The following is a 72,089-nucleotide window of genomic DNA, read 5'->3' on the forward strand; positions in this document are numbered from 1 at the left end:
TAACCCAATTGAGTGAAACCAAAACCAAATCAAAAATCACAAAGTGCCACAATTACTCAAACATTCAAGCTTGAACTTTAAAGCTTCAAACCTTCAAGCTTAAAACTCAGAAATTCAAGCTTAAAACCAAGAAGTTCAACCTCAATTTGCAGCCCTAAATTCCCCCAAAACTATCTAGATGTATAACTCAATAATGTAGCAAGCTCAAACAACAAAAAAGCTATCAATTTACTTCAATCCTCCACACATGCATCAAGAACACTTACAACATATAAACATGCTCTTCAATCACCAATTACAGCAGCAAATTCAAGAATTAAAAATGGTAGAAAGACTACCTTTAGCTCCTCCAAAGTCCAAGCAAAAAAATTCCACAAATCCAAGCTTGAAACAAGATCAATTCCTCAAAGATTTCAACAAATTGATATGTGAAAATAGAGAGATAGGGTTGGTCCAAAGGGGTTGAGAAACAGTCCAGAAAATTCATTTCATTTACTCACAATTTCCTTTTGTTGAAAAATAACTCAATTAGGCAAAATGACAAAAATGCCCCTAGGGTCACATTCCACATATACATGCATTACAAGGGCAAAAATATCATTAACACATATCACATTATCCAAATAATTTTCAGAATACTCATGTATCAATAAAATGCCAATATAAAATCCCAAAATTGTATTTTGGCCCCGAACTCGGTTCGGCCTGAAATACCCGATTGTCACTATACCGCCCCGACTTGTTAGAAAACACCTAAAAAAGGACACAACAAGTATACTATATAATTATATAGTCCATAAGCATGCAATTCAATTAAATTTACAATTTTAGCCTTCTCGGGTCAAAATTACAAAAATGCCACTGGCTCACCAACGGGGTCTTATCATGTCATATCTCAATTTAATTCACATATAATAAATTATATAACAATATAATTCCATAATAAACAAAAATTTAACTAGTTAGGGTTCGCTATTCCGTTTTCTTAATCTTAGGATATTACAGTGTTGTTTAGGAATTTTCAGCATAATGTGGTACAAACTAAGGATGTTAGGGCTGATTTGGTTAATGAGGCTAAAAAATGAAGGTGAAAGTGAGGAGGGTAGTGAAGATGATTATGTAGAAGATCCAGAGTATGCACAAGAAGACAATGGCATATTAATTGATGAACAAGGAGAAAACCATTTGTTAAGGAAAGGAAGAAAACATGTAGAAATAGATGTAGAAGATGAGGACATGGTAGAATCTGATTGTGAAAAAGTTGCATGTGATGACTCTAGTTAGGAAGATGAAGGTGATGAGAATAATGGCATACAGTTGAACAAAAGAAATAAAAGGTTCAAAAAGGAAAAATTTCTTGAGCTCCTAGAGTTTAGAGCTAAAACTGACATGGGCAAAGAAATCTTCGATTTGGTGTTATCATTTGTATCAGGAAAGTTGTTTAAGCAAGAAATTAGGGAGTACACCCTATGTGAAGGAAAGGATATATTCTTTAAGAAGAATGACCCTCATAGAGTTAGAGCACAATGTAAAGGTGTTAACTGCCCATGGATGTGTTATGCTTCCAAAATTGATGATAGCCCCACTTTTGTTATCAAAAGTTATGAAAAAGAACTAAGAGTAATAGATTTGCAATTGCTCAATGGTTGAGTGAAAAATACAGGGAAGAGTTCAAGGTCAATGAAAAGTAGGGTGTCTCATCATTTCAACAAAAGGTTAACAAGGATTATGTGCTTGAAATATCTAGGAATAAGGCATATAGAGCTCGACTTCTTGCAACAAAAACCATTGAAGGGAGCTATGAGGAACAATATGCAGCTCTTTGGGACTATGCAGAAGAAATCAAATACACTAATAAGGGATCAACAATAGAATTCTTGACAGAACATGCTGAGAATGGGGTTCCACGGTTCAAGAGGATGTATTTGTGCTACCCTGGGTTAAGAGATAGTTTTAATGAGGGCAGTAGACCTGTTATTGGTTTGAATGGTTGTCATATAAAAGGTGTACATCTAAGTCAGCTTTTGACAACAATTGGAGTAGATGGAAACAACCAAATGTTTCCTGTTGCATTTACCGTGGTGAAAATAGAGAACAAAGATTTATGGAGTTGGTTTCTAAATCTGTTGAGGATAGATTTGAAAATTGAGAACTCCAACCATTGGACTTTTATCACAGCGGAACAAAAACGATTGGAGCAATCTTTGAAGGGTATGTGGGATGAAAGGGTACCTGAAGCTGAACATCGTCATTGTGCTAGGCATTTGTAGAAAATTTTTATCAAGGTATTCAAGGATAAAACTCTAAAAGACCTCTTCTCGAAGGCTGCTAGAGACCAGACTATTCGAAGGTTTAAGGTTGCAATGGAGGAGATTAAAAATATCAGTAACGAGGCTTATGAGTGGTTGATGGCTGCAAGTCCAAGTCATTAGTCTAGATCACACTTTAGGACTAACCCTTAATGTGATATACTACTGAATAATATGTGGGAGGGTTTTAATGGGACACAATCAATACTTGCAGCTAGAGAAAGACCAATAATGTCTATGCTAGAGCGAATAAGGATGTACTTGATGTAAAGGATGACAAAAAATAAACAATATGTGGTCATGTGGGATTCTAACGTTTCACCAAAAGTAGTAAAAATGATTGAAAAGAACAAAGAGGAAGTTGAATCCCATTTGCCCACCAAATAAGGAGAATTGATTTACCAAATCCATAACATGTATGGAAATATTTACTCTGTTGATTCAAGGTCATGGGTTTGTTCATGTAGGTGATGGGAGCTTACCGTGATCCCATGTAGCCATGTTATGGCTGCAATTTGGCACAATAAACAGGATCTAGAGCTGTATGTGAGTAAGTGGTACACAAAAAAATATTATATGAAAGCTTACTCTCACCAAATTTTTCCATTCAGAATCAAGATGAGTGGCCTCAAAGTGGCAAGATTGGAATGAAAAATCCAATCAACAAAAAGCAGCTGGGAAGGCCAAAGAAAAACAAAAAAACTTGAACTTCAGGAACTTGTTTCGGGCAAGAAATTGAAGAGAAAATATGTGATAATTAAGTATTCGAGTTGTGGTGGCAAGGGGCACAATGTAAGGACATGTAGCAGAAACAACACAACTTATGTGAGTTATTCTATACTATTCTCTAACTACTGCTACTATTATTTGGTTATAAAGCATGTTATATTTGAAAAAGATTATTAACCTTATTACAAAGATCCAATGTTTATGGACTGTAGATTAAGACATGTTGAATGATGACGATGTCTTATTTTGTTTTAAACAATTAGTTATCATTCTGTTTTAAACGTTGTTGGTTATAATTTGTTGACACCGAAGGCATCATAAATGATAAGTTCAAATTGTCATGTTCGTTTCTCCTCTTACATTTTTCTACAGTCACTTGTTTTCTGTTTAGGTACATTTTTTTCAACTTCCTATGTAGAAGATTACATTATATAATAAATTTTAATTTTACTTTAGTTTTCTGCCTAGAGGAATTCAATTTTAATATTCATTTGGTCGAGTATATAAATATATATGGGTATTGTTTATTTAATAAATTTGGATATTTTTAGCTTTATAAGTCTTGGTATTGTTTGTTTGAATTTGGCTTCAAGCTTGCAGCTAGAGAAAATGTGTTTGAATTTGGCTTAATGATAATGATGTCTTATTATGTTTTAAAATATTAATGTCTTTGAAATTAGCTATCATTTTGCATGTATTTTATTTACATTAATTTGAGACATCATTAATTATTGACTGTTATTGTCCAGATTTTATGCCATGTTTTTTTTTTTTTTTTGTGTGTCAAATTCTCCTACAGATTTTATGCTATCTATAGTTAGTTTAGTTTAGTTGTTGAACATGATAATTGCAAAAGTGTTATATGTTTTAAAGGACTTTTGTCTTTATGATTATGTGTAGGCAAAGAAAACTCAATCAAAGGATCTTGGTACTTATGGGAGAAACAACAATCCTCTATCTTAAGCTTCAATTAGTTCTTCAACCCAACGAAAAATTGTACTAGATAAAAATGAACAATTATAGGTACCTTATATTAAAAATTAATCCAATTATAAATATGTAGAAATTTTGAGATGCTTTTAATTATATTATATGTTTTTGCAGAGTAGAGTAGGTATGAATGGGTGCTCAAGAATGAACACTAAGATAGAGCAAAGTGGGTGCTCAAGAATTATGCATAATTTTGTATACAGGGATTATGCATTATTTTGAATCTCTTTTGATGAATTTGTACAAATTCATATAACTAGCAAACAATGAACACTAAGATAAAGTAGTTAAAGCCAAGTGAATACTCAAGAATTATGCATAATTTTGAATATGAGCAGGGCTGATGCAGATTTTGATCTCTTTTGATGAATTTGTATAAATTCACATATGTAGCAACAATAACAGTTTATATATGAATCTCTTTTGATGAATAATTTTCTTATCCAACAGTAACAGGGCTTATGCATAAATTTCTTCATATGGATCTCTTTTGATGAATTAGTAACAGTAACAGTTTATATATGGATCTCTTTTGATGAATTTGTACAAATTCACAATGTGAATTTATGTTCAATATTTTGACAATTTTCTTCATAACTTTCCAATGCCTTGACTAAATGAATTGAAAAGGGAAATTTTTTGAGAACTCTAAGATCAATTTTTGTATTTCAAGTCTTCTTCATCCAGCTTAACTTGATAAACAAACAAAGATTGTAACACACTTAATAACTAAACTAGACATATAATCCCTTTATAATTAGAAGGTTACACTTGACTAGATGGAACAATATTCTCTGATTGTTACTAAAACTGAGTTCTGTGCTATAATTTTTCAAACATAGATTTCAATATAAACATTGACAACCATTTCAATACTAAAACTGATAATACTTTTGAAGAACAATCACATTACCAATTGACACTATTTGTTAAACTGTTAAATTGTTCAGCTACATTTGTTAAACACTAAATAACATATACAATAGAAAATATAATATTCCAACACAAACATATATAGCAAATTTGACATTTTTCAATGGCTTAATTATTCTAGCAACTTCTTCATCTCTTCCTTGAATCTTAAGCTCTAAATGTTTAACATTGGTCTCAATTTCCTCAAGCCTTTTAAACAAGCCGCTTAAATCATTTCTACTTCTTCGTCCACTTGCCTCTATCCACATAATGAAATTACATCTCCGATCCAATTCATTCTGCCAAAAAAAAATAAATAAATAAACAATAACAATTAATAAAATATAACAAATTTATAAGACAAATAAAATAAAGGATCGACTTTCTTGATTTAACATCTTTGTTGCAGATTCTAGCTGTCGTGTTTGTGGTTTGCAGCAGGAGAGCCACAAGCATCTTTACTTTGATTGTTGTTATTCAAAGAAATTGTTGCTAATATTTTTAAGCTTGTTAGGTTTCAATGCTAGGCACCTTGACTTTGTCAGTTGGCAGAATTGGTTAAAAACCAGAATAGGAAGTTTAAAGGATGATTGCTGCAACCGTTTATAGCTTACGGATAAATAGAAACAATTGTGTCTATAAAGGTTTCCGTCTTTCAATGCCTGTAATTGTAAAGGTAATTCAAAGTGTAGTTAAGCATAGGCATTATGATCTGAAAGATAGAAAATCAAAAGGTTGTAATTATAACGAAAATTGTAATTGATCTACTTCACATTAAAAATTACTACAAGTAACTAATTTCGTAAATCAATTACATTGGTATTGACATGTTATAGTTTCACATTCAAGCACATTACTTAGTTAGTTTTTGTTCAACATTAAACATGCAATGTAAATATCTTATATCTTAATAGCATCCACAATCCACCAAGTGAAGAGGAAAAAAGTTCCCAAAAAAAGTAGTAATTCTTCGTAATTTAAAAAGTAGAAACAAAATTAACATATTTTAGGGGAAAATAAAACCATTCTTCATTTGAATCCCTTCAAAAAGTCATGACTAACTACTAAACACTTCTCTCATCCTAATCAACCTCATCCCAGCTCAGTGCTCACTCATGTTCAGCTTTCGTCTTTCTTTTATCTACACATGGAAGTCGAACTGTGAGTCGAGAGACTCAGTAAGAAAAGCCTATAACATAATTCATATATAACACAAATAATACACTTAGAGTTTAATAAAATCTCCGAAATTGAGAAATTATAACTCTAATGCCCATTTTTAATAATGGGACTCACAATTAAATAAATTCCCAAATAACTACTAAAATATTAATAATTAGTGCTAATTGCTTTTTCTAATCCATATTATGAAATGCGGTCATTACAATGCAAGCCAAGCAAAGTGAAGACAAGAACAGAAGATGTCCAAGCATATTAAATCATCAATTCAAAAATGAAAGTAGATATCTATGCCAAAATAATAGGAATAAGAAGTGTAAAAGTGACTTGGGGAGGATTGAACTCAAGGCCTCTTGGATAAGGTGAAAGAGACTCGCCACTACACGAAGGTGATGTTGTGAAGTGAGAATTCAAGCATGGGGAGCCCCTATGTATAGTGGGAACATCTTGGATAAACGCGGTGTGGATAATGATTACATTGCAGAAGGGCAACTTTCCTAATTCACTCAGTATACAAAAACACTTAAAGAATTGTCGTAGAATGGGGGCAAGTGTTAACCCCTAAAATTAGCACTGCTAACTCTCAGGATTAGTCACCTAAAGACCAAGAGACAAGCGAGAGCACATTTAGTTAGTTTACTCACTCGGTGCACATTTCTCAAAGTTGTACTTGTGGGTATTGGGATACATCCATACAGTCCCAACACTAACCTTGTGAACCATACATGGATACGTGAACATCATGTGTGCATGCCTACATGGGGGACACGGATGTGATCCCATGTGGGGGGTCGCATGCAAGCCGTGCATCGTGTGTACGGTATGCGTGTGTTACGAGTGGGGATTGCATGCGAGTTGTGTATGGTGTGTTTGCAAAGTGCGTGTGTGCAGTGTGTGTGTGTGTTGTGAGTGGAAGGCCTTGCATGCGAGCTGTGAGTGGTGTGTGTGCAAAGTGCGTGTGTTGTGAGTGGGAGGCTCGCATGCGAGCCGTGTGTGGTGCATGTGCAACGTGCATGTGTTGTGAGTCTCGGGGGCTTGCATACAAGTCATTGTGTTTTGTGTGTGTGTGTATGTCAAGTACATGCATGTGTGCATCTTGTGAGCCTTAGGGCCTCGCATGCGAGACCATGTCGGGGGCTCGCATGCAAGCCATGGTATGCACGGATGAAGTTTGTGTTACAGCACGTGAGAAGCATAATGTGCATGTGTCATGGATGTTGAAATTCATCCAAATGCATGCTAACGAGAATGTTGCTGAGCAAGAAATCAAAGAAAAAGGCATGCAAGAGACAAACGTACAACTATACCTTCTAAAGACTTTGAAAGAAAGGAGGTACGAGTAGTGGCAACAATAGACCTACAAGGTCTGAGGTCCTGACCAAGGGTACGCTGCAACCACCCTTCTACAACCTGCAACCGGGGACCAATCCTGCAACAGGGGACCACACTCCTACAACCATGGATCATGTGACACTAGACAAGGGTATGAGGTGCAAGGTGTTGGAAATTATTTTACCAGGATCTTAGATTTACTCACAAGTATGTTGATTAACACCCTAAATATGAACTTTCTAAAACGATAAAATAAACACATATAAAGTTTAGGAAACCTTACATTGGGTGCAGCGGAATTAAATGACTCCTTCCGTTCAGATCTCTAACCCTTCTATCATTTCTGTCGCAGAGTATTATCAAGATCTGAACCTCTTTCTCTGAATCTTTGATGCTGAAACTCCTTTTGCTGATGATCTTTCTTCGCGATCTTCCTCACTATGATTGAGGTATTGCTTGATGTGTGTGGGCACTACTCTAATCACTAAGGGGTTTCGAAATATGAAGGAAGAAGAGAGAGAGAGAGAGTGGCGACCAAAGGTAGAGAGAGAGGCTCAGGTTTTTCTGAATGAGAAGTGTATTTTTTCTGAAGCCTTCACTATCTATTTATAGCATTCCACTAGGGTTAGGTTTGAATTATTTGGCATTAAAATAATGAAAATATCAGAGATAAAACTCCTAAAAAAGTGGCCGGCCATGGCTTATTGGATTTGGGCCTCACTTTTTGCAATTTTGCAGTTTTATCACTTTTGTATCTGATTTTCTCAAAAACCCCAATTTTCAAATTCAACTATTTAAATGCCAATTCTAACTATTTAATAACTATAAATAATTATTAAATAATATTATCATTTATCGTATTTATTAATTGAACCATACAAAGTATCATAATTAACAAATATGCCCTAAAAACTCTTTCTTTACAATTTCGCCCTCACTTAGTGAAAAATTCACAAATAGACATAGTCTAATTTGAGAATTATAATGGATTAATCAAATCCAATTAAATGAGTCTTACAAGTAATATTATCTCAACTAGTGGGGGGACCGTGGGTCTATATAACCGAGATTCCAATAAGCAGATCAAGAATTTATAACCTAAATTCACTCATAGAACTTAGAATTGCACTCTCAGTATATAGAACGCTCTATATGTTCCACCATATAGACACGTCATTAGTTATCCATTGTTATAATCCTAATTTGATCAATGATCCTCTATATGAATGATCTACACTGTAAAGGGATTAGATTACTGTTACACCGTACTATGTATTTTATCCTTAAAACACTTGACCCCGTATAAATGATATTTCAGCTTATGTGAAATGAGTACTCCACCATTTATGTTCGTTTGGTCAAGCTCGAAGGAGATCATCCTTTGCTTACTATTCGCCAGATAGAAGCTATAGATTCCATGTTTATGTTAACGCTCCCACTCAATTGCACTACCGTGTTCCCAAAATGTACTATCACCCTGACCTAAAAGTAGGCTTAACTAAAAAAATCAAAGAACACGAATAGCCTTTGAAGATTGAGCCTAATCATAACAGGATTAAGAACATTTGATCTAGGATCAACTAGGCGATATTGACTTTAATAGATTTTATGGTAACTTTAATAAATCTAAGTCAAAGTTCAATATCGGTCCCTTCCGATGCATACTCCATGCATCCAACTTGAGCTTTACTTTAGCCAATGCTCTGGAAAGAACATAGCATTTCTCCAAATGCAAGTAAACTCTCGTTGTAGATTATCATATCAGTAAAACCCTGTGTCTGATAAATCTAGGAAACTTTATTCACATAGTCATGTTTACTTTCCAATGTGATGACAACACAATAAACAGTATCAAGTATGTGAAAAGGGTTTAAGATGAATTTATAAATCAAACAGTCAAGCAATTGATTAAGTGAACCAAAACATACAAAAATGAATGCAAAATACTTCTGTTTCTTTGTTGATGTTAAATAAAATAGATTACATTGAAATGGAGTTTTATTTAGGGCATAAAACCCAAAAAACTCCCACTTGCACTAATATAAAACTAATTAGTACATATCAATTAATCCTAAATTCTGACGGTGCTTTTTAAATGCTGTCCCGGCCAAAACTTTGGTAAATTGATCAGCTAGGTTGTCCTCTGTGTCAACTTTCTCAACTAGTACATCCCCTCTTGCCACGTATTCTCTGATAATGTGATACTTCCTTTCAATGTGTTTGCTTCTCTTGTGGCTTCGAGGTTCTTTACTGTTTGCTATTGCTCCATTGTTATCACAAAGTAAGATCAGAGGCTTTTCCATTCCAGGAACGACACCTATACTAATGAAGAACTTTCTTAGCCAGACAAGTTCTTTAGCAGCTTCGGCTGCAGCTATGTATTCAGCTTCCATAGTTGAGTCTGATATCGCGGTTTGTTTTGCACTTCTCCAAACCACTGCTCCACCCCCAAGAGTAAACACCATCCCAGATGTAGATTTCCTGTCTTCAAGACTTGCCTGGAAATCTGAATCAGTGTAGCCTATGGGATTTAAAGCACCACCCTTGTAGACTAACACAAGATTCCTTGTACTCTTTAAGTATTTCAGAATATACTTAACTGCATTCCAATGTTCATGTCCTGGATTAGATCGATACCGCTCACGATTCCAATCGCATAACGTATGTCGTGTCTAGTGCATAACATTGCATACATTAGACTTCCAACTGCAGAGGCATAGGGAATTTTCGCCATGTCCTCTATCTCTTGAGGATCAGTCGGAGACTGTTCCTTAGATAGACGAATACCATATCTAGAAGGCATGTTTGCCCCATTGGTGTTGTTCATGGAGAATCTCTCTACGACTTTGTCTATGTAGGTTGTTTGAGAGGGAGCAAGAGATATGTTCTTCCGGTTTCTAATAATCAGAATACCAAGAACATAGGCTGCTTCACCCAAATCTTTCATATCGAACTGGGTATTGAGCCATTCCTTGATGTGAGTCATTTTCTTGACATTGTTTCCAATAATCAAAATGTCATCAACATAAAGGACCAGGAATACTACTACTTGGTCTTCCTTGAGTTGGTAAACACAGGGTTCATCATCATTCTGAAGAAAGTCGTAGGTCTTGATGATTTCATCAAACCTTTTGTTCCATGAGCGAGAAGCTTGCTTAAGTCCATAGATAGACCTATTTAATTTGCAAATTTTCTTTTCCTGCCTTGGAAGAACATAACCTTCTAGTTGCTCCATATAGATGGTTTCTTCAAGTACCCCATTAAGGAAGGCAGTCTTGACATCCATTTGCCAGATTTCATAATCGAAAGCAGCAGCTATGGAGAGAAGAATTCTGATGGATTTGAGCATGGCAACAGGACTAAAAGTTTCCTCATAGTCGACGCCTTCTCTTTGGGTATAACCCTTGGCTACAAGTCTAGCTTTAAAAGTTTCGACTTCGCCTGCAGCTCCTTTTTTCTTCTTGTAAACCCACTTGCATCCTATCGGATGATAGTCGTCAGATGCGTCTACATATTCCCAGACTTTGTTCTTTTTCATGGAATCCATTTCTGAATCCATGTCGGCCGACCATCATTTTCGTTGCGGACTAGCCATTGCCTGTTTATAGGTTAATGGATTGTCATCAATACCGTCACCTACGACCATATTGATTTCACCATCCAAGCCATAACGAGCTGGTCTTGTTGAAACCCTCCCATTACGACGAGGTGCGGTGATCTTCTGAACAGAAAATTTAGTAGTAGATTTCTAAGTTAGTTCGACTGAGGGAGTGGGATTGTCTTCTTCACGATTGGAAGAGGACGGAACATTGGAAGGACTTATATCTGATAGCAATTCCTCTAGAACAACTTTACTTTTCGGTTTGTAGTCTTTAATATAATTCTCTTCAAGGAAAGTAGCATTTGTAGAAACAAACACTTTGTTATCCTTGTGACTATAAAATATTCCACCCCTAGTTTCTTTCTTAAGACATGAGCAGGGCACCCCCAAATTCTGTAGTGGCGTAAACTAGGTGTACGACCATTCCAAAGTTCGACGGGTGTCTTAAGGACTTCTTTAGATGGAACAACATTTAAAATGTCATTTGCCATCTGTATAGCATATCCCCAGAAGGACGTAGACAGAGTTGAATAACTCAGCATAGACCTAATTATTTCCAAAAGAGTGCGATTTCTTCTTTCTGCAACTCTATTTTGTTGTGGAGTGCTTGGGGCAGTGTATTGGGATTCAATTCCAAGTTCAATTAAATGATCTTTGAACTGCATATCCATATATTCTCCACCCCTATCAGTTCGCAAGATCTTTAATGATTTACCTAATTGGTTTTGGGCCAAAGCATGAAACTCCTGAAACTTTTCAAACGTTTCAGATTTCTTTTGCATTAGGTAAAGAAAACTATATCTAGAGAAATCATCAATGAAAGTGACAAAATACTCATAACCACCTCAGGCTTTGACATTCAAAGGTCCGCAGACATCGGAATGCACAAACCCTAGGGGCATTTTGGCAGGCTCTTCCTTTGCAGAGAAAGAACGTTTAGTCATTTTTCCTTCTAGGCAGGACTCGCATACTGGCAGTTCACCTAAGACGATATTTTTCAATGGACCGCCTTTGGTTAGCCTATTGACTCTATCAAAGCCTATATGACCTAAACATAAATTTCATTGATAAGTTTGATCATCATTATCAATCTCTTTTCTTTTGAGGTTTCTAGGTTTAGCTACATTGAAAAGTTCACTATTTAGTGAGATTTGTGTATTCGGTCTTAAAACATAAAGCCCTTGTTCCATGGTAGCAACACATATTTGAAATCCATTACGAGAAATTGAACAATTTGTACTCGAAAAATTCAATATATAAGATTGTGTTTGCAAACATGAGACACTTATCAAGTTTCTACTAAAGTTTGGAATAAATAAAACATTTTCTAAAATTAAAAATCTTTGTTGAAACTTGATGCGGGCTTTTCCTCTAGCTTTGACCGACACTAATTTGCCATTGCCAACTTTAAGCTTTAACTCTCCTGGAACCATATTTTCCCAAGTTTCAAGCAACTGCAGTGAAGAACATACATGGTTAGTAGACCCAGAGTCAACAATCCAGACAGATTTTTCGTTCTCTAAAACACATGATTCAAAGACAAAAGCATTACCTTCTTTTGAATTGTTTAGAAGCGTGGGACATTGTTCTTCTTGATGTTCCTTTTCATTACAATTCGAACATAGAAGATTATGTCTGATAATTGTACTTGAAGAAGCAGCTTTGCTAGATCCTTCATACCTAGTCCTTTTCCTCTGATTATGAATTGCAAACCCAGGGGGACCTATTGCAATCAGATTCCATTCATGGGCTCGTAATTCTGCTTCGAGCTTGTCCATGTCAGAGGAGTTAGAATTGTTGATCATGTAAGAGATAACAAATTCATTATACTCCAGAGGAAGACTATTAAGGATGAGTTGGACCCATTGTTCTCTTGATAAATCAATTCCTAGTAGATTTGCCTTTTGGAACTTCAGATTCATCATCAACAGGTGCGAGTTTATGCAATTACCAGGATGCATTTTCACATTATAGAGTTCTTTTGCTAAGATATTATCTAGGAGAGGATCGGGGTGAGGGTTATTCATAATGACACTACAACACATCAATAAAACAGAAGTAAGGTTTTGGTTCATAAATTCATACACAGTTCAGAAAATAACAAATAATCACATATGTTATAGAAATACTAAATCTAACATAGTTTATTTTCCAAGGTCTTTCAACAAACTGATACAGTGTCCCGTTTAGGCGAGAGTCAAAGCATCATCCATTGAATAGAGTTGTCAACTCATCTAAAATGTAACCATTCTAGCAACCTTTTATTCGATCAAGATTGGAATTCAGCGTTGTCCCGTTTAGGCTAGAGTCAAGGCAATTCTATCTTATGAGCTTCCACCATTGTTTCATAATTTGCAAGTCAAGTATGGTCGCCACCATTAGGGTGATCCATACCATACAAAACACTTACAAACTACTTATCTTTCGAGATTAAACGGTGCGAAATTGCTAATGAACGTTCCTTCATTAGGGAGGATTACTCACTAAAACAAACGCGATGTAAAACCAACAATGGAGATCGAATCTCTCTTGATTAAAAGCTCATTATTTTTAAAAAAAAATGTATTTTGTATAATCATTTTATTCGATATTATAATAATGAAAAATTACAAATTAAAGTTGGTTAAAATAAAAAATCAACTTCAATTAATTTTCAATTATTATTTAATTCGAATAAATATCGAACAAGTTCCATATTATAATAATGAAAAATTACAAATCAAAGTTGGTTTAAATAAAAAATCAACTTTAGCTAAATTTCAATTATTATTTAAATTCAAAAAATAAATTCGAATATAATGGAACAAATTTGAAAATATTTTGTTTAAGTTGTTTTAGAAGAATCTAAAAAAAAAAAATCAACTTAAATATCTTTCAAATCAGATTTAATTAAATTAAAATTAAGTTGTAACGACTTAATTTGAAAATATTCCATTTTAAGTTAATATTCGAAAAGATATTAACTTAAAAAATATCTAAAATATTCCATTTTAAGTTAATATTCGAAAAGATATTAACTTGAAAAATATCTTAAGAATCTTAATAACCAATGCCTAAAATTGCTCAACTTAATTTTGAAATTTTAAATCCAAAAGATATTCAGATTTAAGTTGGTTAGTTGTAGATCACTAAATATAACCTTAAATAGGAATATTTAATGAAAAATTTAAATTAAGGTTCAGAAAGAATTTAGATGGTTATAATTCTATATTTAATTAAATACAAGAAAATACATATAGTTTAGCTTAGAATATAAAATTCTTTAAACTATGGTTTTCTTAAATTAATTTCAAAATAAATGAAATTAATTATGTTGCTAATCAATTTTATTAAGTTAAACTAATTTAATTAATATAGTACAGTTATTCAAATCAGGCAAATGGGCCTTGACAATTTGTGTGGTTCATGTGAAGGGGTGCTGGGTTCAGTATTTCGTACCCACTACTATGGCTCCCAACTCTCACACAAGGCCCAAAAGAGAGGAATTTAACGTTAAAATGAACAACTGTTATTAATTGAATAGGCCCAAAAACTAAATGGGCATAAATAAAGCTATCAAGAACTATGACATTTTATTTAGCAACAACAACCTATATGCATCTATAATGAAATTAAACACATAGGCTCACACAGGCACACTTTGGATGGGTCCTATCATGTTGCTAGGTCATACACAGATGAAAGAAGATTGTACATATACCTGTTACAAATTATTTACTTGACCAAGGGAGCCATGAGATAAAATCAGATCATCGGATCTGTCAACAAGTTAACCATGGCTATTTGCATCCAACCTGAGCTTTACTTTAGCCAATGCTCTGGAAAGAACATAGCATTTCTCCAAATGCAAGTAAACTCTCGTTGTAGATTATCATATCAGTAAAACTCTATGTCTGATAAAGCTAGGAAACTTTATTCACATAGTCATGTTTACTTTCCAATGTGATGACAACACAATAAACAGGATCAAGTATGTGAAAAGGGTTTAAGATGAATTTATAAATCAAATAGTCAAGCAATTGATTAAGTGAACCAAAACATACACAAATGAATGAAAAATACTTCTGTTTCTTTATTGATGTTAAATAAAATAGATTACATTGAAATGGAGTTTTATTTAGGGCATAAAACCCAACACAAGGGCACCTATTTCACTTGTGTCTTGCAGCGGCTCCATCTTCATCTTCGATTTAATCATCTTAATAATCATCAACATCTTCTTATTTCTGGGTTACTTAACATTTTCTGACAACAAGATTAGTTGAGGAGTTCTCACCGTCAACAACTTGTTTTCCTATTTTTGATGAAAACAAAGAAGATCCACGAGTCGAATTTTTGATTTGATGCTTGTCAACCTGAGCATTGGGTGCTTGGGCATGAGGTGGTGCAGGTGCTCAAAAATGAAAGTCCTCTAAATCTTATTCTGATGACTCAAGTAGATTTGTGGTATGTCTAGTTGATGTCACAATGCAAAGGTTGACCCATTTTAACTATGACGGTCCTGAAAACTAAAACCCTAGGTGAGTTGTCAACCTGTGTGTTGGGTGAAACACTAGGCGCCCGGTTTGATTTCCAAGGTGTTGTTTTGTGTGTTTTCAGCTCCTGAGGCCTGGACTTGAATGCTTCATGTCTTCATATTACAGAACACTGAAAGATAGTGAGTTGGAAATAACTTGGTGGGATCCAAACACCCATTTTAGAGTTCTCAGAGTGAGCCTGGGTGTGGGGCTAGGGACACCTCCTATGTCGACTGCTATGACTCGGGACTACTCAACTCTAAGATGTTATCTTTCTTGTCATGTGTCAAACATTGATATCTACGTCACCAAAAAAAGTTTATGGGTTAACTTAGTTATATCAATATAATTATTTTCCATGAAATATTATTCAAATATTTATTATTAATTTATGACAACAAAATATCTAATTAATTATAAAACCTTTATTATCTCTTTCTTCTTTATTTTTACTAACTTGGTGGAGTATTCTAAAAGTTTACAAAATAATAGTGGAAATATTTTAATTGATCAAATAATCAATTAATGTAATCTAATGTGAACATTATCCAAGATAGTGCAGAGATCATGGGCCTATGAAATCTAGACTCCCGATAAAATAGATCCAAAATTTAACAAATAAATTTCGTAACTTATTAATTACTCATGACTCAACTATAGACTTAAAATTGCACTCCTAATTTCACGAAATACTCTATATATCAAATATAGATATGTTATAATATTGTCCATCATTTATATCATAATGATTTATGGTCCTCTATAGATAATCTATAATTAATAGGGACTAAAGGTATCATTTTAATCTTTTAATTATATTTTATTCTTAAATAAGTTAGTTGATTTGATGATATTTTAATCGCTGAAATGAGTGCTCTGCCATTAAATACTTTAACTTAGCTCATAGGAAATTATCTTTTTACTTCTAACATTAAAGCTATAAATAATTCCTTAGGAAATATGTAAAGACCGCCTAGTTTAATTTGGAAAATTAGCAGGTAATTAAGATTTAATTATGGAAAGTATTTATAGATATTTAAATAATTATTTATGTTGTTATATTTGAATTCAGAATGCATTTTTATGTCATTTAGTGAAATTTCATAATTTTGCATTTTCGGTGCCCGGCAACATGGAACGCGGTGTATGGCTCAGTAAAATCACAATTTAGTATTTCAGTATTGTGGGACAGTTTATTTAGACATTGGGAATGTCAGGATTAGTAGAGAATTTAGAGTTTTCCCAAAATACCCCTTAGTACCCTTTTATGTCATTTTATTGTGTGAGGGCAAAAAGGTCATTTTGCCATATGTGCCTTGTTATTTATGAATTTTATTTAAAGTTTATAAATCTGATTTTATTAGTTATTTTATGTTGAGTAAAAAATATGTAAAAACCATTTTATTATTCATTTTGCAAAAATAAGAAAAATCAAAGAAAAGAAGCAATTTTTTCATTTTCTCTCAAGAGCTCTCTCTCTCTTTTCAGTTGGAATTGGGGCTGCTAGGGCTGGGATTTTGTTCTGTAATTCTTATTATTTCAGCTTGTTGGTAGTGATCTCAAGCTAAGGAGGTATGGTTCTTGAAACCTTCTTGGTGTGTTCTTGAATTTTTGAAGAAAAATAAGTGCATGCTTGGTGATTTAATGTTGATAGCTGCTGTTGGTTGTTGTTGTTGTTTTCTATAATTTAAAAATGTTTAATTGAATGAAATAGAATAGGTTTTGATGCATGATTAGTTGATTTTAAGCAAGTTTAGAATTTTAACACAAACTATGGTTTTTATGGTAAATTGATGAAATAGCTTGTTGTGCTTGTTGCATTTGATTGTTGTTGTTTTCAGAGGCTATATTATGCTTGTTTAAGTAGATTAAATCAGGTTTTGTTGCATGTTAGGGTGATTTAACCAAGCTTGAGTTTTGAACTCAAAGCTTGAAGCTTTAGTAGTGGTTTTTGATTTTGTGCATGAAGCTTGGTTTTCTTGCTTTGGTTATGTTCCTCGGGGTCTAAATAGCAGGTCTGGAAGTTTTGGTATAAATTGGGGTTGAATTGGATGAGTAGTGAATATTTGAAAATTTTCTGCACTGAACCGGAATTCCGGTTCAGGGAAGCCATTAGCAACCGGTCGACCGGTTGGGGATTCCAGGAATTTTCGAGAACTGGAATTCCGGTTGTAGAACCGGTCTACCAGTTGGGACATTTTTGGGAACCCTAGTTCTTCCCATTTTTGTGTTGTTTAGGGTATTGCCATACTTTTTATCAATAGGGAAACTTCTAGTTTCTAGTTTAAGTCCCTAGGAAGTGATTTAGCGTGTCACTTATCAGTGTTGTGATTGTTATGGTTTAGGAGCCTGTAAATCGCAGTGCAGATCGTTCCACTCATGTTGATTGGCACACCTAATTTCGAAATTGATGTAATATTAGTATAACAGTATGCATATGTATTTACATGTTTAGCGTGCATGTTAGGAAGCCTGTTAGATTACATTAGAGATGTATGTTGGCTTCGCACCATTCGATAGTATCACATCGGTACGACTAGAGTATGACTAGGGTACCGAGTATAGGCTGATATTATGGTCGATGGTACTGTACTGTTTGGCTGTATCACATCGGTAAGTCTAGAGTATGACTAGTGTACCGAGTATAGGCTGATACTGTAACACATCGGTAAGGCTAGAGTATGACTAGCGGCTGAAGTATGACCAGTGTACCGAGTATAGGTTGTTACTCTATCAAAAGTACTGTCGTACGAACGTTCGAGACTCAGTACCGTGTGGGACACGGGGATTAGGGTTGTGGTCAGGGGTATGGGCATCTGATCATAACTCGAGATTTATGTATGTTTTATAATTTATGCTTTTCTTACTGAGTCTGTCGACTCACAGTGCTATGTTTATGTGTAGATAAGGGCAAGGCCAAGGTTGAGGAACCGTGAGGACGAGCCGATGAAGATTGTACATGTCGGGGCAGTTAGGCCTGGAGCGTACGATCCTCGGAACAACAAGCGCTTTTGTAGTTAGTCGCTGGGCGACAAATATTTTGTAAAGAATTAGTAAACTTTTGTAAAATATTTTGTAATCGGGATCCCGAATATTTTGTATGTATTATATAAGTTTTAATTAAAAATAAAAATTTTAATTAATCACAATTTCCATAAACCTCGTTGATTAGCAACGAGCTACACAGTACGTTCAAAAATCACGTAACATGCCTAGGCTAGTTAGGGTGTTACAATTTGGTATCAGCAGTTAGCTCGTTCTACGGTTCAGTAAGCTTTTATTGCTTTAGTAGTTTATTTAATTATTATGAAATAAGGAAAGCCTGTTAGGAAGCATGTTAGTAGCCTGATAGTAGAAAAGGCGCATGTTTTTAATTTTCAAATTAAGCGACATTAGTAAGCTCTCGTTGATCATCACCTAATATGCCAACTCTTGGTTTCGCAGGCTATTTACACTAGATGGACGATAGGCGGAATACCAGGAGTCAGGGCAACTCGGTCTGGTCAAATCAAGGTCAGGGAGCTCAGTTTCCCCCAAATGTTCGTGGCCGAGGTAGAGGTCCCAGGGGCAGGGCTCGTGGTCGGGGTGATGTTAACCCGCCACAGGCTGCCCAAGCCACTCAGGAAGCCCAGAACTGGGAAAATAGGTTTGCAGAAATGCAAGCCAGAATTAAGGAACAAGATAACGAGATTCGGCGGTTAAGACAGCAGGGTGCTCCTACAGTGCCTGTTCCAGAAGTCCCAGTGGCACCTTCCCCTGTTGTCCAGGCCAAACCAGTAGTAGCGGTGAATAGAATGGAACCTCTGTATGAAAGGTTCTGCAAGTAGGCACCTCCAGTTTTTTTGGGAGGTTTGGACGTCAAGAAAGCCGAGCAGTGGCTAACAGTGATCACTAAGATTTTGAATTTTATGGGTGTCACCGGGAATGACAGAGTGGTGTGTGCCATATTTCAGTTTCAAGAGGACGCAATGGTCTGGTGGGACATGGTGTCTGTGATACATGATGTCACAACTATGACTTGGGAAAAGTTCCAGGAACTTTTCAATGCGAAGTACTACAATGAGGCCGTTAGAAGTGCCAAGAGAAAAGAGTTCACTTACCTGACCCAAAAAGAAAATATGAGTGTGACAGAGTATACGACGCAGTTTGATCGATTGGCGACGTTGGCCTCGGGAATTGTGCCAACCGATTTCAGTAAGAAGGAAAAATACATTGATGGACTGAATGTGAAGATCATGCATGATCTGATGATTACTACCGACGACAAGACCACCTATGTTGAGATGGTGGAAAAAGCACTGCGAGCTAAGGGTGCAGTTGGGTGTATGACTGAGTTAGCTAGGACTCCAGTGAGTGGCGGGGCTCCTACCTCTCCTGCATCAGGCTTTAGTAGGGGAGGTAGTGGTTCGGCCATGGATTAGAAAAGGAAAACATCCACTGCAACCGGTGGCTTGGGACAGAACAAGAGGTTCTGAGGGAACCAGAGTCGAGGCGGTCGTCAGGGTAGTGCTGAGACCCGATATTCCTACCCAGATTGCCCCAGTTGTACAAGGCACCATCTGGGTGAGTGTAGAGGGCAGGGGTGCTTTTAGTGTGACATGCCCGGACACTACAAGAGGGATTGCCCTCAACTCAGAACAGAAGCACCAAGGGCTCCGGCGAGACCCACTCCAGCTAGGGTGTTCGCCATTACGCAGGCTGATGTAGAAGCCAGCCCTTCAGTGGTGAAAGGTCAGCTCTCAGTTAACAATTCTTTTTACTCCGTATTGTTTAATTCTGGGGCCACACATTCTTATGTGGCAGCTAGAATCTTTAGTAGATTGGATAGACCGCATGACAGTTACGAATCAGGGTTTGGAACCTTATTACCTGGTAGAGAGTTAGTTATCTCCAAAAGGTGGATTAGGTCAATGCCGATCAGAATTGACGGTAGGGAGTTAAGTGCTAACTTAATAGAAATGAGCTTAGTAGATTTTGATATTATTCTAGGAATGGATTTCCTATCTAAGTACTCAACCAGTATTGACTGCAAGAGGAAGATGGTAATCTTCCAACCGGAAAGTGAAGAACCATTTGTTTTTGTCGGTTCGGTTAGGGGATCTCGGATCCCGGTGATCTCAGCCCTGTCAGCTAGGGAATTGTTGTGTGGTGGTTGTCTTGGGTTTCTGGCCGTGGTGGTGGACACCACTCGGCCAGATACCATTCGACCAGAGGACATCAAGGTGGTTCGGGAATTCCTAGATGTTTTTCCCGAAGAACTTCCAGGTTTACCACCTCAGCGGGAGATTAACTTTGTGATAGATTTAACACCCAGAGTGGAACCGATTTCCAAGGCTCCTTATAGAATTGCTCCAGCTGAGCTTAAAGAATTGAAAATTAAGCTTTAAGGGTTACTGGACATAGGGTTTATTCGGCCTAGTGTGTCACCCTGGGGAGCCCCAGTGTTATTCGTCAAGAAGAAGGATGGGTCTATGAGAATGTGCGTCGACTATCGAGAGTTAAACAAGTTAACAGTGAAGAATAAATATCCACTACCTAGGATCGATGATCTTTTAGATCAACTTCAGGGGAAGACAGTCTTCTCTTAGATTGATCTCCAATCAGGTTATCATCAGTTGAAAATCCGAGAGGAGGACATTCCAAAGACGGCTTTCCGTACTAGGTATGGACATTACGAATTCTTGGTTATGTCGTTTGGACTAACCAATGCCCCTACAGCATTTATGGATTTGATGAATAGAGTATTCAAGAATTTGCTCGATATCTGTGTAATTGTGTTTATCGACGACATCCTGGTGTACTCTCAATCAGAAGAGGAACATTAGTTACATCTTCAGATGGTTCTACAACGGCTTCGGGAACACAAGCTCTATGCCAAATTCAAGAAATGTGAATTTTGGCTATCTTAGGTCTCTTTCTTAGGACACATTATTAGCAAAGATGGGATCAAGGTGGATCCAGGGAAAATAGAATCCGTCAGAGATTGGCCTAGACCGTAAAATAGTGATAGAAATTAGAAGCTTCTTGGGTTTAGCCGGTTATTATCATTGGTTCGTGGAAGGGTTTTCTAAGATCTCAACACCCTTGACCGAACTCACGAAGAAGAATCAGCGGTTTGTGTGGTCAGATAAATGTGAGGCTAGCTTTCAGGAGCTGAAAAAGAGGTTGATTACAGCCCCAGTGCTAGCTTTGCCTTCTGACAAGGAAAAGTTTGTGGTTTATTGCGATGCATCCAGACAGAGTCTGGGGTGTGTATTGATGCAAGCCGATCGGGTTATCGCTTATGCTTCCCGTCAGTTAAAGGATTATGAACAGCAATACCCGACTCATGACTTAGAATTGGCCGCGGTAGTTTTTGCGTTGAAGATCTGGCGGCATTACCTTTACGGACAAAGGTGTGAAATCTATACCGACCACAAAAGTCTCAAATACTTCTTTACTCTGAAAGATTTGAATATGAGACAGAGGCGTTGGTTGGAGTTAGTAAAGGATTACGATTGTGAGATTCTCTATCATCCCGGAAAGGCCAATGTAGTGGTCGATGCCCTAAGCAGGAAGGGTCCCGAGCAGGTAGCTAGCATGATTCAGATCTCACCTAAGTTAGCAGAGGACATGGTCAGATCTAGCATTGAGTTTGTGGTAGGCAAGCTTAACAACTTGACGCTGCACTCTGATATGTTAGAAAGAATTAAAGTCGCTCAGATGACTGATCCAGAGTTAGTAAAAGTCAGAGAAGAAGTTTCAGTTGGTCAAGTCAGGGATTTTACAGTGTCAGACAACGGGATGCTGTTGTATAAAGCTAGGGTTTGAGTTCCAGATAGTGTGGAACTCAGAAATGAAATCTTCAAAGAGGCTCATTCTACCCCTTATTCCCTACATCCCGGCACCACCAAGATGTACCAGGATCTTAAACCGTACTTCTGGTGGAGCGGTATGAAGAAGAATTTGGTAGAATTCGTATCGAGATGCCTAACCTGTCAGCAGATTAGGGCTGAACATCAGAGACCTGCAGGGTTGTTACAGCCTTTAACCCTACTTGAATGGAAGTGGGAGGATATCACGATGGACTTTGTGGTTGGATTACCTAGAACCACGGGTTTGTTCTACTCCATCTGGGTTGTGGTGGATCGATTCACGAAGTCTGCTCATTTTCTGCCTGTTAGAACAACCTACTCAGTGGACCAGTTAGCAGAATTGTATGTTAAAGAGATAGTAAGGCTTCACGGGGTACCAAAGTCTATAGTTTCGGATAAAGATCCGAAGTTCACCTCCAAATTTTGGCAGAGTTTGCAACGAGCAATGGGTACGAAACTAAAGTTCAGTACAGCATTCCATCCTTAGACAGATGGACAGTCCGAAAGGATGATTCAGATATTGGAGGACATGTTACAAGCCTATGTTATGAATTTTGAAGGCTCTTGGAGTAAATATCTGCCGTTAATAGAATTTTCATACAATAACAGTTATCAGAGTACGATAGGGATGGCTCCCTATGAGTTATTCTACGGTAGGAAGTGTAGGTCTCCCATCCACTGGGATGAGTCTGGGGAGAGAAAATACTTAGGTCCAGAGTCAGTGCAGCGGACCAATGAGGCAATTGAGAAAATTAAGGCTAGATTGCTTGCCTCTCAAAGTAGACAGAAAAGTTATGCAGATCCGCGTTGGAAATTACTTTACCAAGATCTTAGATCTACTCACGAGTATGTTGATTAACACCCTAAATATGAACTTCTAAAACGATTATAAATTAAACACATATAAAGTATGAGAAACCTTACATTGGGTGCAGCGGAATAATATGTCTCCTTCCGTTCAGATCTCTAACCCTTGTATCCTTTTTGTCGCAGAGTATTATCAAGATCTGAACCTGGATCTCTTTCTCTCCTTTCTTTAGTGTTGAATCTCCTTCTTGTTGAATGTCTTTCTTCACGATCTTCCTCACTATAATTGAGGTATCACTTGCTGTGTGTGGGCACTACTCTATCACTAAGAGGTTCGAAATTATTCAAGGAAGAAGAAGAGGGTATAGGTGGCGGCTAGGTTAGAGAGAGAAGGCTCGGGTTTTTCTTTGAAGGAAAGAAGATGTGAAAGTCTTTTTATTTCCTGAAGCCTTCACTATCTATTTATAGCATTCCACATATGGTTAGGTTTGAATTATTTTGCATTAAAATAATGAAAATATCAGATGATAAAGCCTATAAAAGTGGCCGGCCATGGCATTATGGATTTCGGACTCACTTTTGCAATTTTACAGTTTTATCATTTCTGCATCTCATTTTCTCAAAAACGCCAATTTTCAAATTCAACTATTTAAATGCCAATTCTAACTATTTAATAACTATAAATAATTATTAAATAATATTATCATTTATCATATTTATTAATTGAACCATACAAAGTATCATAATTAACAAATATGCCCTGAAAACTCTTTCTTTACAATTTCGCCCTTACTTAGTGAAAAATTCACAAATAGACATAGTCTAATTTGAGAATTATAATGGATTAATCAAAACCAATTAAATGAGTCTTACAAGTAATATTATCTCAACTAGTGGGGGTACAATGGGTCTATATAACCGAGCTTCCAATAAGCAGATCAAGAATTTATAACCTAAATTCACTAACTTACTAATTCTTCGTTGAATCCACGCATAGAACTTAGAATTGCACTCTCAGTATATAGAACGCTCTATATGTTTCACCATATAGACACGTCATTAGTTATCCATTGTTATAATCCTAATTTGATCAATGATCCTCTATATGAATGATCTACATTGTAAAGGGATTAGATTACCGTAACACCCTATAATGTATTTTATCCTTAAAACACTTAACCCCGTATAAATGATATTTCAGCTATGTGAAATGAGTACTCCACCATTTATTTTCGTTTGGTCAAGCTCGAAGGAAATCATCCTTTACTCTCTATTCGCCAGATAGAAGCTATAGATTCCATATTTATGTTAGCGCTCCCACTCAATTGCACTACCGTGTTCCCAAAATGTACGTATCACCCTGACCCAAAAGAAGGCTTAACTAACAAATCAAAGAACACGAATAACACTCTTGAGATTGAGCCTAATCATATCAGGATTTAGATCATTTGATCTAGGATCAACTAGGCGATATTGCCTTCAATAGATATTACGGTAAGTTTGATAAGTCTATGTCAAAGTTCAATATCGGTCCCTTCCGATGCATACTCCATGCACCCAACCTCAGCTTTACTTTAACCAATGCTCTGGAAAGAACATAGCATTTCTCCAAATGCAAGTAAACTCTGTTGTAGATTATCATATCAGTAAAACCCTGTGTCTGATAAATCTAGGAATCTTTATTCACATAGTCATGTTTACTTTTCAATGTGTTGACAACACAATAAATAGGATCAAGTATGTGAAAAGGGTTTCAGATGAATTTATAAATCAAATAGACAAGCAATTGATAAGATGAACCAAAACATACACAAATGAATGAAAAATACTTCTGTTTTTATTGATGTTGAATAAAATGGATTACATTGAAATGGAGTTTTATTTAGGGCATAAAACCCAACAAACTCCCACTTGCACTAATATAAAACTAATCAATACATATCAATTAATCCTAAATTCTGACGGTGCTTTTCAAATGCAGTTACAGCCAAGACTTTTGTGAACTGATCATCTAAGTTGTCTTCTGTGTCCACTTTCTCAACCAGTACATCCCCTCTTGCCACATATTCTCTGATGATGTGATACTTCCTTTCTATGTGTTTGCTTCTCTTGTGACTTCGAGGTTCCTTACTATTTGATATTGCTCCATTATTATCACAAAGTAGGACCAGAGACTTTTCCATTCCAGGCACAAAACCGATACTGGTGAAGAACTTTCTTAGCAAGACAAGCTCTTTAGCAGCTTTTGCTGCAGTTATGTATTCTGCTTCCATCGTCGAGTCCGATATCGCGGTTTGTTTAGCACTTCTCCAAACCACTGCTCCACCCCGAAGAGTAAACACCATCCCAAATGTAGATTTCCTGTCTTCCAGACATGCCTGGAAAATCTGAATCAGTATAGCCTATAGGATTCAAAGCACCACCCTTGTAGACTAACACAAGATTCCTTGTACTCTTTAAGTATTTCAGAATATACTTAACTGCATTCCAATGTTCTTTTCCTGGATTTGACTGATACCTGCACACAATTCTAACTACATAGCAGATGTCAGGTCTAGTGCATAATATTGCATACATTAGACTTCCAACTGCAGAAGCATAAAGAACTTTCGCCATGTCCTCTATCTCTTGAGGATCAGTAGGAGACTGTTCCTTAGATAGACGAATACCATATCTAGAAGGCATGTTCGCCCCATTGGTGTTGTTCATGGAGAATCTCTCTAAAACTTTGTCAATATAGGTTGTTTGAGAGAGAGCAAGAGATCTGTTCTTTCGGTTTCTGATAATCTGAATACCAAGAACATAGGCTGCCTCACCCAAATCTTTCATATCGAATTGAGTGTTAAGCCATTCCTTGATGTGAGTCATTTTCTTGATATTGTTTCCAATAATCAAAATATCGTCAACATAAAGGACCAGGAATACTACTACTTGGTCTTCCTTGAGTTGGTAAACACAAGGTTCATCTTCATTCTAAAGAAAGCCGTAGGTCTTGAAGATTTCATCAAACCTTTTGTTCCATGAGCGAGAAGCTTGCTTAAGTCCATAGATAGACTTATTTAATTTGCAAACTTTCTTTTCCTGCCCTGGAAGAACATAGCCTTCTGGTTGCTCCATATAGATGGTTTCTTCAAGTACCCCATTAAGGAAGGCAGTCTTGACATCCATTTGCCAGATTTCATAATCGAAAGCAGCAGCTATGGAGAGAAGAATTCAGATGGATTTGAGCATGGCAACAGGACTAAAAGTTTCCTCATAGTCCAGACCTTCTCTTTGGGTATAACCCTTTCCTACAAGTCTAGCTTTAAAAGTTTCTACTTTGCCTCCTGCGCCTCTTTTCTTCTTGAAACCCACTTACATCTGATTGGATGATAGTCATCAGGTGCGTCTACATATTCCCAAACTTTGTTCTTTTTCATGGAATCCATTTCTAAATCCATGTCGGCTGACCATCATTTCCGTTGCGGACTAGCCATTGCCTGTTTATAGGTTAATGGGTCGTCATCAATACCGTCACCAACGACCATATTGATTTCACCATCCAAGCCATAACGAGCTGGTTTTGTTGAAACCCTCCCACTTCGACGAGGAGCGGTGATTTTCTGAACAGGAACTTTGGTAGTAGTTTTCTCAGTTGGTTCGACTGAAGGAGTGGGATTATCCTCTTCTTGAGTGGAAGAGGACGGAACATTGGAAGGAGTTATATCTGAAATCATTTCCTCTAAAACAACTTTACTTTTCGGTTTGTTGTCTCTAATATAGTTTTCTTCAAGAAAAGTAGCATTTGTAGAAACGAACACTTTATTATCCTTGTGACTATAAAACAGGCCACCCCTAGTCTCTTTAGAATTTCCGACAAACATGCAAACTTCAGTTCGTGATTCAAGTTTTCCTTCTTTCTTTCTCAAGACATGAGCAGGGCACCCGCAAATTCTGTAGTGGCGTAAACTAGGTGTACGACCATTCCATAGTTCTACGGGTGTCTTAGGGACTGCTTTAGATGGAACAACATTTAAAATGTCATTTGCCATCTGTATAGCATATCCCCAGAAGGACGTACACAGAGTTGAATAACTCAGCATAGACCTAACCATTTCCAAAAGAGTGTGATTTCTTCTTTCTGCAGCTCCATTTTGATGTGGAGTGCCTGGGGCAGTGTATTGGGATTCAATTCCAAGTTCAATTAAATGATCTTTGAACTGCATATCTATATATTCTCCACCCCTATCAGTTCGCAAGATCTTTAATGTTTTACCTATTTTTTTTTGAGCCAAAGCATGAAATTCTTGAAACTTTTCAAATGTTTCAGATTTCTTATGCATAAGGTAAATATGTCCATATCTAGAGTAATCGTCAATGAAAGTGACAAAGTACTCATAACCACCTCGGGCTTTTACATTCAAAGGTCCGCAAATATCTGAATGCACTAACCCTAAGGGGTTGTTTGGGACGCTCTCCCTTTGCAGAGAAAGAACATTTGGTCATCTTTGCTTCTAGGCAAGACTCGCAAACAGGTAATTCACCTAAGACGACATTTTTCAATGGACCGTCTTTGGTTAGCCTATTTAGTCTGTCATAGCCTATGTGACCTAAACGTAAATGTCATAGATATGTTTCATTATCATCATCGATCTTTTTCTTTTTGTGGTTTCTAGGTTTAGCTACTTTAAAAAGTTCGTTATGTAGGGCAAATGGTGTTGCTGGTCTAAGAACATAAAGCCCCTGTTCCATGGACGCAACAGAAATATGAATGTCATTTCGAGAAATGGTAGAACATGAACTCGAAAAATCTAATTTGTATTGTTGGAATTGTAAGCATGAAACAGAAACCAAGTTTCTACTGAAATTTGGAATTTTATAAGACATTGTCTAACTCCAAAATTCTGCTTTGAAACTTGAGTTTGGCTTTTCCTCTAGCTCTAACCGAAACCATTTCGCCATTACCAACCTTAAGTTTCAACTCTCCAGATTTCAAATAATTCCATTTCTCAAGCAATTGCAATGAACAATTGAAAAATTAGGTTTCAACAAACCTAAATATCATTTCAAAATTTGCTAACTACTTTTAAAAATTAAATGTTATTTTATAAATAAAAATTAATAAAAAATTAGAAAAGATAAATAAAATATCTTTTTCAGATTTTAAATTTAATTTAAATAGATAAAATAACAAAATTTAAAAGTTAGCAAAATATCTTACATCTATTTAAAATTTCATGATTATAGTTATCTTATTTTAAATTTAAATAAGTTCAAAATATTTTAAAAAAAAATAATTTAAAAAACTAAATATCTGACCTTAAATTTAAAAATAAGATAAGATATAATCAAATTTAAAAATAAGATAAGATATAATCAAATTTAAAAATAAGATAAATTATTAAGCAAAAAGATAGATATTTACTATTTTAAATTCAAATTACACTCATATCATGAATTAAATTTAAAAAATATTAAATTAATTCATTATGATAATTAGAGTTGAATTAGGAATAGTAAATATATAAATACAAAACTACACAAAAAATCGGAAGTTAATTCCATGAAAAAGCATGAAAAAACGAAGAAAAACGAAAAAATTGCGAGCTGTACGGACAGCTTTCGCGCGCGAGTGAGAATTTCAGCACAACTCCATTTTTTTTGAATCTTCAAAAAATCATAACTAATTCAAATTAAATCGAAATTGAGTTCTGTAAAAAAGTAACTTGCTTAATTTTTTCCATAATATCCAATAAAAATAATTCCAAAAACAGATATTCAATTATTTTTAACAAAAATTCACAAACACCAATCGTTTTAAACACTACAAGAAATTAGACCTATATCGGCGGGCCCAGCCCCCCGTTATTGCTCTATCTCGGCGGTCATTGCCTGCCGTGAATTTGAGCGCCGAGATTGAGTATGGGTCTATATCGACGGGCCTAGCGTGCCGATATAGGTGAGCAATCTCGACGGGCCTAGCCCTCCGAGATAGGTGAGCAATCTCGACGGGCTAAGCCCTTCGAGATAGGTCATTTTTTTAAAAAAAAAATATTTTTTTTAGAGATAAAAATTCACATGCTGCCAATATTATTCATGTGTATATAATAACCAAATTTTATTCCAAAAATATCAAACAAAAATGATTTCTATACAATACATAATTAATAATAAAAATCTTTCAAAGCAAATATACAAAAATAAATGTATGGCAACCAATATATCTCCTCTCATGAAAGTAACAACCAACTATTTTTTTTTCTTAATCCTCATTTTCTAGTAGTGGCTTATCCCCTTAAGCAACATTTTCAAGAATATCAACAACCTGCAGAACACAAAACAATGTTGTAAACTCAAAAACTCATGTTGCAATTAAACAAAATAATTGTAAATATCACTGCTATATTAACGAAGAACAATGATATGCTTTATAACAAGGATGAACTAGTAGGTTTTTTTCAATGCTATTTAGGAAGCTAATCATTTAACACAAGTGTATATTTTAACTTTTTTACATGTTGTTAAGGCTTGATCACTGGTTATTATTACCTATGATTATTAACTTCATATTAGAATAAAATGACAATCTAATAATTGTAAAATGTCTGAGATGGCATCCGATGTTCATATATATCAAAGCTGAAAAAAGAATGCAAATAAATTGTAATTTTGAGAGGTTAGATTTATTATGAAGTTAAAATCAATTCTTACCCTTTACATTCAAAGTACACACCATTGGATAGAAGTTCCTTTTATTATTGTTGTCATTGTTATTATTGATCATTTTCCAAGCACCTATCTGCTTTTATAAAATCTAAACAAAATCATCACAATACTTACAGATACCGACACAATATTTTTTGTAATAATTTTTTTAAAAGTGACACTCAATGCAAATGTTACTCTCAATATTTAGATCACCACAAATGTTATAGATATAATAGAATATATTTTAGCCTATCTGTGTGAGTGCATAAGAAAAGATACTTACCAATTCATGTGATTAGCCTTTCACTTTTGACAATATATTGGTTGAATCTGCTCTAATCTTAAATAGTTTCAGGGGCACCCTGTAAAGAATAAATTAGAAAGTCATTAATCATAGTAGAAAAAGGTATTTAATTATCCACTATGACAAAGTAGGTCAACATCAGAAAAATAAACAATGAATAATCAACCTAGTGGCTAATGATCTAAACTGACAAAGAGCTAATTTTTTTTTTTTGATTAAGTAAAAGTACCTCATAAGCATTTTAAGTACAATAAGTGGTGGCAAACAATATAGTAATTCCCTTCTTGTGATCCAAATCCTATCCAATTACATGTTTCCCAAACCTTAAGATAAGTTTTTTAGATTAGTACCTCATAACTATTCTAAGTATAATATTGCTAGAAAAGCAAACAACAAACAAAAAACTCTGATCGAAGTAGGGAACTCTGGCAATAGTTTCTAGAACGAAGAACCTAGCACATTTTCTGTTATTGTATAGGTGTCAAGTATCTTTATCACCGAGTCCAATAATGATTATGAAAGGAAAAGAAAATTTTTATTTTAAAACCAGTAAAGTTTCATATGCCCACTTGAAGAATGCCCACAATTTAATAAGTAATTATTTATGCAAATATTAAGATTTTATGATTCTTGTTTTTATCAATTTCATTTGAAATAGTAAATCAAAAGAACAGAAAGCATAACACATTTACAAAAAAAAAACACCACAGCTTATTTGACTTCTTGTCTATAATTTAGAAACAAATTCAATAAGAGAATTAATAGCAATAATAATAATATTAATAGAAGTAATTACTATAGCTTCTAGCTCTGTTTACTCTTTCATCCTAAGACTTTAAAAACTAAACTAATCTCATAAGATAAGAAATACATTGATCCTACTAAAGGTTATAACTGCATTAAATGCAGAAAAAGCAACATGTACAACTATCATATTAGACCAAACAATATATAGTACCTAACAATTTACAAAGATGACGAAACAAAACCAAATATATTTTTTTTGCACCTAATAAACACTTGCAGAAGGGACCAAAGAAACCAAATGTGTTGCAGGAGGAAAGAAACAAGTAAGCTTAATCAATGTGTTGTAGCAGGTCATAGGTTCGAACCCATGACCCCTCTCTTTTTCTCATCCCTCCCTCACCACTAAGCTAAAGATTACAGATAGAAGCAAGTAGTTCATTTATTAACCCAGAAAAATCATAATACGCAGAAGACAATAAAGTTGAAAGGGAAAAAGAGTTACCCTACTCCACTCATACTTTGTCTTCATTATCTTGCAAAAGGGTAGCATGAACTCTATATAATTTCTTCCACAAGATAAAATTCAACTGAAAAAACCACAGTAAAGTCTCAAATTAGTAGACTCATTCAAAAAGATAAATTTCTACACCACACTAAAAAAAAAAGAAAACATAAACTTCTGGTCAGAGACAAATTCCATTAAATCAATCAAAGAAACATTATTCGAAAACCAAACCACCAAATGCCTATTTTAAATAGAAACCCAAAACGAAAATAATTATGAAAATAAATATATCAGAATCAAAAACGAAAAACAAACAAAAAAGAATTTCCCTTTCCAAAAATACAAAATCCATTTATCAAAATTCAATTCTCATGAACTTACAAAACATAAATCAATCCAATATATAAAAATTCTATTGACAAAAGCAATCCAATATATCCTGGAACAATATTAAAATCCCCAAATTCATATCAAAGTCAATAAAAACAAATCTCAGGCATAATAAAAAGGCATACATACATATATATGTATATAAAAAAAAAAGAAAATAAACTAATTTAAAGCAAAAAATACATATATATACATATACAAATTACAAATATATATAAATGGAAGAAAAAAATATAGATTTGATAATAAAGAGAAGAGGAAGCACAGACTAGTGTTCGTATCCAGTGACCATGTTTCATCGTCCCTAGCTCTGGCGTTGTCCCATCCCCAATGTCTTCTCCAACACTTGCCACACCTGAAAAACGAAAGGAAGATGGTGATGCAAGATGTCAAATGTCAAATGTGAGCAAGAGAGAGAATCGACAAGAGGAGGGAGAGAGAACGAGAGAAGAATGAAGAATTAGAGAGGCGGATAAAATATGCGATTGAAATTTTGGAGGGAGAAAGAGAGGGAAAAAATTAGGGAAGAAAAGAGAGGCAAACATTGTGACGGGTTGGGCAGCTGATTAGGGTTTTTTCAAGGACCGATCTCGGCGGGCCATAACGTTTCTGTCGAGATTGGGTAGTCTTGATGCCCATAACCGTCAGCTTCAAATTTTAAGGGGACCGATCTCGGCAGCCTTTTTATAGCCCGCCGAGATTGGTCCATTGTTCAGTGAATTTTTTTTCAATTTTGACGGTACACACAAGGCCCGCCGAGAATGCTGTCCGTTAGAACTTATTCTTTTTAATTTTACAGTCAATCTCGACGGACACACACGAGCCCGCCGAGATTGGGGTTCCGAATTTGCTCAATTTTCTTGTAGTGAAAGTCCAAATTTCTTGCAAGTAAATCAATTACCATGGCTCTAAGGCCAGTTGTTGGAATTTATTTTACCAGGATCTTAGAGCTACTCACAAGTATGTTGTTTAAACACCCTAAATATGAACAGTTGGAAATTTATTTTACAAGGATCTTAGATCTACTCACAAGTATGTTGTTTAAACACCCTAAATATGAACTTTCTAAAACGATAAATTAAACACATATAAAGTTAAGAAAACCTTACATTGATGCAGCAGAATTAATGTCTCCTTCCAATCAGATCTCTAACCCCTGTTTCCTTTTTGTAGCAGAGTATAATCAAGATCTGAGCCCGAATGTCCTTCTTCTTCAAGTTTGATCCTTCACAGTCTTCCAATCTATGATTGAGTTACTGCTTGCTGTGTGTGGGCACTTACTCTTTCACTAGGGTCGAAATTCATGAAGTAGAAAAGAAGAGAGAGGGTTTCAGCCAGGTATAGAAAGTGGGGAAGGCTCAGTTTTTCTGAAGAGAGAAATTTCTGTCAGAAAGGCTTGTTGAAAACTTTTGTTTGACTGAGCCATCACTTTCTATTTATAGGCAACTACTAGGTTTATGTTAGGAATTATTTGGCATTAAAATAATGAAAAAATTAATTTGAAAAACCTCATTAAGTGGTCGGCCAAGGTGTAGTAGTGGGCCCCACTTGATTTTGCAGTTTTATCAAATTTTATCTCTATTTTCTCAAAAACACCAATTTTCCAATTCTAACCTTTTAAATGCCAAAACTAATTATTTAATAACTAAAATAGATTATTAAATAATATTTTCATTTAATTTAATTATTAATTAGACATATAAAGTCCATTAATAAATAAATAAACCTAGAAACTCTTTTCTTTAAAATTTCACCCCTGCTTAGTGAAAATTCATAAAATTAGACATAGTCTAACTTTAGAATTATAATTGATCAATCACGAATCAATTAATGAGTCTTACAAGCAGAATGTTCTCAACTAGAATGGGGACCATGGATCTATATGCTGAGCTTCCAATAAGTGAACCAAATTTACCAAGTAAATTCCTACTTATTAATTCTTTGTTGAATCCACTCTTAGAACTTAGAATTGCACTCTCAGACTTATATAGAGCATATTGTATGTTCCACGATATCAATATGCTATCTCATTTAACCATTGTTATAATCTTATTGTGATTTAAAGATCCTCTATATAGATGATCTACATCAAGATGGGATTTCTTTACCGTTCTCACCCCTCAATGTATTTTGCCCCTTAAAACACTTAGCTACCTGTAAATGGTGTTTAGTGATCTAATAATTAGTCAGTTAAACAAGAGCTCATCCATTTACTTCTATTTGCTAAGCTCGAAGGGAATCATCACTTGACTTCTATACACCAGTAGAAGCTATAGATTCCATATTTATGTTCAGCACTCCCACTCAATCATACTATCATGTTCCCAAAATATACGTATCACCCTGACCGAAAAGTAGGCTTAATTAATAAATCTAAGAACATGAATAGCACTCCTGAGTTGAGCCTAAGCATATCAGGATTTAGATTCTTTTAATCTTAAGATCAACTGATATTGACTTGGAAAGATATGTATAACGGTAAGTTTGTGATATCTTAACTTAGTTGCAATATCGGTCCAGTCCAATGTATACTCCATACATTCGAAACTAGTATACTTTACTAATGTCCTGGAAAGAACATAACACTTACTCCAAGTGTAAGTACACATCATCGCTGATTATCACATTAGTGTAAATCCAATAGCACTAATGAAACAGGGACCAAGTCTTTTGATTCATATGATCACAATCACATTCCACTGTGTTGACGATACTGTAATTGTGAATAAACATATGATCTGGATTTAACTGATTTTGTGTGTAAATGTAATAAACATATTTAAACATATTAAACCATTAGCATGTAGAATTCACGCAAACATCAATTACTTCAAATTTCTTATATTGATAACTAATCAGATTGTAAAGAGTTTTATTTAGGGCATAAAAACCAACATGAACTTTCTAAAATGATAAATTAAACACATATAAAGTTAAGAAAACCTTACATTGATGCAGCGGAATTAATGTCTCCTTCCACTCAGATCTCTAACCCTCGTATCCTTTCTGTAGCAGAGTATTATCAAGATCTGAGCCCGAATGTCCTTCTTCTTCAAGTTTGATCCTTCACAGTCTTCCAATCTATGATTGAGTTACTGCTTGCTGTGTGTGGGCACTTACTCTTTCACTAGGGTTCGAAATAGATGAAGGGAAAAGAGAAGGATGATTTCGGCCAGGTATAGAAAGTAGGGAAGGCTCAGTTTATCTGAAGAGAGAAATTTCTGTCAGAAAGCTAATGAAAGCATGTGATTTGACTGAGCCATCACTTTCTATTTATAGGAAACTACTAGGTTTAGGTTAGGAATTATTTGGCATTAAAATAATGAAAATATTAATTTGAAAATCCACAATAAGTGGCCGGCCATGGTGTGTTAGTGGGCCCCACTTGATTTTGCAGTTTTATCAAATTTTATTTCTATTTTCTCAAAAACACTAATTTTCCAATTTTAACCTTTTAAATGCCAAAACTAATTATTTAATAACTAAAATAGATTATTAAATAATATTGTCATTTAATTTAATTATTAATTAGACATATAAAGTCCATTAATAAATAAATAAACCTAGAATCTCTTTTCTTTACAATTTCACCCCTGCTTAGTGAAATTTCATAAAATTAGACATAGTCTAAGTTTAGAATTATAATTGATCAATCACAAATCAATTAATGAGTCTTACAAGCAGAATGTTCTCAACTAGAATGGGGACCATGGATCTATATGCTGAGCTTCCAGTAAGTGAACCAAATTTACCAAGTAAATTCCTAATTATTAATTCTTCGTTGAATCCACTCTTAGAACTTAGAATTGCAATCTCAGACTTATATAGAGAATATTATATGTTTCACGATATCAATATGCTATCTCATTTAACCATTGTTATTTATTGTGATTTAAAGATCCTCTATATAGATGATCTACATCGAGATGGGATTTCTTTACTGTTCTCACCCCTCAATGTATTTTGCCCCTTAAAACACTTAGCTACTTGTAAATGGTTTTTAGTGATCTAATAATTAGTCAGTTAAACAAGAGCTCATCCATTTACTTCTATTTTCTAAGCTCGAAGGGAATCATCACTTGACTTCTATACACCAGTAGAAGCTATAGATTCCATATTTATGTTCAGCACTCCCACTCAATCATACTATCATGTTCCCAAAATATACGTATCACCCTGACCTAAAAGTAGGCTTAACTAATAAATCAAAGAACATGAATAGCACTCCTGAATTGAGCCTAAGCATATCAGGATTTAGATTCTTTTAATCTTAAGATCAACTACTGATATTGACTTTGAAAGATATGTATAACGGTAAGTTTGTAATATCTTAACTTAGTTGCAATATCGGTCCAGTCCAATGTATACTCCATACATTCAAAACTAGTATACTTTACTAATGTCCTGGAAAGAACATAACACTTACTCCAAGTGTAAGTACACATTATCGTTGATTATCACATTAGTGTAAATCCAATAGCACTGATGAAACAGGGACCAAGTCTTTTGATTCATATGATCACAATCACATTCCACTGTGTTGACAATACTATAATTGTGAATAAACATATGATCTGGATTTAACTGATTCTGTGTGTAAACATAATCAATATATTAGCATGTAAAATTCATGCAAACAACAATCACTTCAAATTTCTTATATTGATAACTAACCAGATTGTAAAGATTTTTATTTAGTGCATAAAACCCAATATTTTTATTTCATATAGTGAAATTTCATAATTTTGCATTTTCGGTGCCCGGGAACATGGAACACGGTGTATGGCTCAAGAAAATCACAATTTAGTATTTCAGTATTGTGGGAAAATTTATTTAGACATTTGGAATGTCGGGATTTGTCGGGAATTTAGAGTTTTCCCAAAATACCCCTTAGTACCCTTTTATGTCATTTTATTGTGTGAGGGCAAAAAGGTCATTTTTCCATATGTTCCTTGTTATTTATGAATTTTATTTAAAGTTTATAAATCTGATTTTATTAGTTATTTTATGCTGAGTAAAAAGTATGTAAAAACTATTTTATTATTCATTTTGCAAAAATAAGAAAAATCAAAGAAAAAACGCAATTTTTTCATTTTCTCTCAAGAGCTCTCTCTCTCTCTCTCTTTTTGGTTGGAATTGGGGCTGCTAGGGCTGGGATTTTGTTCTGTAATTCTTATTATTTAAGCTTGTTGGTAGTGATCTCAAGCTAAGGAGGTATGGTTCTTGAAACCTTCTTTGGGTGTTCATGAATTTTTGAAGAAAAATAAGTGCATGCTTGGTGATTTAATGTTGATAGCTGCTGTTGGTTGTTGTTGTTGTTTTCTATAGTTTAAAAATGTTTAATTGAATGAAATAGAATAGATTTTGATGCAGGATTAGTTGATTTTAAGCAAGTGTAGAATTTTAACTCAAACTATGGTTTTTATGATAAATTGATGAAATAGCTTGTTGTGCTTGTTGCATTTGATTGTTGTTGTTTTCAGAGGCTATATTATGCTTGTTTGAGTAGATTAAATCAGGTTTTGTTGCATGTTAGGGTGATTTAACCAAGCTTGAGTTTTGAACTCAAAGCTTGAAGCTTTAATGGTGGTTTTTGATTTTGTGCATGAAGCTTGGTTTTCTTGCTTTGGTTATGTTCCTTAGGGTCTAAATAACAGGTCTCGAAGTTTTGGTATGAATTGGGGTTGAATTGCATGAGTAGTGAATTTTTGAAAATTTCCTGCACTGAACCGTAATTCCGGTTCAGGGAAGCCATTAGCAACCGGTCGACCGGTTGAGGCTTCCAGGAATTTTCTAGAACCAGAATTCCGGTTGTAGAACCGGTCTACCGGTAGAGACATTTTTAAGAACACTAGTTCTTCCCATTTTTGTGTTGTTTAAGGTATTTCCATGCTTTTTATCGATAGGGAAACTTTGAATTTCTAGTTTAAGTCCCCGTGAAGTGATTTAGCGTGTCACTTATCAGTCTTGTGATTGCTATGGTTTAGGAGCCTGTAAATCGCCGTGCAGTTCGTTCCACTCAGGTTGAGCGGCACACCTAAATTCGGAATTGAGGTAAGATTAGTATAACAGTATGCATATGTATTTACATGTTTAGCGTGCATGTTAGGAAGCCTGTTAGATTACATTAGAGATGTATGTTGGCTTCGTACCATTCGATAGTATCACATCGGTACGACTAGAGTATGACTAGTGTACCGAGTATAGGGTGATATTATGGTCGATGGTACTGTACTGTTTGGCTGTATCACATCGGTAAGGCTAGAGTATGACTAGCAGCTAGAGTATGACTAGTGTACCGAGTATAGGCTGATACTGTAACACATCGGTAAGGCTAGAGTATGACTAGCGGCTGGAGTATGACCAGTGTACCGAGTACAGGCTGTTACTCTGTCAAAAGTATTGTCATACGAACGTTCGAGACTCAGTACCGTGTGGGACACGGGAATTAGGGTTGTGGTTAGGGGTATGGGCGTCTGATCATAACCCGAGATTTATGTATGTTTTATGATTTATGCTTTTCTTACTGAGTCTGTCGACTCACAGTGCTATGTTTATGTGTAGGTAAGGGCAAGGCCAAGGCTGAGGAACCGTGAGGACGAGCCGATGAAGATTGTACATGTCGGGGTCGTTAGGCCTGGAGCGTACGATCCTCGAGACATCAAGCGCTTTTGTAGTTAGTCGCCGGGCAACAAATATTTTGTAAAGAATTAGTAAACTTTTGTAAAGTATTTTGTAATCGGGATCCCGAATATTTTGTATGTATTATATAAGTTTTAATTAAAAAGCAAAATTTTAATTAATCACAATTTCCATAAACCTCGTTGATTAGCAACGAGCTGCACAGTACGTTTAAAAATCACGTAACATGCCTAGACTAGTTAGGGTGTTACAAAATACATAACACATTGCCTTACAATAAATAGACCACATCACTGATTTTTACGTTAGTGTAAATTTGATGCAGTCATAAACCAAGGGACTAACACTTTGAATCATATAATCACAAATATATTCTACTGTGATGACATCACTATAAATGTGAATAACTCTATGATCTAAATTTAATAAAATTTAAATATTAAGTAATCATAAGTTATTTTTCGTTTTCTTTATTTAGATAATAAATGAAATTACATAGAAACAGTTTTATTTAGGGCATAAAAGGGTTGGCATTCTCATTAAATTTGAGATAAATTTTTCTTTCCAAAACCCTAATTCGAGAAGAAATCTAACAAGTTCTTAACTTATTTGGGTACAAGAGCACTAAGACTTGAACATAAAGTTGAAGTTTTACAAGAAATAGCCATACAGAGTGTTATATGAGTGCTGACCACACCATTGTTGTAGTACTCACCCAAACACACGAATACTGACACCGGAGAATGGTCAGTGCACACCAAAGGTAAAGATCCCAAGAGAATGGTGGAGAAATAGTTCTCTACAACATCAGTGATCACTCAAAAAATGATAGGAGCCACTAAAAGAAGTACTTGTGTGGTACACAAGTACTAACCATTCCTCCATGGTTAGTACTCATGTAAACGTTTGGGCAAATGATTCCTTAGGGTTTCCAAGCTCAAAACCCTAAAACATATCTACCAATTCTCAAACAATTTTCAAAGACAACAAAATCCCCAAGAGGAGAAGCAATGTGAGTACTGACCATGAAATAGTGTCAGTGCTCACCCCCTGCAATAGCTACATGAGTATTGACCAATCCCATGGTCAATACTCACATATGGTGAGTATTACCAAAGAGGAGCCTCATGAAGCTTGTTACACAGGTATTGACACCTTTTTAGGGAAAATACTCATCCAAGCATTGCCCTACATGATTATTGACCTTCCTTTGGTGTTACTACTCACCCATCATGCCATTCTTTAACGTAGAAGCCACTTTAACACTTCCTCAATTTGACTCTCGAAGGAAAAGCTTCTAGAAGAGTTTCAAAGCATAAATATCATTGAAAATATGCAAGATATTAGATTTGAATATTTTTTTCTTTATTATTAAATGTGAAAGTGTGAGATATTTTTAACATTTCTTTGAATTGTGGGGGAATGGGTTGCAAACTCTAGGCCTGTATAAGCATCATGTTGGACCTAGGGAAAGGGACCCTCAACTGAATAGAACCTCTTTGACTTGTTTTTGATCTCTGTTTCATTACCTCATTTACAACTTTTCGAATCTCTATCTATTGGTTCTTTTCACTTAGAACAATTTTTCCAAAAACACTAAACATTTTTCTCATATCATTCAGTCTAATCTCACCATAAAAGAACATGAATTCGTTGACATTGTCTTCTAAAACCAGTCAAATAGAAGCACTTATAGAGATTTTATTGTAGATCTTGTGTATTGTAATTCACTCAAGCACATTCTTGAGAACAAGACTATAGTGTGTTTGAGTTCTGATTACTAAAATAATAAGTAGACATAGCTCCATTATAATTGTGATATATGGAGTGAAATACCAGAAGTCGTTACGTCATTTTTTTACAGTTTATTTCTAATAACCATGGTCTCAGTCCAATCTGCTTTTTGTTACGATCTTCTGGTTGACGAAAAATTGCGTCAATAAGTGTCTAACAAATTTTGTCTTGATTGACATTAATATATTTTATATATACCCAATAGTATTTAGTGATTTGAATATTTTATTCACATGATATATAATCAATTAATTGTAATTAATTGATTTAGTATATCAAAATTAATATTATATTTTTGGTAAAAAAAACATTCTGATTAATGGTCATCATGATATTAATAATACAATTTATTTTTTAATTTAATTGTCAAAATATTCTTACAATTATATGTGGCAGAGACTTTAATGCCAATATAAATATTAGATATTGGTCCCAAACTCCTCTAATCATATTTATTCTATCAATCACCATCAAAGAGAGCTAGTGAGAGCTTAAAAGATCTACCCCGCTAATTCTTTTCTCTCTTATTTTGCAGATTTTAAGATCTACATGTTAGAGGAAGTTATATGCATCAATAGTTGGAGGCGCATAATATCGATCCTTCATTTTGTATATGTTGAATCTATTTAGTTATCTTGCATATATTAGAATTTTTTGATTTATTTTTTTTAATAGGTTTTACAAAATTATAGTTTAACAAATGAATAGGATGTCATAAAAATATCAATAACATAAAGATTACAATTTATTGTGACGTGTGAGTGCCTTTTTAGTTACAATAATTTTTTTTACTATAACAAAATTAATTAAAATTTGTATATATTTTTAGATAAAATTGGCTTCATTAAATACTATCTTATAATTTTAAATTTAACTAAAAGTTGACATTTAATCACAAAAATTAGCAAAAGATTTTAGAAAAATTATACCAAATGACCTCAAATCATAATACTATGTAGGTAAATATCCACATTTCAAAACTTATAAAGAAATGACCCTTTTACACTATTATTATTCATATTATCTTTTTGCCACATAAAAAAATTAATATTTTATTTTTCAGTTTTTTTTTTTTCAAAATTAGAAGAAAATTACTTAAAGATTATAGTACATATTAGTTTTGTTTTAACCAAATTATTTTGTAAGTTTTGTTTTGTTGGTATATATATTTTATTGTACAGCATGTTTTTGTTTTATTGTATGGTACATTATTAGTTTTTAGATGATATTTATTTTTTATTTTACTATGTATAATAGTGATATATAATTTTATTTGCATAATACAAATATTTTAATGTAGGTACATAATTTTATTGGCATGCTACATATATTTAATTATTCTTTTTTATATATTTTAATTGTATGATATAGTATTTATTTTAAATAATATTTAATTAGTTTCTATTTTAAATATATTATTCCAGAACCGGAATTCCGGTTGTGCAACCGTTCTGCCGGTTGGAAAATTTTCAGGAACCCTAGATTTTCTCGTTTTTATGTTATTTGGGATATTGCCATGCTTTTTATCGATAGGGAAACTTTTAGTTTCTAGTTTAAGTCCCCGGGAAGTGATTTAGCGTATCACTTATTAGTGTTGTGATTGTTATGGTTTAGGAGCCTGTAAACCACTGCGCAGTTCGTTCCAGTCAGGTTGACCAGCACACCTGAATTCGAAATTGAGGTAAGATTAGTATAACAGTATGCATATATATTACATGTTTAGCGTGCATGTTAGGAAGCCTGTTAGATTACATTAGATATGTATGTTGGCTTCGTACCATCCGACCATATCACATCGGTTAAGCTAGAGTATGACTAGCAGCTGGAGTATGACCAGTGAACCGAGTATAGGCTGATACTAGGGTTGGTGGTACAGTGCTATGTGACCGTATCACATCGGTTAGGCTAGAGTATGACTAGCAGCTGGAGTATGACCAGTGAAACAAGTATAGGCTGATACTGTAACACATCGGTACAAGCTAGAGTATGACTAGCAGCTGGAGTATGACCAGTGTACCGAGTATAGGCTGTTACTTGTCAATAGTACCGTCTTATGAACGTTCAGGACTCAGTATCGTGTGGGACACGACAGTTAGGGTTATGGTCAGGGGTATGGGCATCTGATCATAACTCGGGATTTATGTATGATATTTGATTATGCTTTTCTTACTGAGTCTGTCGACTCATAGTGCTATGTTTATGTGTAGGTAAGGGCAAGGCTAAAGCTAAAGAACCGTGAGAGCGAGCCGGTGAAGATTGTACATGTCGAGGCGGTTAGGCCTGGAGCGTACGATCCTCGGGACAGCAGTGCTATTTTGTAATTAGTCGCTAGGCGACAAGTATTTTGATTAGTCAGTAAACTTTTGTAAAGTGTTTTGTAATCGGGATCCCGAGTATTTCTGTATAAATATTTTATGAGTTTAATTAAAAAGCAAAAATTTTAATTAATCACGATTTCCATAAACCTCGTTGATTAGCAACGAGCTGCACAGTATGTTTAAAAATCACGTAATACGCCTATGCTAGTTAGGGTGTTACATTTTTTTTCTGTTTTTATTTTTCCAGGTTTTTTAATATTTTTCATTTTAGTTTTGTTATTTTATCTCTTCTCATTTTGTTTTAGTTTTTTCATAGTTTTTTAAAAGTGTAATCACTTTCTGTATGTTGTTTTTTGGGAATATTATTTCTTGTACTTGTTTCCTGTCTGTTTTTATATCAACAATGGGTAAAAATTTGATTTTGTCAAGGATGTTGATGTTCAAAGAGTTCTTTCTGTATTTTAGTTTATTTTTAGTTGTTTAATAGTTTTGTTATAGTTTGGCTACTTGCATATATTATTTGTTTATATTTGCCATGTGTGTTAAATTGTAGGTCTGGGATAATAAATTCAGTCCCTCTAATTTCTACAGATCAAAATGTGTTTGTACGAGTATTTCTCTGTTCTTGATAATATTAAGAATACTTTGTCTGTCAATTTGTTGGCTATGATCTGTGACACCCAATTTGGTCATCTTTTGGATATACCTGATTTTGTTTTCCACCTCCAAATTGTCCATAGCCTACTTTTGAGGGAAGTATACCAGCCCAATCCAAGAGAATTTTAGGCTAAGGTTGCTGGCCGTTGTATACGATTCAGTGTCGAGGAGTTTTACTTGATCACTGGTATTAATTGCTTTGGTGATTGCAACAAACTGTTGTTTTCCCAGGAATCAAACCAGCTAATTGAGGTTTGTTTCTGTGGCATAAAAACCATAGATCATAAAGCTATAGAGGATGCTTTCTTGGGAAGTAGGTGGGGTCCGGATGAGTCCCTTGGTTTGAAACTATCTGTGTTGTGTTTCATCAAATGTTTCCTTCTTAGCAATACTCCAGATAAAGAAGTTTCTAGGTTTGATCTAGATGTTGTTGATAGTGGTCGTTGGGATGAGTATTGTTGGGGTAGGGAGTCATTTGAATTGACTATTGATTCATTCAAAGGAAGAATAGAGCGTGGGATTAAAATGAAAAATAAAAAAGAGGAGAAAGGAGGTCAGTCCTATGATGGTTGGTATAGAGCGTTGGGTTGTCCTTGGGTGTTTATTGTTTAGTTTTATGAATGTTATCTTGTGATGGTAAACACATTTTGCAAAAGAGTTTCATCTAGGATTCCAAGAATTCTGAATTGGACCAATAATGTTGTGACCAAAAATCCAACGTTTAGAGACTTGGAGGGCAAGATTTTTTGATTTGCTGTTGAACAAGGTGATTTTTAATTTCTTTATTGTTTTATTATTGTTTTGTGCTGATTTATTAACATTTTTTTCTTTAATTGTTTTGATTATGTTTTTCAGTTGAAGATTAAAAACATTCGTTCTACTGATGAGGAGAGGTCGAAGTTGCAATTGGAAGGCTTATTTTTAGATGAATTTATTGATGATCGCAGTACATCTAAGAAAACATTCGAGAGTGGTTCATCTTCTAAAAAGTCTGATTCAGAGGACATTGAATTGTTGAAATCTAAGTTGGAGTTGGTCATTTCCAATCAAGAATCCTTGGCCAAAGAATTTGTTTTCTTGAGGTGTTTTGTTGACCTTAATTTCAAGTCTGTCATGACTGTAATTAAGGATATTCAAGAAAAAGTTAATGTCATTGATCGTCGACCTTCTGATGAGGTATTTATTTATACTGTTCTTGTTTTATTTTTTTATTGCTGTTATTATTAGTTTTTTTCCTATTTTATTTTTGTTGCAATAGTGTTGTTTGATCCAGGTTAAGTCATCTGATGAGTTGGTAACCCAAGATTCTGATGATGATGATGATAATGCTGAGGATGATGACAAGGGATTACCTGATCCAGAATATATTGATTCCGACTTCGATGATGGTGATGAGTTGGGTAAAGATGGTGATGATGCTGATGGAGTTGATAAGGTTGTTAGTGATGTTCTTGCTGCTGATGTGAATCAATGTGAGGTTGTTGCAGGCAGTGAAGAGAGGGTTAAGGATGTTGAGAATGTTAAGCCAAAGAGTCTAGTTTAAAGGGAGATGATTTTTTCGATGGTTTAAACCAGCTTGAAATTGATGATGAGCAAGTTGTGTTGGCTGGTTCAGAAGATGTTGGTAAAATCAATGTAAGTGTAGTTTATATTCTTTCTTGGTAAAATTTGTTTTATTTTAGTTGCTTGACCGTTTTATGTTTGTTTTCCAACTTTTTATTTTTCTATTTTTCTAATTTTATTTTTTCAGGTCTCAGAATCCAATCCAAGTGTTGCTGTTGAAAAGGCAGTTGCCATTCCTTCTGATGAAGAAGCTGATGACACTGTTACTTATACTCCTCTTTTACATAAGAGAAAGCGTTCCCCGACATTGAAATTGCCTTTTGTTGATTTTGGGTCGGCTGATGTGAGCAGCAATCCAATGGAGGTAATGTCATCAGGTTCTCAATCTGGAAGAGATGAGAGGGATTTTAAGATGATTATTTATGTGAAGGGCCTTTACGCTCTTAACGATACATTTGGTGATCTCGTCTCTCCTGAAATTGAGGCAAAGTTTGATGCTTGGATTGGCGAAGGCTTGCTAAAACATCCTAGGTGATTGTTTTCTTTTATTTTTTTTTTTGTATATTTTTATTTGTTTGAATTCTGTTTTTATTATTGCAATTATTTGAATTCAATATTGTTTTTTGTCGTGTTTTTGTTGTTTTAGGGCTTACAATTGTTATGAGGATGGTGCGAAGAAAATTTCCCCTGTGTTTAGATTAGGTGTTGATTATGTTGAAGATAAAACCTGGTTTTATCATTCGACTTGTTGTGACATGTTTATCAATGACTCGGTAAAATTTCTTTTTTCTTTTAAAACTTTTTATAGTTGTTTTATCATTAGTTTTTAGTTTAGTTACTGTAATTAAGTTTTTTAAATATTTTTTAACATTCTGTTTTGTGTTTCTTTGCTGTTTTGTTACAGCACATGAACACTATCTTCTATTACCTTAGGAAAAAAAAGAAATATTCTTCTGCTAATACACTGAATTTCGCAACAAATTACTACCTTCTCGATGATTCCATTCAATCTTTATACCACAAGTTCTGCAAAGCCAAGTTGATAAAAACAAAGATGTCTCACATACATGTTGCTCACCCAATAGCGCATTATATAAGAGGACTACAAATTCCGTGTTCTAAGCCTTGGTATGAAGCTGATCATGTCCTATTTATCATAAATCTTAGGAAGGAAATCATTGGATTTTCGGCCGTCTTAATTTGAATGAGGGGATGATATTTCTTTATATTTCTTTGAGGACTGCCGAAATGAATTCTGCAGCTAGGAATGCAATGAAGGCTTATTTCTTTTACTCCCTTTGTTTTTTTGATCTGCTTGGATTTTGGAAGAATAGGTCCCATGTTCCTGATTTAGGTTCTGACCCTAAAGCTCCTCTAAGAGTTGGTGAGATTGCTGGTCTTCCATCTCAGCAGAAAAAGTGAGTTGTTGTTTTTAAGTTTATTTTATGTTGTATAATAGTTTTTTAACTGTTTTTTTTCCTTGTTGGGTAATAGTGGTTGCGGAGCATTTGTGGCTGCATTTGACGAGTTCTTCATCCACGGGAATGGTCTTCCTGGTGATTTTGACATTGAAGTTTATCGTACTCGACTTGCTGCCCTCTTCTTCTCGTACGATCAAAGGAAAAATGATGAAAGTATTGATAGCGAGGATGAGAAGCAAAGCAAGTCTTCCAAGGCTTCTAAATTGAGAAAGTAGGGTCAATTTTTAGTGAAAATTTGTTGTTCTTGGTTGATTTTCTTTTTCAGACAATTTTTAGTTTTTTTTATGTTTGTAGGTATTATATTCGTTTTATATTCTGGAACTGGTTATAAACTTTTAGGATATTTGACATTAACCATTATAATATGTTCTTTATTTTTACGTTTTGTAACAGCAACAGTGTTATGATTTTTCAATTAATTATGTTTGTTTTTTTAAAGTCATCCAACTAGAGATAAACTATTATGCAACTGTATACAAAATATTTTTAGTGTTCAACATACTTGTTATTTAATTTGGGACATGCTACCTCAATATATTCCTTACTGTTATGCAACTGTTTTCTTCTCCTTATTATACAACTTATAAAAAATCATATCTGACTTTTAACAAAAATTATATTAAAATTCTTTTAGTAATAAATCATTAATAAGTGTCAAAACTGTTTTGAAACTATTATGCAACTACTAGCAAACTATTTAAACTTTGCCAATTAATAGCAATCTATCAAATATAATATTTCATCATGTGTAAATTCTCATAGAGACTTAAACAATTCAAATAATTCTGTTGTATCTATTTTATTGATTGATTGTTGCATGTCTTTCGGTTGTGACCGTGTTGACCACATTTGCTAAACCTGTTTTATTTTCTTTATATCCTAATCAGCTATAAATCTTCTTTTCCTTGGTCTTCCAGATCTTATTTTCTGATTTGGTGGCAGAATAAGGATATCTTTTATGTTCAGTCATACATCCCATGTTGTCTAATTGTGTACCAAATATGTTGAGTCGCTGTATGTTTCAAGCCATGTTCTTGTCGTGTAATAACTTGAACAGTAGTTGTAAGCATTCAAGTTCATCTCTTTTATCACAGCAAGCGCATGAGCACACGGTAATTCGTCAATTTGGAATTGGTTGCAACTGCATGTTTTCTCCTTTAGATTGATCAACCATGATCTTGTTAGTTCTACCACTTCGTACATGCTCTCGTTTATTGGCTTTACCTGCAAATTAGGTCAATATAATCAATTGACAATCTGTATAGGAAACTATAATGCAACTTATAGTTTAAAGAGATTTTACATTTTCTGTGAATGAGTCCACAAAGTTGTTGACTAGCTTCTTCTCTGCTGTAGGTGTTAAAAATGTTATAGTTTTTCTGTGCTTTTTTCCTGTTTGTGTATGTCCATTGTTGTATCAAAGCTCTCAATGACTCCATTAGTGTTGTGATTGATAGTTCTCTAGCTGCTAAGTTTGTTGCATTTAGAGATTCAGTAATGTTAGAAGTCATAGTTGAATACATGTTGTGTTTGTTGTGGTATCTTGACCATTTATAGTATCCAACTTGTTGTAAATATGGTCTAACACGAATGTCCAGCTGTCCAGCTTGCTCATATGGTATTCAAATTTCCTCTCTGTGTATGCTCTTGCTGCTACGAAGAATGGTTTATCAAGCTTGCTTGCATTCTTCTTGAAGGTTGCTTAACAGGTGGTATACACAATAGCCATGCGTTATTTCTTGAAATACTTGAGCAGTTGCCTTAATTATGCTCTCATGTCTGTCTAAAATCAAGCACTGTTCCTCTCTGATCCCATATGTTTCCCTTAGTTTTGTGAAAAACCATTGCCATGACTTGTTGTTTTCTGAATCCACAACAGAAAAACCTAGGGGAAAAATGTGTCCATTTCCATCTTGTGTACAAGCAGAGAGCAATGTACTTCCATATGTTGATTTAGGAAAAGTTCCATCAACAACTATTATAGGTTTGCACTTCTTCCATCCTTTTATTGAAGCATCTAGTGCATGTGTACAATAGTTCCGGGATTGGTTTTCTGCAGGATGTGCAAAAAACTTGGCAGCAGCTTGTAAGATTCGTTTGCTTTTCCTCGTAATTCTTCTTGCGTGTGCTCTTTGCTTCTCCATGCTTTCATGTAGTTTATTCTCACCCCATACTTATGTTTCATTTCTCCTCTGATATCTTGTGGCGTTTGAGTTGTTTTTATGTTGGTAAACCGTGGCTTGATGTAGTTTTCGATCAACTTTGTTGTAGCTTGTCTTTAGTCTGCAAATCTTTTGTTTAGATCACAAGTGTGTATTAACTTTTATGTCATAATTTCTAATTATGAATGACTTCGTTGGTCCGTTTCTAAATGCCGTTAAGGCCCACTTGCATTTTGAATCCAAACAACAAATTTTGTATGTTCTTGCGCATGACTTTTTCACTTTGAATGGGAATTTGTTTCTAATTGCATAGAAACCAAGCACACTTTGGAGTGTTTCTTTGTCTTTGTAAATTTGTGCTTCTTCTATTTCAGGATGTTGCGGATCTGTGATTAGTAGTTTGTCATAATCTGTGATTTATGGCTCCCTGTTTTTGTTATTTTCTAGTTGCTCAACCATTTCCTCTACCACAAGTTTTGCATAGTCCATGAAGTCAAAATTTTCTCCCCCATCTTCCAGTATTGTAGCATCAATTGTATGTTGTTGATTTGTTGAGTCTTTTGTTGTTGCTGCATTGTATTCCATCGTTTCAAATGTGTTTGTCTGTGCAACTAATGCGTTACTATTTTCCAAGAACGATGGATTGATTGTTGTTGGTGGGTCGTTAATGACATTCACACACAATGGATATGTTGTGAAGTCGGGTTCCTTCATATTTTGTTGTATGTAGAAATGCAGGCTTTGATCATCCTTTATCCTCAATGGTTGGTATCATTTTTTCACTTGATATTTCAGTTGCAGAACAATATTTTCTTGGTTGCATTCTAGGACCTCTTTTCAGCTCCCGTTGTCATTCTTCATACTTACAATTTATTGAAATGTAATGTCCACTAGCTTCATAATTTTCATAATTTATTCGATCATCAAATTGTCTATTGCAAAAGACTAGGAATGGAATGTCTTCTTTTTCCTGTGATTTTGAAATTATTATTAGTGTAAGGCAATAATTTTGAAAATGTTTTGATTCTGTTATTTCTAATGTTAGTAATGTATCCGAACATTTTTTACACTAATTTTTATAACAAAACAAAATTATATTTCTGAAATAGAATAGAAACTTACTTCTATTTCTTTTCTTCTATTCAAGTCTTGTATTTCTAGTTCTCAACCATGTTTTTGTCATTTTTTGTTTTATTTCAGTTATGAAACTATGAAAAAATTAAAATGCAACTATTACGAAACGTTTTAAATTTATTACACAAACTAATCATTTGTCCAAGTGTTTTCTCTTTTTCTATTGTCCAAAATAAATTCCTGCAATATTGAATAAAACTATTATGAAATGATGATGCAACTGTAAATCAACTTGAAAAAACATGGAACTTGACTCCAATTAACATATTTGTTGCTTGATTTTATTTTGAAATCATAAGAAAACAATTATGCAACTTAATATAACTTATATGTATTGGTTATACCTGATTTGGATTGATTGGGAGCTCCTGATCTTTTCATTATTTCAAGTCAGTTGTTACTAATTGTGAACCCTATGCTTTTCATCAGTTTTATTTGAATCAGATCATTTTCCAACTATTAGAAAAGTAATATGCAACTATTTGCATAAAACTTACCATGTATAATTGTTATTTGTTGGTACCCGTCAACTGAAAATCCTGCATAATATATAAACCATCATAAAATGATAATGCAACTATAAGACAACCAAAACAAATAATAAATAGGCCTATACGTAACATGTTGTCCCTTAATTCAAATTTGCTATGCTTATTATGTTTTTAAAAAAATGAATTCCACATTGTAAACTAGCAATTAACCAAAATGCAACTGTATATAAAGTAGATATATTATTAATGAGATTTTTTAAAAAAAATTCACATCATATCTATTATATTATTTTATAATATAATAAAGTATAGATTAAAATGTGATAAATATATGTGAATAATATATATTAGGTGTATGGTAAATATATGTGTAACCTATGATTTTATAACCTACACTTTTGTAACCTACATGTTGTAACTTGGAGAGGAGTTCCAATATGTTGTCACTTGTAACTCATGTGTTGATCACACATTATTAGTGTAATAAAAGAGATGTTACACAAAGATGATGATAGAATTTGAAATTATGATGATATAGTTGTTACAAAATGGATTAATACTCATTTAATTATGGGAGAGAAATGAGATGTGGAATTTGAATTCTATGTGTGATCACGTAAACATTATAAAAGGAGATCTTTGGTGCTCATTTGAGAGAGATGAAGTTTTCTATCAAGAAAGCACTTTGCTAGAAAACCCTAAGGCTTGATAATTCCCAAAGCTATTTCCTAGAGAGTTCCCTTAGTGCTTAGAGATAGGGGAAATAAGCTTTTGGACAAAGGTGTAATACCTTGTTCAAGTCATGGTGATCCCCACTATTCTACACTCAAGGTTGTGAGTGAGTGATCTTTTCTTCTTCATATTATATATATGTTATATAATATTGTGTAATCTATATATGTTCTTCTATATTTCTTATATATAATATATGTAGTGTATATATATTGTATATTATGTATTGTAACATTTATTTAATCTCTTTGTTGATCCTTGTATTATATTGCAATAGAATAGTAATATCTTCATTTTCTTCCATTGTAATAATATCTCTAACAATCAAAAACTTATCCCTTTTCAATGGAAGAGGAGATAAATCAAGATTGTGAGAATATAAGGATAAGAGATTTTTTGTGAAAACCATTCATGGTTGAGCATGGTGGTGTATAATCTGATTTACTATTTTATATGATAGTGATATATATGATATATGAGTTATATATATGTGATCATGTGTTTGTATCATATTAATATATATAGTAGTATATCATATGATATTTAAGTTTTATATCATGTTATTATATGTATATATGTGAGATATATAATATATAACATGTATATATGAGTAATATATATTATATATATGTAGAGCATGTGATATAATATATATTAGTGAGATTAAATATGTAGAAATAATTATTTCTATGTATTTATATGAGACATGCATATATAATATATATTATGAGTATATAATATATATCATGCATGTATATTAAAGTGTATAGATATGTTATATATGTGTGAGGTATGTAACATATATAGTTGTGTAATTAATGTATATATTATGTATATATGATATATATGTATATTATAGTATTATATATGTGATATGTAACATATGTATTTGTGAATTTAATATTGATATTATTTGTATATTACACATATGAAATGTTATTTTGTAACATACATATTATAATAATGTATGAGTTATATAGTATGATAATAATGTTAATATAGTAATATAATATTATTTATTGCTACTGATGTGGAGATTATTATCATCTATATTGTGAATAAAGTGAATATTTGGAATTCCTTTTCCAATATTGATTTTGAGAAAAGAAATTGTAACTTGTGAGAAGTTATATTTTTTTCAGAATTTAAAGTGATAATTATTTCATTTTATGAGATAAAAAAGTGAACTATGAGAGTTACACTTATGAGAATTGTCTTCTCATGCAAGAACAAATGGATCAAAAGTGGATCCAAACTTGTGAAATGAGCCATAAATTGGAAGATCAATTTTAGACTCAAACAAAGTAAATCAATGTGGATTCAAAAAATTATATTTAGTGTATGTATATGTTATATAATATTGTGTAATCTATGTATCTTCTTCTATATTTCTTATATATAATATATGTAGTGTATATATATATTGTATATTATGTATTGTAACATTTATTTAATCTCTTTGTTGATCCTTGTATTATATTGCAATAGAGTTGTAATATCTTGATTTTCTTCCATTGTAATAATATCTCTAACGATTGTTTTGGATTCGGGGGGAGCTCCAGATCTGTTTGTTACAGATCTACATTACATGAATTTGGATTTTGATATTAGAGAGAGTTGTTTTGAACGAGTAAAATCGAAAACAAATGTGTTATTTCAGTTTCTTCCTAGTTTTTCTGTTTTTTTTCCTAATTTTTTGTTTAGATCATTGCAGATCTTCTTTTCCAGTTGATTTTTGTCGAAATTAAAGGTTCCATTACCCTCGTTTTGGTTTCATTCTGGTTATATTGCTGATTTGAGCGATGGAGGTATGTTCATCTTCATCATTCGTTCTGTGCAGCTTAAGGTTTAGAGCATGTGGTATTTTTATAAATATTTTGGTGTGGGCTGTATAAATATTTAATGGACCGACCCATAGTATTTTTGTAATTTTTTTTTTCATTTTTTGTAGTTTCCTGTTTTTCTCTATATTTTAATAATACTATATATAATTTTGTTGGCATGATATATATTGAGTATTAATATAATAAGTTTAGTATTATTATAATTTCTTTGTGGTATATAATTTATTTACTACAGTATATTAATTTAATATCAAATATTGTTGTATATATTTAATAATTTAATATATTTATTCATTTTTCTTATAATATATTAATATGGAATACTAAAAAATTTATATAACTTAATTTAATTATTATATAATTTTTTAAAAAATTAATATATATTAAATGTATTTTTATAATTTTTATTAGCTAATTTATTATATTTGACCATTTTGTTAATTATTATTTTTTTAAAAAAAAAAGATATTTACTAATTTAATTTTTAATTTTAAGGTTATTTTATATTTCAGGCCAATATGTAGAAGGGGTTATTTTTTAGGCTAAGGAATGAAGTGCCCTAAAATATTCCTTTTACTGCATGTTATTGAGATTTACAAAGGTGCAATACGAAGAAAAAAAAAGACAATTTTTTTATGTACAAAAGTATTAAAAATGGGAAGGAAATTGTAAGCTTTTCACTCTTACAAATGGGTATATTTATATACTGGTAAGTTATAAATAAACATCTCCTAACTAGAGACTACTTGAGCAGAATTATAAATATTCAGGTTGATCACTGTTCGATTTGTGATTTCGAGATTGAAACTCATGACCATTTATTCTGCAACTATATTTACACTAAAAAAGTGGGTGAAGAAATCAGCAAATGGCTGGGGACTTATCGTTGGCCTGCTTCTATGGCTGAGGTGGTTAGCACTGTTGCGGTTGGAATGGTGATCTCCAAAATAGAGTTGTCAACGCTGTTATGGCAGCAACCTTGTACGAGCTTTGGAAGAATAGAACTAAGTGTATTTTTGAGATTACTTGTTCCTAGAAGCAGAGCAAAGGTCCCTTCAAAGTTTGTCCTAAAAATTTATATTTACTAAATGTAATTAAAGATTGGTAGTGGGTGTGGTTGGGGCTGCTGGTTTTTGCAGCAGCTGTCGTGGGTTGTTTGTAGCTTGTGCCTTGGTTGTTTGTTTTTTTATTTGCTGGTTTGTGAATAAAGTTTTCTCAATTTTTTTTTTTAAAAAAAAATGTGGGTGTATTTATAATTTTTTTTTTGAAATGAAAGTCATTTTATTAAACGAAAATTTTTCGTTACCAAATTAGGCAACAACTCAACTGGAACAGTGTTTAAGTTGAACAGGCGATCAAGGTGAGATATAGAGGCCCTCGCAAAGGAATGAGCCGCTACATTTACTGATCGTTTTACAAAATGAAAAGAAACATTACGCAAAGTACTTAACAAAATCCTACAATCACTAACAACTTTGCCAAATAAAGAAATCATAACCATAAAGCTACGGACAACTTGCACAACTGAAAGGCAATCCATTTCTAAAGTCACATGAAGCCATGAATGATCCTTGATCCAACTCAATGCCTCCCAGACTCCAATTTCATTGGCCACAACCGGAGAAATCGTGTGATGAAACAACTCTGTACCGCCTTCAACAAAGAAACCACTGGAATCCCTCGCCACAAAACCAACTCCATAGGCAGAAGAATCATTAAACACAGCCGCATCAACATTCACATTAATGCTATGAACACTTGGAGCACTCCATTGCTCAGCCCCATCTCCCAGAATGAACCCGGTGAACAGTAGCTCATTGTTTGAATTCTGAGCAACACGCCATTGATTAAGGTAGTTTGTTGCAGATGCAACGATGCCTTCGATCCCCATAATTAACCTTATCTTGCCAAACTTTATCATTCCTAGCATTCCAGATTGCCCAGCACAAAGCCACCAGCAAGTTTGCATTATCCAAATCAAATATTTCAAAATGATACATGCACCATCCCAAAAAAGAGAACTCCTGCTGCAATACCGTGCCAATATTGGTAACACAGGTAACTTACATGCATATTTATTTTATACACGTCTAACTTGTTATTTCAAATTTTATTTTTACTATTATAAGTTATTTAAAAAATTTTAAAAATAGAAAAAATATCTAAAATAATTAAAACATAAACCGTCCTATCAAAAAATTAAAAAAATAACTTTCAAAATTATTAAAAATTATCTCTTCCAAAAGGAGAAATAAAAAATTCTCATTAGGAGCATAAGTGATGTTTCCCTCAAATATATATTTATACAAAAAAAAATAGTTATTAATGCGCATCAATCTAGCATATTCTGAATTGATCAAAAAAAAAAAAAAAATCCAGCATATTCTGAATCGTACATCCTGTATATGATATTTAGTTTTGTTAATTCGTCAAATCTGACCACAATTGCATGATATTATTTTTAATTGGCCTTGTTGACTTTGTCATAATATTCGTTTCCTCAAATCTATATAAATTCCCTATTGTTTATTATCAAACACTCAAAACAACTCATTAATGGATTGGTGACTCTGACAGCACAACTCATGTAAAGCTTTATTTTATAATTTTCCGAAGAAGAAACTATGGGCGCTAACAAGACCAAATATATATATAGGTACGGAAAACAAAGTATCATAAGTCAATTATCAAATGTATTTCGAAGTGTTCTCAAAAAAAAAAAAAAATAATAAATAAAAATGTATGTATTACGAAGTAGGTGCGTGAACTTATATTTGTAATCATATTTTTAATTTTCATTAATTATATTTAAATAATTATTTAAGAAAATTATATTTAAATAAGAACATAAGTATAGTACAAGTTCACTTATTGAATATAAATTACCAGTCATTTTGTCTAAAGGTAAGCTCATTTAATTTTGTTCCTTATTATCTACTAATAAGTAAAATTTTTTTAAAAAAATATAATAATTAACAAAAATTAAAAAAAAAACAACAACAACAACACAAAAAAAAAATTAATATTATGTATGTACATATAGTTTTTACACTATTATATATTTACTAATAAACAAATAAGAAAAACTTAAAAAAAATAAGCAAGTAAAATTTATTTAAAAATACGAGAGAAAAAATATGGTAAAAAATGTACAAAAGATTTTAACAAAATAATATTTTAAAAAAGCAAATCGAGTAAAAAATGAAAGATTTTTTAAAGGGTAAATACCATTTTGGATCCTCTGTTTTACAAAAGTTACCAATTGGACTCTGTGTTTTGTTAAATGACAAAATGGACCTTGTATTTTTTAAAATAGTACAAATAGGACCCTGAATTGATTTTTTGTCAAAATAAAGTTTAATTATAATCCGATCTAAAAGTGCTATGACAAAGCTGTTTACAATTTTTGTATCTGTTCTTATTAAGCATTGTCTTCAAGTTGGTTGTATTAAAAAAAGTTGTCAAAAATTAAGCTCAGGGTCCTATTTTTACTATTTTAGAAAATACAGGGTCTATTTTGTCATTTAACAAAATACAGGGTCCAATCTGTAACTTTTGCAAAACACAGCGTCCAAAATGGTATTTACCATTTTTTTAAAAAAAGAAAAAAAAAAGTTGAGAGATTAAAAAATAGAGGAAAAAATTATAAATATTAATAATTTGTAAAAATAAAAACAAAACACATAACTCTAAATATAGCAAATAAAAAAAAATTAAATTACTAAGATAATCTTATAAAATTTTTGAAAATATAAAAAAGAGCAAAGATTGTAGGAAAATAAATATAAAATTTAGAGTTATCATAATTTAAATAACAAAATATTTATGAGTCAATACTTATTTATTTTAGAGATAAAAGAGTTAATTGCGGTAAAACTTTCACTTTGCTTACACTTAACTCCCAAACTCAAATTTTGGCGGTTAAACTTCCAAAACCGTAAAATTGTTAGCAATTTATAATTTTCATTCATTTTAGGTGTTAAGTATCATGTTAGATTGTTCACCTATACATCTATATGAATACAGCGTACAGATGTTATGCAGGGCCGACCCTGAGTTGAAATGAGTTATAGGAAAATTTAAGGTAAGGTTTAATTTTGTTTTAAGTTTAAAACAATTGGTTTCGTATAAGGGTTTTGTGAATTAGAATAGTTATGAAAGTTCTGACCTTATAGAATTGTTATTGGGTAGTCATGGGGCTAGTTTCTTGCTGAAATTGAGGTGATTTTGGGTTAGAAATTGAGTTTAGAGTTTTTTATAGCTTAAGTCTAAAAATTAGTGGCATTTTCCAATTAAGGGCTCGATTTTAATTTCTATTATGCAAGTATGGTAGTATGTATGGTATATATGTGCCCTGTGAAGTTTGGGGTGGTTTGGACAGGTTCGGTAGCATTTCGGTGAGTGCGTAATGTTGAAAAATCACATTTCTTACCCTTGAAAAACTGATCAACTAGTTTGGAACCGGTCAACCGGTTCTGGCCAACTGGTTTACCGTTTCGGGCAGCCTCGGGAACTGGAAAATCATAGTTTTGCCATAACTTTTCACTAAGGTGTTAGTTTTAGACGTTCTATATACCATTTTGAAGCTTGCGATGAGCTCTACCATATTATATATGTTTTAGAGCTAAAATATCGGGTGCATCTTGTTTTTCGGTAGCCTATCTTGAAAGAACTCCACAGTTAAGCGTGCTTGGCCTGGAGCAATTTTAAGGATGGGTGACCTCCTGGGAAGTTTTCCTAGGAAGCGTGCGAGTGAGGACAAAGCACGTTGGAAACACTCGTGTTGGTCTGTAGGGCCAGTCATCAGTCGATGAAGCAGCCAGAGTGACGTACTCGTGTATAAGAGCCATTATTTCTGTGGGTGTAAGGACCTAATGGAGGCTTAAAGCGGGGACGTTACAAATGGTATCAGAGCCTTGACCCAGCCAGAAGTGTGGTCGACGAGGACGTCGGACCCCGTAAGGGGGGGTGATTGTGACAGTCAGTAGTCCCGTGAGCCGTAAGGGGAAATATCGGGTAAGCTGTGCAATCCCACATCGCCTGGGAAAGGTCAAGTAGGATGATTCTAAGACTGTGTAGGTATGGGACTACACAGTTGAAGAGACTTAAATGGATTGATTGGTACTACCTATATCGACAAGGTGCATCTTGTTTTTCGGTAGCCTATCTTGAAAGAACTCCACAGTTAAGCGTGCTTGGCCTGGAGCAATTTCAAGGATGGGTGACCTCCTGGGAAGTTTTCCTAAGAAGCGTGCGAGTGAGGACAAAGCACGTTGGAAACACTCGTGTTGGTCTGTAGGGCCAGTCATCAGTCCATGAAGCAGCCAGAGTGACGTACTCGTGTATAAGAGCCATTATTTCCGTGGGTGTAAGGACATAATGGAGGCTTGAAGTGGGGACGTTACACACCCTAAATATGAACTTTATAAAACGATGAATTAAACACGTATAAAGTTTAAGAAACCTTACATTGGGTGCAGCGGAACATAATGACTCCTCCCGTTCAGATATCTAACCCTTGATTCCTTTCTGTAGCAGAGCATTATCAATATCTGAACCTGGATCTCTTTCTCTGAATCCTTGGTGCTGAAACTCCTTCTGCTGAATGTCTTTCTTCACGATCTTCCTCACTATGATTGAGGTATCACTTGCTGTGTGTGGGCACTACTCATGCACTAAGAATTTAGAAATTTAAGGAAGAAGAAAGAGAGAGTGAGTTCGGCCAAAGATAGGGAGAGAGAAGGCTCACTTTTTTCTGAATGAAAAAGTAGAAAATTTAAGTGTTATTTTTTCTGAAGCCTTCACTATCTATTTATAGCATTCCACTAGGGTTAGGTTTGAATTATTTGGCATTAAAATAATGAAAATATCAGAGGGAAAAACCCTACAAAAGTGGTCGGCCCTACATAGTGGATTTGGGCCTCACTTCTTGCAATTTTGCAGTTTTATCTTTTCTGCATTTGATTTTCTCAAAAACGCCAATTTTCTAATTCAACCATTTAAATGTCAATTCTAACTATTTAATAACTATAAATAATTATTAAATAATATTGTCATTTATCATATTTATTAATTGAACCATACAAAGTATCACAATTAATAAATATGCCCCTATAACTCTTTCTTTATAATTTCGCCCTTACTTAGTGAAAAAATTCACAAATAGACATAGTCTAAATTGAGAATTATAATTGATTAATCAAAACCAATTATATGAGTCTTACAAGCAATATTATCTCAACTAGTGCGGGGACCATGGCTCTATATAACCGAGCTTCCAATAAGTAGATCAAGAATTTAGCACTAAAATTCACTAACTTATTAATTCTTCGTTGAATCCACGCATAGAACTTAGAATTGCACTCTCAGTATATAGAATGCTCTATATGTTCCACCACATAGACACATCATTAGTTATCCATTGTTATAATCCTAATTTGATCAATGATCCTTTATATGAATGATCTACACTGTAAAGGGATTAAATTACCGTTACACCCTACAATGTATTTATTCCTTAAAACACTTGACGCCGTATAAATGATATTTCAACTTATGTGAAATGAGTACTCCACCATTTATGTTCGTTTGGTCAAGCTCGAAGGAGATCATCCTTTGCTTACAATTCGCCAGATAGAAGCTATAGATTCCATGTTTATGCTAGCGCTCCCACTCAATTGCACTACCGTGTTCCCAAAATGTACGTATCACCCTGACCTAAAAGTAGGCTTAACTAAAAAATCCAAGAACACGAATAGCCTTTCAAGATTGAGCCTAATCATAAAAGGATTAAGAACATTTGATCTAGGATCAACTAAGCGATGTTGACTTGAATAGATATTACGGTAAGTTTAATAAATCTAAGTCAAAGTTCAATATTGGTCCCTTCTGATGCATACTCCATGCATCCAACCTGAGCTTTACTTTAACCAATGCTCTGGAAAGAACATAGCATTTCTCCAAATGCAAGTAAACTCTGTTGTAGATTATCATATCAGTAAAAACCTATGTCTGATAAATCTAAGAAACTTTATTCACATAGTCATGTTTACTTTCCAATGTGTTGACGGCACAATAAACAGGATCAAGTATGTGAAAAGGGTTTCAGATGAATTTATACATTATGTACATATAATCATGAAATAAATCATGTGAACCATGCAACATTAAATGTTATTTCTGATCTATATTAATAAGTAAATCTGATTATATTGAAATGAGTTTTATTTAGGGCATAAAACCCAACAGTATCGGGCGTAGGTACGGGCAGTGACATATGATGAGTACCGAGCATAAGTACAGGCTCACCTAATTAGGTGATGCGATATTCCTGATGGCGTATCGAGCGTAGGTACGAGCGTCAGTGACATATGATGAGTACCGAGCATAGGTACGGGCTTACCTAATTAGGTGATGCGATATTCCTAGTGACGTATCGGGCGTAGGTACATACATCAATGACATATGATGAGCACCGAGAGTAGGTACGGGCTCACCTGATTAGGTGATGCGATATTCCTTGCAACATATCAGACATACGTACGGGCATCAGTGACATATGATAAGTACCAGCCGTAGGTACGGACTCGTCTGATTAGACGATGCGATATATTAGTGCTAGTTTGTGGCACGGGTTCACTGATTAAGTGGTGCAATGCTATTTTATATGATATTACATTATGACACGGGTTTGCTTGATTATGCAATGTAAAAATATAAGCATATCTATTTCTATGCATATGGCAAGTTATAATATCTACTATCAAATGTTATCGTTAGGACATTATATATGATATTGCATTATGACACTGGCTTGCTTGATTTGACAATGTAAATATATGAACATATCTATTTCTGTGATTGGTTATATTACCTACTGTTGAATGTTATGATTTTGTATTACCTGAGATCAGTATATTAATGCTTATTCATGGCAGATGCCAGTAGTGACTTGGATTTCATCTTACAATGCGTAATGGTTTGATTCTGATTGTGTATTAATGATAATATTTGAATAATAAACTATATAATTGTTATTATCGCTTTTCTTGCTGAGTCCTTGTGACTCACGGGTGCTATGTGGTGAGGTAAGGACAAGGAAAAGTTAGAGCTGCCATGAGGTGACTGCCTTCTCAAGCAATGTACATATTGACCTCATCGACAAGTGTGTCGGGTTACCAGGAGTTGTTTTGGGCTGTATCCATAGTTTTATGATTTTTAGGCATCGTCATTATAATGTCCATTTTTAGTGTTTTATGTTAGTAAAAAATTTTTAATAGTATCACGGTTTTTAATAATTAATTAATCTATTCGTATTAAATTAGTTTATAAAATTACACGTGTGGCGTCTTTATAGATTAGGGCGTTACATGTTACAATTTTATTGGTCATGTGAAAATTATTTAAAAAAATTTTAAATAAAAAAATATTTTTTTTTTCATTTACAGCTCTCTCTCTCTACTCTCTCTCCTAAACCACCAAACCACTATTAATGTTGTCAATAAATACTAACACCATTACAACCACACCACGACAACTCATTTTAGATATAAAATCAACACATAATCTATCCCATATTCAGACACAAACAATAAAATCTAAAAATCAATTTCAAATTTAATTCAATCTCAAATCTATAACATAAACTCAAGCCTCTCAAACCCTAACTCAAAATCAAATACATTAATAAATTAAATTTGTGACTGAACACATATGGAAAACACAAAGATTGACCTCTATTTGCACAAAATAATGAGGTTTCAGATTTGAAACTAGAAGAAAAAGCTAGAGATTTTGAACAGAAGGTCGTACTCTCTCTTTTTCTTGTTCGCCGACTTTAATGGCAGATCGAGAACCTCTGCCTCATCGTCGATATGGAAAATGAACGTCCAACCACATCAAAGCTATGTCCTTGTGTTGTGGGGCTTCGGAGCCAGCAGAGGAGGAGGAAGCCAGAGGAGGTTGGAGTTCAACATTGGTTGTGGAGAAAGACGTCAGGAACAGAAGAAGAAGAAGAAGAGATGGGTGGTGGTCGGAGAGCCGCCGAGGAGGCCTGTGCTGGTGATCGGGACTAAGATTGTAACACCCTAACTAGCATAGGCATATTACGTGATTTTTAAACATACTATGCAGCTCGTTGCTAATCAACGAGGTTTATGGAAATCGTGATTAATTAAAAATTTTGCTTTTTAATTAAACTTGTAAAATATTTATACAAAATACTCGGGATCCCGATTACAAAACCTTTTACAAAAGTTTACTGTCTATACAAAATACTTGTCGCCTAGCGACTAATTACAAAAATAGTCTTGCTGTCCTGAGGATCGTACGCTCCAGGCCTAACCGCCCCGACATGTACAATCTTCACCGGCTCGCTCTCATGGTCCATCAGCTTTAGCCTTGCCCTTACCTACACATAAACATAGCACTGTGAGTTGACAGACTCAGTAAGAAAAGCATAATAATAAACATACATAAATCCCGAGTCATGATCAGACGCCCATACCCCTGACCATAACCCTAACTGCCATGTCCCACACGATACTGAGTCCTGAAAGTTCATAGGGACGGTACTATTGACAAGTAACAGCCTATACTCGATACACTGGTCATACTCCAGCTACTAGTCATACTCTAGCCTGTACCGATGTGTTACAGTATCAGCCTATACTCAGTACACTGGTCATACTCCAGCTGCTAGTCATACTCTAGCCTGTACTGATGTGATACGTCAAATAGTACAGAACCACCAACCCTAGTATCAGCCTATACTCGGCACACTGGTCATACTCCAGCTGCTAGTCATACTCTAGCCTGTACCGATGTGACACAGTCGGATGGTTCGAAGCCAACATACATATCTAATGTAATCTAACAGGCTTTCTACATGCACGCTAAACATGTAATCTATATATGCATACTGTTATACTAATCTTACCTTAACAAGACCGAATTCAGCTGGAGCCATTCTATAAGGAGCCTTGGAAACCGGTTCCACCCCTAGTGCCAAATCTATAATGAAGTCAATCTCCCGCTCAGGTGGTAACTCTGGAAGTTCTTCGGGAAAAACATCTAAAAATTCCCGAACCACCTTGATGTCCTCTGGCCGAATGGTATCTGGCCGAGTGGTGTCCATCACCACGGCCAGAAACCCTAAACAACCGCCATGTAATAACTCCTTAGCTGACATGGCCGAAATCACCGGGATCCGGGATCCCCGAACTGAACAAACAAACACAAATGGTTCTTCACTTCCAGGTTGGAAGATCACCATCTTCCTTTTGCAATCAACACTGGCCGAATATTTAGATAGGAAATCCATTCCTAAAATAATATCGAACTCTACTAAGCTCATCTCTATCAAGTCAGCACTTAACTCTCTACCATCTATTCTGACCAGCATAGACCTAATCCACCTTTTGGAGATAAGTAATTCTCCGCCAGGTAATAGGGTTCCAAACCCTGATTCATACCTATTCCACGGTCTATCCAATTTACCAAAGATTCTAGCTTCCACACAAAAAGCATCCCTGACCTTAGCACTCACCCGGATGATGCCTCTTACAAAAGGAACACTCCGGGTAGGAATAATGGGTCTGGACACTACCCTCACGACTACCTCAATTCTGGTTCCCTCGGAACCTGTTGTTCTGTCCCGAGCCACCAGATACAGTGGATGATTTCCTTCTCTGGTCCATGGCCGAACCACTATCTCCCCTGCTGAAGCCTGATGCAGGAGGAGTAGGAGCCCCGCCACTTACTGGAGTCCTAACTGACTCAAACATACATCCAACTGCGCCCTCAACTCGCAGTGCTTTCTCCACCATCTCAGCATAGGTGATCTTGTCATCGGTAGTGATCATAAGGTCATACTTGATCTTCACATTAAGTCCATCAAGATATTTTTCTTTCTTACTGAAATCGGTTGGCAAAATTCCCGAGGCCAACCTCGCCAACCGATCAAACTGCGTAGTGTATTCCGTCACACTCATAAAATTAAATATCTTCGTAATCATTGTTAGCCACTGCTCGGCTTTCATGACATCTGGACCTTCCAGAAAACTGGAGGTGCTTGCTTCCGGAACCTTTCATACAAGGGTTCCATTCCGTTTGCCGCTACCACTATCTCGGCCTGAGCAGCAGGGGCAGGTGCCACTAGAACTTCTGGCACAGGCACTGTAGGAGCATCCTGCTGTCTCAATCTTTGAATCTCATTATCTTGCTTCTCTATTCTGGCTTGCATCTCAACAAACCTAACTTCCCAATTCTAGGCTTCCTGACTGGCTTGGGCAGCTTGAGGTGGGTTAACATCACCCCGACCACGAGCCGTGCCCCTAGGACCTCTACCTCGGCCCATAACACTTGGGAGAAACTGAGCTCCTAGACCTTGATCTGACCCAACTGAGATGACCTGACTCCTAATATTTCGTCTGGCGTCCATCTAGTCTGAATAGCCTCGAAACCCCGAGTTGGCACTTCAGGTCACGATCAACGAGAGCTTACTAATGTCGCTTAATTTGGAAATTAAAAACAAAACATGCGCCTATGCTACTATCAGGCTACTAACATGCTTCCTATCAGGCTTTTCTTATTTCATAAAAATTAAATAAACTACTAAAGCAATAAAAGCTTACTGAACCGTAGAACGAGCTAACTGCTGATGATGATTGTACATGTCGTGACGATCTTCGGAAGACAACCTGGCGGCTCTGATACTAAATTGAAATACCCTAACTAGCATAGGCGTATTACGTGATTTTTAAACATACTGTGCAGCTCGTTGCTAATCAAACGAGGTTTATGGAAATCGTGATTAATTAAAATTTTTGCTTCTTAATTAAACTTGTGAAATATTTATACAAAATACTCGGGATCCCGATTACAAAACCTTTTACAAAAGTTTACTGTCTATACAAAATACTTGTCGCCTAGCGACTAATTACAAAAATAGCCTTGCTGTCCCGAGGATCGTACGCTCCAGGCCTAACCGCCCCGACATGTACAATCTTCACCGGCTCGCTCTCACGGTCCATCAGCTTTAGCCTTGCCCTTAGCTACACATAAACATAGCACTATGAGTCGACAGACTCAGTAAGAAAAGCATAATAATAAACATACATAAATCCCGAGTCATGATCAGACGCCCATACCCCTGACCATAACCCTAACTGCCGTGTCCCACACGAACTGAGTCCTGAACGTTCATAGGGACGGTACTATTGACAAGTAACAGCCTATACTCGATACACTGGTCATACTCCAGCTGCTAGTCATACTCTAGCCTGTACCGATGTGTTACAGTATCAGCCTATACTCAGTACACTGGTCATACTCCAGCTGCTAGTCATACTCTAGCCTGTACTGATGTGATACGTCAAATAGTACAGAACCACCAACCCTAGTATCAGCCTATACTCGGCACACTGGTCATACTCCAGCTACTAGTCATACTCTAGCCTGTACCGATGTGACACAGTCGGATGGTTCGAAGCCAACATACATATCTAATGTAATCTAACAGGCTTCCTACATGCACGCTAAACATGTAATCTATATATGCATACTGTTATACTAATCTTACCTCAATTCCGAATTCAGGTGTGTCGGTCAACCTGACTGGAACGAACTGCGCGGCAGATTACAGGCTCCTAAACCATAACAATCACAACACTATAAGTGATACGCTAAATCACTTCCCGGAGACTTAAACTTGGAACTAAAAGTTTCCCTATCGATAAAAAGCATGGCAATACCCCAATAACATAAAAACAAGGAAATCTAGGGTTCTAGAAAATTCTCCAACCGGCACACCGGTTGCACAACCGGAATTCCGGTTCTGGAAATTCCTGAACCCCATCCGGAATTCCGGATGCACAACCGGAATTCCGGTTCCTCGCAGACCAAACTCAAAAATTCATAACTCTTTCAAATCCAAACCAAACAATACCAAAACTTCCAGACCTGCTATTTAGACCCTAAGGAACAATTCTAAAGCATAAAAACCAAGCTTCATGCAACCAAACCAAAAGCACCATTAAAGCATCAAGCTTTGAGTTCTAAACTCAAACTTGATCAAACACCACTAACATGCATTCAATTCAGCCCAAATCTACTTAAACATGCATAATTTAACCTCAGAAAATAGCAGCAAACAACTACAGCAAGCAGAGCAGCAGAGTCAACATATTTCTTTGAAAACCATAATTTTGAGCTAAAAACTTCCAATCTGTAATCAAAGCAAATACCATGCATTAAACTAGTTCTAATCTACTTAAAATAACAAGATTAAACCTCTGAAAATCACAACAAAATCACAGCAGCAAGCATCACAACAAATCAACATGCATTACTCCATTTCATCAAAAATTTAAGAAAACAAGGAAGACAAGGGTAAGAACAATACCTAAAGCTTGAGTTGCACACAAAATTAGCTTGAGAAACCAAAGAAAAATCCCAAGTTCTTGCTGCTTCAAAGGGCCGAAAAAGAGAGAGGTTTGAGAGAAAAAGGCTTTGATTTTTTTCTAACTTTGGAATTTTGAATAAACAAAAAGAATTAATATTTATTTCCCTTATATTTCAGCCAACACTTAATAAAATAAACCCTTCATTTCCACATACTAAGTCTACAAAAGGACAAAACAACAATGGGGCAAAATGACCAATTTGCCCCTCCATGCTAAAATAACATAAATAACACTAAAGGGGTATTTTGGGAAATTCTAAATTCCCGGCCATTCCCGACATTCCCAATGTCTAATAAACCGTCCCAATCTACTAACATACTAAGTTGTGATTTTACTAAGCCAAACACCGAGTTCCATGTTACCAGGCACCGGAAATGCAAACTTATGAAAATCACTAAATGACATAAAATGCATTTCAGAATTCAACAATAACAACATAATAATTATTTAAATAGCTATAAATAATTTTCATAATTAAACATGATTAACTGTTAATTTCCAAATTAAACTAAGCGGTCTTTACAAAGATCGAGAGAGAGAGAAGATCGAGAAAGAGAAGAGAGAGAATTACGTGAACATAAAGAAAAAGAAAACAAAAAGAAAAACAAAAAGAAAAAAGAAAAAAATTATTTATTTCAGATTTTTTATTTTAATTTTTTAAAAAATAAAATTATGTGTACAAATATAATTGAGCCACATGTACACTATGTACATGTGGATAATCCAACATGACACTTAACACTTAAAATGGATAAAAATTATAAATTGCTAACGGGTTTGTAGTTTTGAGGATTTTAACGCTAAAATTTATGTTTTGAAATTTAAGTGCTAGCAAAGTGAAAGTATTAGGATTTTTGCTACAATTAACTCAAGATAAAATTATATTTTTTTCTTAAGTTCTTAAAATATTTACAAGTAATATATATATATACATATACAGAAAAATTAAAAAAAAAAATCTAAAATTTAATTTTATAAATAAAAAATTCTGTTATCTTTTTTTACATTTAAAAAAAAAACATAAAATATTAAAAAAAAAAAAGATATTATACTCAAGTGTTGTCATACATACTCCCATATAAATTTTACTATAAAAAATTAGTTATAATTTTGAAAAAATTTTAATATGTAATTGTCTAACTAATTAAATTACTAATTCATTTCAACAAAAATAATATACTTAATACAACATTCAATTAAAGTGAACCAAAATAATAAAAAATAATATATCATGTACATGTATATCGTAAAACAAAAATAAATTTATAAAAAATTACTAATAAATATAATTAATTATCGACAATATAAATAAGACAAAAACAAAAAAGAACTAAAAAAAATAAACTTACAAAGTTATGTATAATTAAACAAAAAGTTAAAATTTTAATTAAAGTGAACAAAGACATGTACATATTAATAAGTAAAATGCTAAGAGAGATACCAAGCACCAAAAGAGGTGGCATACCATTATTGGTGTATTTTAATATTGAGTCTTATAAATTTTGATTTAATAAATTATATAGAAAGCCCCTATTTATATATATAAAAATTACTAAGAACAATTAACTATATATAAATAGTATAAATAAGACAAAAATAAAAAAGAACTAAAAAAACTTTCGAAGTTATGTACAACTAATCAAAAGTTAAAAATTTTAATTAAAACCAATAAAGATATGTACTTAACATATAAATGCTAAGGTATCTATTTTCTATGACATTGAAAAGAAAAAAACAATCATTCATAAAATTAAAAAAAAAAATACTGATAAAAAAAAAAAATTACGAGCAAAAAAATATAGTACAAAAGATCATTTTAAAAAATAATAGAAAAAAAATAAGATCATTCATAAAAAATAAAAATAAAATAATAGAAAAAAAAAAATCATTGTTATGGATGACTCAATTAAAAAAAAAAAAAAAAAAAAAAACTGAGGTATAAGACCCCTATAGCTTAGACATGGTCTCTCATATTGTCATAAATGATTGAAGGTGTAGGAAAGAATCTACACTATCTTATTCTATTAGTTTTGCATAAAAAGATAAAAAAAACAACAAATAAATAAAATTAAAAAAATTAAATTAAATAAAAAATAACAAATATATAAAAATAAATTAAATAAAAAATAAAAAAAATAACAATTAAAAAATATCACAAAAGTAAAAAAATTAATAAATAAATAAATAATACATAAAAAAGAGGAGAGATCGCAAAGGACAAAAACAAATTTTTGTTTGTTTGTGAACATTAATTTTTCTATTAATGTTATAAATATATATATAATGTTGGGTTTTCTGCCCTAAATAAAATACATTTCAATATAATTAGAATTACTAATTCGTAAAGATCAGAAATCATTTTATGTTGCATGGTTCGCGTAATTTTTTTCATGATTATATAATATATAAATTCTATTAAGTCTAGAACATATGTATTTGTTTATGATTATAGTGTTGTCAGCATTGTGGAATATAATAATGATTATATGTTCAAAAGTTTAATTCCCTGATTTGTCCGTTCACTGGATTTAGACTGGCATGATAATCAGCGATAGGTATACTTACACTTTGGATAAGTGTTATGTCCTTTCTAGGGCATTGGCAAAGTTTACCAGTATCAGATGTATGGAGTATACATTGGAAGGGACCAATATTGAACTTGGATTAGATATGATAAATTTACCGTACTATCTATTCAATTTAATATCACATAGTTGATCTTCGATCAAATGATCTTAATCCTGACATGATTAGGTTTGATCTCAAGAGTGTTATTTGTGTTCTTTGATTTGTTAGTTAAGCCTACTTTTTGGTCTGGGTGATATGTACATTTTGGGAACATGGTAGTACAATTGAGTGGAAGCGCTAATCATAGATATGGAATCTATAGCTTTTATCCGGACATAAAAGTGAAACGATGATTTCCTTCGAGCTAGGCTAAATAGAGATAAATGATAGAGCGCTCATTTTAATGATTATATTAGTTCACTAAAATATCATTTATAGGTCACCAAGTGTTTTAAGGATAAAAGACATTGAAAGTGTGTATCGGTAATTTTGTCCCTATGCAATGTAGATCATCTATAGAGGATCATTGATTATTGGGATTATAACAATGGATAATTAATAGTGTATCCATATCGTGGAGCATATAGAGCATTCTATGTGTTGGGTTTTGTGCCCTAAATAAAACCCTTTACAATCTGATTAGTTATCAATATAAGAAATTTGAAGTGATTTATGTTTGCATGAATTTTACATCATTATGGTTTAATATGTTTATTATGTTTATACACAAAATCTGTTAAGTCCAGATCATATATTTATTCACAATTACAGTATTGTCAACACAGTGGAATGTGATTGTGATTATATGAATCAAAAGACTAAGTCCCTGTTTCATCAGTGTTTTGGATTTACACTAATGTGATAATCAGCGATGATGTGTACTTACACTTCGAGTAAGTGTTATGTTCTTTCTAGGACATTGGTAAAGTATACTAGTTTCGAATGTATGGAGTATACATTGGACTGGACAGATATTGAACTTAGTTAAGATATTATAAACTTACCGTTGTATCTTTCCAAGTCAATATCAGTATAGTTGATCTTAAGATTAAAAGAATTTAAATCCTGATATGCTTAGGCTCAACTCAGGAGTGCTATTCATGTTTTTTGATTTATTAGTTAAGCCTACTTTTGGGTCAGGGTGATACGTATATTTTGGGAACATGATAGTATGATTGAATGGGAGTGCTGAACATAAATATGGAATCTATAGCTTCTACTGGTGTATAGAAGTCAAGTGATGATTCCCTTCGACCTTAGCCAAATAGAAGTAAATGGATGAGCTCTTGTTTAAGTGACTAATTCTTAGATCACTAAACATCATTTACAGGTAGCCAAGTGTTTTAAGGGGCAAAATACGTTGAGGGGTGTAAACGGTAAAATTATCCCATCTCGATGTAAATCATCTATATAGAGGATCTTTGATCACAATAAGATTATAACAATGGTTAAATGAGATAGCATATCTATATCGTGGAACGTATAATATGCTCTATATAAGTCTGAGAGTGCAAATCTAAGTTCTAAGAGTGGATTCAACGAGGAATTAATAAGTAGGGATTTACTTAGTAAATTTCGGTTCACTTATTGGAAGCTCAGCATATAGATCCATGGTCCCCATTCTAGTTGAGACTATGCTGCTTGTAAGAAAGAATAATTGATTTGTGATTAATCAATTATCAAAGTTAGACTATGTCTAATTTGTGAATTTTCACTAAGCAGGGGTGAAATCTTAAAGAAAAGAGATTCTACGTTTATTTATTAATTAAGAGACTCTATATGTCTAATTAATAATTAAATTAAATGACAATATTATTTAATAATCTATTTTAGTTATTAAATAATTAGTTTTGGCATTTAAATGGTTAGAATTGGAAAATTGGCGTTTTTGAGAAAATAGAAATAAAAATTGTGAAAACTGCAAAAACTAAGTGAGGCCCAATAACACCTTGGCCGGCCACTTAGGCAGCTTTTTCCAATTGATATTTTTATTATTTTAATGCCAAATAATTCCTAACCTAAACCTAGTAGTTGCCTATAAATAGAAAGTGGTGGCTCAGTTCAATATATGCCTTTTGGTCAGAAAATTAGAGATTGCTTTTTCAGAAAAATTGAGCTTCCACTTCTCTCTCTCTATAGCCGACCCTATACCTCTCTCTTTTCCTCTTCTCAATTTCGAAACCTTAGTGATAGAGTAGTGCCCACACACAGCAAGTGGTACCTCAATCATAGATTGGAAGACTGTGAAGGATCACACACAAAGAGAAGGACATTCGGGCTCAGGTCTTGATAATACTCTGCGACACAAAGGATACAAGTGTTAGAGATCTGAATGGAAGGAGACATTATTCCGTTGCATCAATGTAAGGTTTTCTTAACATTATTTGTGTTTAATTATCGTTTTAGAAAGTTCATATTTAGGGTGTTAAACAACATACTTTTGAGTAGATCTAAGATCCTGGTAAAATAAATTCCAACAACTGGCCTCAAAGCCATGGTAATTGATTTGCTTGCAAGAAATTTGGACTTTAAAACGATTTTTTTGTGATTTGGATGGTTTCATGTTGTGTTGAGTGTTATATGCTGATTGATTGATGTTTGTGAATTTTCGTGAAAAATAATTGAAATTCTATTTCTGGAATTATTTTTATTGGATATTATGGAAAAAATTAAGCAATTTACTTTTTTACAGAACTCAATTTTGATTTAATTTGAATTAGTTATGATTTTTTGAAGTTTCGAAAAATATCGGGATGAAGCACTCACCCACGCGCGCGGAACCGAGTGATCCTCGGTCAGGCGCGTGTTCAGACAAGATTTTGTCCGAGCAATACGCCCAGGGGTGTTTGAAACCCCTCATCCGCGCCGAGTTTTCTCGGCCGTTGTAACGCCCCGATTTCCCGAGACGTCACACTCGCTAGTACGTTTAAAACCATTTATAATAAAAACAATAAACTAATTTATTGAAAATAATTAAAGCATGAGATCTCATTATTTTAAAACAAAAACACTTGATTCATTTACAAATTTTTAAACATTAATTTTTACAAAAGTAATCGAGCCATAATCTTTAAAGAAATATTCTTAAACCAAAATATCGTGACAATCCCCTAACATGTAACCCTCACTGTATAGTTTTGCCTTTACCTGCACACAGAGTACCCGTGAGCTAACGCCTAGTAAGAAGAGCTATGTAGGACATAACCCCCCCAACCAGATAACATAGTCATAAGTATAACAATATCACAACATCAAATCAATTCATACCATACTTGCATACATATAACAACATGTCATATCACATATTATTCTTACATACAATACAACATCATATCACAGTGTAATCTTAACGCATGCTATACTCACACACATAACAC

The 72,089-nt window shown here is 34.0% G+C and overlaps 1 protein-coding gene and 1 long non-coding RNA gene across 2 annotated transcripts; one reads left to right on the top strand and one right to left on the bottom strand.

Moving 5' to 3' along the window:
• The first annotated feature begins 1,029 nt into the window (after positions 1 to 1,029).
• LOC115695282 (uncharacterized) lies at positions 1,030 to 2,270 on the top strand. Its single transcript, XM_030622358.1, has 3 exons — positions 1,030 to 1,239; positions 1,285 to 1,620; positions 1,716 to 2,270. The coding sequence occupies exons 1-3, from the start codon at positions 1,030 to 1,032 to the stop codon at positions 2,268 to 2,270; spliced, it is 1,101 nt and encodes a 366-aa protein (XP_030478218.1).
• A 27,012-nt stretch (positions 2,271 to 29,282) lies between these two features.
• On the bottom strand, positions 29,283 to 32,641 carry LOC133039483 (uncharacterized). Its single transcript, XR_009688633.1, has 3 exons — positions 31,471 to 32,641; positions 30,201 to 30,279; positions 29,283 to 29,534 (listed from the first exon to the last, which is right to left on the bottom strand). It is a non-coding gene; the product is annotated as an uncharacterized LOC133039483 (long non-coding RNA).
• Between the last annotated feature and the right edge of the window lie 39,448 nt (positions 32,642 to 72,089).

Source organism: Cannabis sativa, chromosome 6 (assembly GCF_029168945.1).
Source record: "Cannabis sativa cultivar Pink pepper isolate KNU-18-1 chromosome 6, ASM2916894v1, whole genome shotgun sequence".
In the NCBI taxonomy this organism is placed as follows: domain Eukaryota; kingdom Viridiplantae; phylum Streptophyta; class Magnoliopsida; order Rosales; family Cannabaceae; genus Cannabis; species Cannabis sativa.

What these genes read in the sequence shown, in the direction of transcription:
- LOC115695282 (XM_030622358.1), top strand. Translation starts at nt 1,030, where the DNA reads ATGTGGTACAAACTAAGGATGTTAGGGCTGATTTGGTTAATGAGGCTA. An exon ending in ATGTAGAAGATGAGGACATG is followed by an intron (nt 1,240 to 1,284) that starts GTAGAATCTGAT and finishes GACTCTAGTTAG; the next exon opens with GAAGATGAAGGTGATGAGAA. An exon ending in GTTATGAAAAAGAACTAAGA is followed by an intron (nt 1,621 to 1,715) that starts GTAATAGATTTG and finishes TTTCAACAAAAG; the next exon opens with GTTAACAAGGATTATGTGCT.